The sequence below is a fragment of the Citrus sinensis genome, chromosome 5 (genome assembly GCF_022201045.2).
Source record: "Citrus sinensis cultivar Valencia sweet orange chromosome 5, DVS_A1.0, whole genome shotgun sequence".
Classification (NCBI taxonomy): Eukaryota; Viridiplantae; Streptophyta; class Magnoliopsida; order Sapindales; family Rutaceae; genus Citrus; species Citrus sinensis.
Window position 1 is genome coordinate 15,318,181 of NC_068560.1, and position 72,089 is coordinate 15,390,269.

At 31.8% G+C, this 72,089-nt stretch overlaps 3 protein-coding genes and 1 long non-coding RNA gene across 19 annotated transcripts in view; 3 read left to right on the plus strand and 1 right to left on the minus strand.

The window, feature by feature from the left end:
* The window catches only part of LOC102619179 (uncharacterized), a 3,687-nt gene extending 3,021 nt beyond the window's left edge, over nt 1–666 (plus strand). For all 6 annotated transcript variants that reach the window (XR_008055395.1, XR_008055394.1, XR_008055393.1 and 3 more), the window contains one exon: nt 1–666. This exon is cut by the window's left edge and continues 32 nt beyond it. Coding sequence is in view for 1 of the 6 variants with exons in the window: in XM_052442842.1 (XP_052298802.1) it covers nt 1–241 (241 nt within the window). In the remaining 5 variants the exon portion in view is untranslated.
* Nucleotides 667–1,733: 1,067 nt separating this feature from the next.
* LOC102618591 (cysteine proteinase inhibitor 12) lies at nt 1,734–4,203 on the plus strand. The gene is made up of 4 exons (XM_006471260.4): nt 1,734–2,099; nt 2,180–2,402; nt 3,182–3,327; nt 3,849–4,203. The coding sequence occupies exons 1-4, from the start codon at nt 1,896–1,898 to the stop codon at nt 3,981–3,983; spliced, it is 708 nt and encodes a 235-aa protein (XP_006471323.2). The 5' UTR covers nt 1,734–1,895; the 3' UTR covers nt 3,984–4,203.
* A 640-nt stretch (nt 4,204–4,843) lies between these two features.
* Nucleotides 4,844–39,860, minus strand: LOC102618305 (uncharacterized). Of its 8 annotated transcripts, none has more exons than XM_052441912.1 (7): nt 39,675–39,859; nt 11,224–11,294; nt 8,631–8,722; nt 8,452–8,545; nt 6,259–6,381; nt 6,126–6,183; nt 4,844–5,660 (listed from the first exon to the last, which is right to left on the minus strand). In XM_052441912.1, exons 3-7 carry the CDS (start codon nt 8,683–8,685, stop codon nt 5,181–5,183), a joined length of 810 nt encoding a protein of 269 aa, XP_052297872.1. In that variant the 5' UTR covers nt 8,686–8,722; nt 11,224–11,294; nt 39,675–39,859; the 3' UTR covers nt 4,844–5,180. The 8 variants fall into 8 exon arrangements, with proteins under 8 accessions (XP_052297872.1, XP_052297870.1, XP_052297871.1 ...); XM_052441910.1 differs by having other exon boundaries at nt 8,631–8,703; nt 39,675–39,858; XM_052441911.1 differs by lacking the exons at nt 8,452–8,545; nt 8,631–8,722; nt 11,224–11,294 and adding exons at nt 36,837–36,930; nt 37,016–37,088 and having other exon boundaries at nt 39,600–39,860.
* A 20,945-nt stretch (nt 39,861–60,805) lies between these two features.
* On the plus strand, nt 60,806–63,980 carry LOC112497703 (uncharacterized). 4 transcript variants are annotated; one of them, XR_003064614.2, is made up of 4 exons: nt 60,808–61,495; nt 61,669–61,747; nt 61,835–62,866; nt 63,340–63,980. It is a non-coding gene; the product is annotated as an uncharacterized LOC112497703 (long non-coding RNA). The 4 variants fall into 4 exon arrangements; XR_008054610.1 differs by having other exon boundaries at nt 60,810–61,495; nt 62,262–62,866; XR_008054611.1 differs by having other exon boundaries at nt 60,806–61,562; nt 61,669–62,866.
* The last annotated feature ends 8,109 nt before the right edge of the window (nt 63,981–72,089 follow it).

Here is a 72,089-nt window from a genome sequence, read left to right on the forward strand (position 1 = left end):
ACCATTTCCACATTATTACACTTTGGGTGAGATTTATGGTCGTGATCGTGCTACAAGAGCGAATGCAGGGAATGCCGATGATAATGAAGAGGAGGTACGTCAAGAGGACAATTTGAATGTGAATTTGGGAAATGACTCAACTAATAAGGTTTCAGCAAACAAGAGTGCACCCTCTCAAGCTGAAAATGCTCATAGTAGTTCAACAAATAAGTCCAAGAAAAGAAAAAAAAAACAAAGATAGAGATACTGGTGGTATGAACTCAAGTGTTAAGGTAATAGCTGAGTCACTGGCTGGGATGATACCCAAATTAGATGGTTTGATTAATGTTCTTTCTACACAAGATAAGGAGGTAGCAGATTTACTAGCTAAGGTGTTTGATGAGATGCTGAAAATTGATGGCTTGGATGAATGCAGAAAATGAAAGCTACTAACATGTTGGCAACAAAGCCTGAACTGCTGCGTGTGTTTTTTAATATGCCTAGTTCGATGAAGAAAGGATATGTGCTTCTATTGCTAAGTGGTGATATGTAGTTTCATGTGATAAAATCTGTTTCAACGTTTAACATGATAATATTTTGAAGAGATATCTTGTTTTGGATGATGGAATATATGTGTTTGGCTGTTTCAAAAATAATAGTTATTAATTATTTTTGTTAGTTATCAAACATGTTGATCCAAATGACTCTTTTATATCTTTTTCTTCTTATTCATCTTTTATTATTATTATTATTATTATTATTATTATTTAAACTAGATCTAATTAGGTTCATCGGTGAAATCTGCCTCATATATGTTGTTTCATTACAATCTGCCTGAAATCAGATTGAGATGTCGAATTCTAAAATTGCAAAGTTCCAAAATTTTACATGTCATAAATTTTTGAAGAAATGGAATATATGTGTTATTTTAAAATTGTTTTCCTTGATAATAACTGTTAATAATTCCATTATTACACAACAACTATTGCTACAACTTAACACAATTAAGCTTCGTTCTTGAACAAGTCCATGGCACGGCATCATTAATTTTTCAAAGGAAACTGACAGACATGCTTATGGGAGTTTAAAAAATAGCTGGGGCTTTGTTTGTTTATAATTTGTATTAGGATGTTGTTATTTTGAAGAATATTATCGATTTTTTGTTTCAATTTTGATTCTCTTCAATTGTAATCTTCAAAATTTATTAATTTTATTATTTTAAATATCATTATTATTATTAAATTTTATTAACTTTAATATTTAGTTATTATTATTATTATTATCATCAAAATTTATTAATTTTATTTTTTAAATGTCATTATTATTATTATTATTAAATTTTATTTATTTTATTATTTTAGTTATTATTAATTATTGTTATTATTATTTTTATTATTATTATCATTATTCACATATATTATTATTAATTTTATTTTTTAATTAATATCATTTTTATAATAATATTGATACATGTATGTAGTTAATAAAAATTACATTATTTAATACTATGACCATTTTAAAAAAATTAATTTTTATTCTCATTCTTCATTTCTATTTATTTTTAACAAATAAATATTAAAATTTTATTCACATTCTTCATTCACATTCTTCATTCACATTTCAAACTATTTATATTTCTAACTCATTCTCATTCCACCCAACTCTCATTCTATACCAGCACCCCGGTCCAGTCCCACGCATCTTTTCCTTTTTTATTCTAACCTAGTGAAGCAATTGAATGCCCACTTTGCTTACTCATTAAGCAAAGCATAAAATTGAGAAACACAACCGAAGGCCGTTGATCGACAGGTGCAGTCCACGTGTCTGAATCAGGAGACCTCTTCGCTGCATGCAAAAGAATTGAAAAGAAACGGGGACAGGAAACGCCATAAGTACAGCAAATCTATTTAAGCACCATGGCCAAATTCACCAATCCCTTGATTTCATTAAATACTCTCTCTCTGCTTCTGTTTCTGATCATATCTGCGACGGCAAATTCTGAATTTTGCGACGATAAAATGGCCTTGCTTGGCGGAGTACAGGAATCCCGAGGTGCCGAAAACAGCAATGAAATTGAAAGCCTCGCTCGATTCGCCATCGAAGAACACAACAAAAAAGAGGTGTTGTTTTTTAAAAATTGGGTTTCATTTGCTTCTTCATAATAATAATAATTTGTTGAATTTTTTGTGGGTTTTTTTAGAATGCTTTGCTGGAGTTTGTGAAAGTGGTGAAGGCGCAAGAGCAGGTGGTTGCTGGTACCATGCATCATCTAACAGTGGAGGCTATTGATGCTGGTACGAAGAAGCTATATGAAGCGAAAGTGTGGGTCAAGCCATGGTTGAATTTTAAGGATTTGCAGGAATTTAAGCACGTTGGTGATTCCCCGGCCTCTTTCACCTCTTCAGATCTTGGTGTTAAGAAAGGTGATTTCTATCTTTTTTTCAAATAAATAATTATGTTATTTGTTTGTGCATTTATTAATTTTATTTATGTATAGCATGACCGGGAGTGGTTTTCGTATCCCAGAAGATTTTTCCAACTGAACAAGCTAGTACCCACGAAGTCATATGTTATGTTTATATAGAATGTGGCATTTTGTTTTACTAATGAGAGCTTTAGCCTTAGGAAGCAATATACTCAGTACAGGAACATTTTTTTATTTTATCTCAATTTTCTAGATTAGTAGGTGATGATATTACTAGAAATTGAGTTATGATTGCCTGGATAGGGTTTGGTTCATTGTTCTCTCTCTCTTTCTTTTTTTTTTCTTTTTTTTTTTTCCTGCTGTTTCTTGTTTGTGATGCAACTTCTTTTATTTTGGCCACACTGGAGAATGAGTAGGATGGTTCAGTACTAAGAACACTCTGAGGATCATTGTTGTTATTTCCATCGGTTCAATGTAATTTCTTGGGTTAACAATCCTTGGGGAATGTTTGCAGGCATGGTAATGGTGTATCAGATGTGCTCTGTGATAGTGTTTTAATATTTTTTAAATGTAGGATATAATCATTTTATGAAGATATGCGATTTAGAAAATTTTTTATTACTGGGTCCAAGCCACGGTTAAGAAGCAAGTCATGTGGCTGATTATATAATCTGTACTTCCTAATTGGTGCCAATTGTGTATGTTATCTAATTAATTGCTAATGAATGTTATCTAGCAAGTGTGTATATTTCTCTTGTTGACCTGGGTTTGTATCAGATGGTCATTGCCCTGGATGGCAGGCAGTTCCCGTACATGATCCTCAAGTCCAGGATGCAGCCAATCATGCTATCCAAACCATTCAGCAAAGGTCCAACTCCCTCTTCCCTTATGTACTTCAGGAGATTGTTCATGCAAAAGCTGAGGTCAGTTCTTCCTACTTGATATTTTTATTTCTCCATGTTCTTCTCCATTTTCATTTGGCTGATTGTTGCATGATATATATGGTAATTGGAACGGCTCTGTTTTATTTGAGTGATATGTTGTTTGGTATCACTTGCATATTTATCATCAGAAAACTATTTTATACCACCCATGAAAAAATGTAGGTCATTAGCCAGGTTTTCAATTTGGTGTCTAGTTCTCAACTTCTCTTGAAACAAATTCATTTCATACTTGAGAATGAAGAATCTAGTTTTGTTTGTATAAATATGCTGCATTTGAGACAAAACTATCTTCTCTTTTTCCTTCTTTTCTTACTGTATTTTGCTCCTTGATTTAGTTCCTTCCCTAGGTGAACAACCGGGAGAGTTTTGTTCTACTGGCCTCTTATAGTATTTGCATTCTGGAGAACTCGAATTAAAGTGATAAGATCTCATTAAGTGTGGTCTTCAAATATGACATAAGTTGCGGTTGCATTTACTAATGGTGTTTCGGTGGCATGCAGGTGATTGAGGATTTTGCGAAATTTGCCATGCTTCTGAAAGTGAAGAGGGGAGAAAAAGAGGAGAAGCTCAATGTTGAAGTACACAAGAAGGAGGGCACATTCCATCTCAATCAAATGCAACAAGATCAAGAGTGATTTTGGAGATCATTGCTTGTGTTTTGTAGGGAAATTTATGCTTATATCTTGTTCATGTTGGTAGTATTTCTGTTTATACATATCGGTAGCTGTATTTCTCTATCGCTACTGTTGTTCCATGTATCAGTTTCCCTAAGCTAGACCGTTGCTGTGGTAAAAGATCTTTGATCTTCTATTTAAAATATTTCAATAATCGGAATCTACTATTGGAAACTTCAAATAGTATCTTGATGCTGTATTTTTTGGTCCTAAAATAGTGTTTCTGAAAGATTTTATCAATTCTGTACAACAAAATCATACATTATCAATTTTCTGTACAAAATCGTACACTAGTCCTTCCGCCTTCGGCACCGAAAGTTGATTTAAATCTTAAATTCAAAGGAAAATTGGATTTGTTCGGATTTGTTCGCTGGATCTGTTAAAGTAAGCCTCACTTAAGAAAGGAAAAAGGGAAAGCTAAGTTCGAGACAAATATGGTTTTTAGGTCCGATTTTGAAGATATGAAGAATGTAAGTGCAGCTCGTCGAGTACATAGCAAAAATTTGTGCACAATTGGAGAAATAAAACACTCATTTGGTACACACAGTCAAAAGCCCAACACCATGCTGGTAACTTGAGAAAATCAAAAATTTTATCCAGTAATGGTGCTTAAAGTGGTGTTTCTTTTAATCGACTGCTGTCAAATACTCTAATTTTAAAAATTCTGGGAAAACAAATGCGACAAAAATAGTGTAAATGATAAGGGAAGTGCATAAGAAATCTCATGGCATTCGCACATTCTGCATTCCGCAATACAAGTAAAATGCAAGAACAGGAACACAACTCCATCTTTCAACGGCTGAGTAAAAGACTAATAGACAAATCAGAACAAGTAAAAGATTTACTACTAGCAAGGCTGCCAATTTCCTGCTACATTACATAGTTGAAGTGCATAAATCTAGTGCAAGTCTAGTTATGGAAAAGGTAGTTAGAAAATGGTATCAAATAAAATTCGCAAGGTGGCAAAGAACCAGAAGGAAAAGAGAGAGATAAAACATAGCAGCCATTTCTAAGGAGAACTACGGAGAGCGTATATTCATTCTGTGTCTTGTAGGCCATCGCTATGCTTGCAACTACGTTGTGTCTTTCTCTTGTCTGTCTACTACACATTAATCTGATCTGAATGACTAACCTTCTTGCGAAGCTTTGACTTCATAATTACCCTTCTTCATCGTAATCTTCCTCTTCCTCATCTATCCTTCTGCTGAGGTTTGCAATCTGAAGAGGGTCGATGGCCATCCTATCCATTTCCGAAAGAGACCAACCTGGATATTCTTCATGTTTGGTCTCCTCAGAAGGCCCTGCTGATGAGGGTTGGGTTGGTGCTGCAGGAGCTGCAGTCTTTGTGTCCACATTCTCATCTAAATCAGCATTCAGATCAAAATTTCTAGTAGCAGGATTAACACCATCACTGGCTATGACATTTTCCTTTGGCTGTTCCTTTGACTCAGAGGCATTATCCACCAACATTGTGGAGTTTGAATTATCACTAGCGCCATGCTGTGGAGCTGTACGGGGTTCAGGCTCGACCTCACGATGAGAAGACTCTCTTTCTAAATGTCGAGCACCTCGTCCACGGCCTCTTCCTCGACCCCGGCCCCTCCCTCTGCCACTGCCAGTAACATGGCCCATCTCATGCTGTGAGGAATAAAGGAAAAAAATAGCTTAAACCCATTTTCCAGCCACTTGAGAAACTAAAAGCCTACTTTTAATGTCCATCTTTATGTGGAAATAAGATATCTTAAGTAAACCTTAAAAGTTCATCCTGGAAATTAAATAGATTGACGATAGAAAACATGATATCATCTAAACTTGAGTTTCCTCTTTGTTTGACAACGCTTCCTGGCTTCCTGCGTTGTAAACTTTGGAAAAAATTACAAAGAGGAAATAATGACCAAAAGGAACCTAGAGATAGATGTGAGTTACTATCAGGAAATCTTCTCTCTCTCACTCTTTTATGTGAAAAAAAAAAATTATGATAATCATTCATAAATTAAGTTGGTCTCAAAGATAAACAAGCACAGATAAACATGTGATTGAAAAAAGGAATGGCAAAAGATATTCCGCTTTATATATATACATATATATAAAGGACTATCTCACCATCCTGCTCCTCTTTGACTCTTCATCACTGTCATTGCATTCATCACCAGCAGCTTTCCTGGAGGAATAAATGCCGATAAGTAAATATAGAAACATGAACAGGGGAAAGCAAAAAGAACCACGTCATCCTAACCTTCTCTTAGAAATGGATCGATCCTCAGAAGTAGCATCAGAATGACCATGACTATAGTCTGGAACTCGGCTGACAATATCCCTCAGAAAATCAAACACATTATAGCTCTGAACACAATGTTTTCTGCAGTGTAGCAGGATAGTTAAGTTGGATCAAAATGTAGAGATCATTACCATTAAGTGTATGACAAATGCACTTGTCCAAGAACAGCTTAAATGGGGAAAAATACTTTTTGCTAAGCTCTAGAAAAGAAAAAGTAAATGTAGTAAAAGAATAAAGGTTTGATCACAGTAAAGAGAGTTGCAAAAACCATTTATCAGCTGTACATATATATGGTCTTTTTGGTATTGAGGTTGGGCAACTGTAACTTAAAAGTTATAGAACTTAATTGTTTGGTAAACAGTGGCTGCTATGACTTGGAAGCTATGTTGATTTGATCCTACAGTCATATGATGAAAAATCTACAATATATTTGCTACTTTTGTAAAAATTAGTATTTAAAAGCAGCATTTTTTCTACAGCACCGTAGTAGCAAGCGGGGCCATAATAATGTTGCCTCAACACACATCCTCTATTTGTAAACTGCTTTCCACTAATAAGAGGTTTTTTCTTCATATATATAGCCCCCAAATACTCCTGAATTCTTACAGCTTTGAGGCTGCCAGTCTTACACAATTTCTCCATCACTTTCTTTTAAGTGGCTGGCACAATTTTACCATTCCCCAATTTCATAAATTAATTAATTCAACAAGGAGACTGAACACAAGATTAAGTCAATTTAGCTCTGACACCATGTTAAGTTGCCCTAGCAAGGATAAAGCATGCTAAGAAAAGTTGACTACTGCCCGCCATTTAATATTAGACAGATTCTTCATACGGTATAACTATGAAGAACTATGCCTAGTTTAATTGAATCTCATTATACAGGCTTCGATCATACTCTGAAACATTGAAGCAAAATGAAGAATTGTTGATCACAAGCAGACATAAACCAGAGACAAATGACTCAAATCAGATAAAAGAGTCTTGGAAGATAACTTTAAAAAAAAAAACATTAATTAATTCATTATCCAAGGCATCTGACTTCAAGCTTTTTGCATTGCACAGATTAACTTCATGAATATTATTGATTCCATCAAACAACATTAACATGTTGCGCTATCAATCTCAAATATATTACCAGCTCGATATGCACATTTCTCAAATAAAGAACCGCTTCCTGTGGTTAATTATCAAATTGACTCAGTTATCTTATCATACTTTTGGCTGGTAGGTGCTATTATCAAACATATTGATAATTCTTATGAAGGAAAAACTCATAAATGTTTGTCAGAGAAAGCTAAGATCAAATCTAGTCTCTTCTTTTCTACTTTACCAATTTTCTAATTCTGGGTAAGTTACATTGCATGACACAATAAGAAGTCATTTATATGTGTAAAAAAGACCTCAAACAATTCATGATTCACGACATAACATCCCGTGAAACAAAAAACACCAACTATAGTTACCTCCTCAGTCAAACATATGCAAGAATCAGAATACTTCTCATGCACTCAGCTGTGATACAAGTGACCAAGACATCAAGGCATAGTGGAACCATACACACCAGAAACTGACCTTTAATGATAATTTAGTTCTGAGAAACAATCACAGTTAGTAGGCCATTTTTTTTAACCATTTTTTCACAAATTTCAATGGCCTAGCAGGTAAGTAATTCTTCAGGAATTTAAAAGTAGAAGCAAAAAGGATAAACGAGTACTTTTAAATGCAATTTATCTACAGAAGATTCTTTGCCATGTGGACAATTGTATAAACATTTCCTTTTACCTGAAACTCAAGAATTAAACAAAAGTATTAATCTGCAATTTGCCTTACACAACTTATTATTCTGCTACATCTGACATTAAGGCAAAAGCTTTAGATCATATACCTCGATCGATGATTTATTCAGCAACTACATTTTTTTTTTCCCCGGCAACTACATAACAATTGAAGTCTATATTTAATTAGTCCCTCTATTAATCTAAAGTTTCTCGTACAAAACAAAGGGGAATGTAACAATCCCCAAGAACCTAACAATTGATACTGACGAGAACATCTTGAAATACAGAGTCCAACTTCAAGTTCACATATTAATCACATTTACAGCTAAAGAAGAAAAGAATTGAGCAAAGGAAGGTTATTGACACTTACAAATGCAAGGAACTCATTGTCTTTGCTCCTCTCTGAAGGGTTATCTCATATGTACGATCACAGAGGTCTTGCAAAAATAATTCCAAAGCTTTTGCTACAAGAATACCCAAAAAGAGAATAAATAACACAAAAGCATTGATGTTGCAAGAAAATAAGGCCAAGCAGCCACGGCTACTTACAAACTAGAACAGGGACAGCCAATGCTATCTTCCCAACATCCTCATCAGCTTGCATTATCTTTTTAATTCGAGCCTGCACATTTTTTTTAATCCTATTTGTCAGATTACAAGACTAAGTCACATAATGAAAGTAACAGCAGATAAAAAATAACAGGGACAGGTAAAGATAATTTTCAATTTCAGTGCCCTCTAAAAATCGTGAGTGCGGAGCGACAAGGAAAGGAAAACTTAAGGAAGGAGAAATTCTAAGAAAATCAACAATATAAGTGGCCAAAGGAAAGGGGACGCTGCCAAAGAACCAAATAGTGAAGCCTTCCAAAGAGCCAAATAAACTTCTAATAAGTCAGATTCAAGTCATGACAACGATTGAAGATACTCTCAAAGGTCAGCCACTCCTTTCATTCCAAAGCACTAACTCAATCAAATAGGAGCAGTCTTCCAAGCTACATTTCTGTGTTATCACCACAGATAACAGTGCCAACAACCTCCACAACACAAAAACTCCATCCCAGGCCAAACAAAGAAAAGATTGCGTCCAAATCTTTCAAACAATCTCACAATGAAAACAACAATTGAATAACAAACTTCCACTATTTCACTAAAACATATAGCAGTAGTTCTCAACAATCCTCCCTCCTCTTGGTTAGGTTCTCAGCAGTAAAGATATTTTAGAGAGTAGCAGGGCAAACAAAAAGGCTGCCTATTCTGCAGACAAGATTGTCATCCCTCCATCTAAGCAAACAAAAACCTAGAAACTCGAGCCTCTACATGTATTCCAGAAAGCCTACTAGCAAAAAATTGTTTTCAATTAAAATTATCTCCAGCTCAACATCTAATTGACATGAACTAATTTGGTAACTGAAGCCTCCAAGCACAACACTGGAGACTGAGTTCAAAACTTGCTACATACTGACCAATGCCATCTAGTCAATACCATATGCTTTGCAAATATTCTCAAGATGACTATGTTATCACCGACCGTTATCAGATATTTAACTCTTCAGTAGAGACCTGATTCGATCATTTCTTGATAAGTCTCAGATTTGATATAAAGTCAGTGCTAACTCAATCTCAAAAGCCTCAATAACTTAATGAGGCTAGATGAAATGAAAGAAATAAATATGATCCCTTACAACAAAAGCCCTGAAATAGAATAGGATAAAGTATGTTTACAAAATATTGACACAAGACCCAGGCGCCATGTCTATGTCTAACACAAATGCATAGACTCCCACAATGATTTCTATTACAAAGCAACATCCCAACTCAGCCAACAAGGCTAGAGTCATATGACAAGAAACTTCCAACCCACTTCAAACCTCGTAAAATGATCAACCTATTCCAAGCATAAAACAGAGATTAAAAGCAGCAATAAAGTTTCAATATTTCTGCTACACAAAATTTTTCAATTTAATCAAGCTACAGGCTACTCAAGCAGGTGGAAAGTTTGACGTAAACGTTGACCTATTTATAGAAAGATAAGGCAAAAGGTTTGATGAAAACATTGACCTATCTATAGAAAATTAAGGCACGATGCACCATGCAAAATATAACGTAGAAAGGAGGGGAACCATACATGCATAACAGGCTAAAGTCCTCAGATCAAATGTTACCAAATGCGTGAAACCCAAACTTAATTTGAGTAATTTGGCGGATGGAAAATTGATCTATTCTATGTCCAAAAAAGCCAAGTCAAGGTAACATAAAATGGAACTCTAATAACGTAATTCTGTCATTCTATCCTTAAACAAGAGAGTGGCAACAGAGATGCACTAACGGAGAAATACAGATATTCTCATCTCCAAAAACAAGTATGCAAAAAGGCTCTAACAACAAGGAAATCATAAGTCCAATATAATTTACATGTTAATCATAGTTATGGGATAAAACCGATATCTTCCACGAAACAAAAGCAAATTAAAAACCCCATGACATCCCTAAGAATGTGACACCTACCGGCTTCAGAACTAAACCACTAAATAGACCCCCAAACACACAAGCAACATAAAAATTCCCCACACAACTCCCACAAAACTATGTAACACTCAATTGACTTTTAACCTACACAATCATGAACAGGCGAAGTGCAAATGTAACCAAAGATCCCCATTAATACCCTAGACATAAAATAAAAAGCAACTTTATTTCATTAGAAGCCACAATCCTACGATGCAAGTATCTAAAACAAAATACAAGATAAAACCCAGGTCATTTTGTAACATAAGTCACCCGAAACTGAGCCTCCCATAAAAAAATTTTTACAACACACCACCATCATAATCAATCAGTAGAATCCAAAATTAGGTCAAACCATCACCCAGATCACCCATGCCCCGTAAATCCCTAAAACTGAGAACCCACAACTAAGTTTTAGTAAATATCGATTCAAGCAAAGAAACCAATTTCAAATTACGAGGAAAAGCCGACCCAGATCAAATATTCCCACAAATATCAAAAAATAAAATTAAAAATATATATAAACTAACTTTTAGGGCAAAAAAAACAAGAAATCCTAATTATCAACCAATCAATCAGTAAATTAAGCTACTAAGCTAGAATAATTAAATAAAAGAGAGAGAAAGAGAAGACTTACAGCTGGAAAACGTGTATCGAGCTTCTTCCTCATAGTGTAAAAATTTGGAGCATTAAAGTTAAAAAAAAAAACTATATTCTTAGTCGATTAAATTTATTTTTGTCCAAAGAATATTGGTAACATGCAAAAATGATCACATAAAATCTAGTAAACAAAACCCATCTCAGATCCGATAGTATTTTCTTTTTTGTTGCCCAGAAAAAATACAGAGTCTCGTTACAACGGAATATCCGTCCGTACAACTTTGACGAACTAATAGAAGGAAAAAATTAAGAAATAAAATAAAATTATAATGGGAAGATAAAGTCACTGAACAGTGACTAAAAGTTTACAACTGCCTATTCAAGAAAAGTACACGTGCGTAAGTGGATTGTGACCTTTATTATTATTATTATTTTTCCTCTACTTTAAGTTTTCGGCAGGAAAAAATTCTTTTATCCCTCATCCGTCCATTTCATCTTTATTATTTAAATAATAACTGATTTTATCTTATTTTTCAAACAATAACTTAAAACACCGTTAAATTAATTTATCATCAATTTATTACATAATTCATTGAGAAAAAATAAATTTTTTAGTTAAGGAGATACAAACTATTTTAAAATAAGATTATCAAATATAATTAAATAACATGTGACTTTCTATATAAATTTAAAGTTTTAGGATAATTAATAAATTAACAATAATAATACTAAATACTATGTAGATATATATTTAGGACAAAATAAAAAATATAAATTTTATGGGCACTAGAGTGAGTTTTTCTTTTTCTTTTTATCTTTTTGCTTGTCTTTAATTTTAATATGGTTAAAAATAAATAAATAGTACTGTTATTTTATTAAAAATAAATACAGACTCTTATACTTACTTAAAAAAACACACGATAAGGCATAAAAATACAAATTTAATATACTACTGCAGAATAAAATACTCTGCATTAGAGTGTATTTTTTTATCTTTTAATTTATTCTTGACTTTAATATGGTCATTAACCCTTAATTGGAAAAAAAATTATTATTGTTGTTGTTGTTATTACATATACATATCTATTAAAAAAATTTAGTAGACTTCATTACAAAATTTAATGAAAACACAGACAAACATATTTACATATATAGAGCATATTCTTTAGTGTTATCTTTACTTCATTAAATTATTCTTAAATTTTAAATTTATACAAATAGTTAAATGTTATTTTATTATTTTTTAAATTTTTATTTTAAAATGATTTGCATCTATTTAATTGAAAATCTTATTTTTTCATTAACAAATTATATAATAAACTAATTGTAAGTTCGCAGGAAAGTGTTTTAGACTATTGTGGTAGGATTGAAATGAATTATTTTTTAAAAAATAAGGATGAAATAAGTATTTGCATCAAAACTGTAAGGGTAAAAAGTCTTTTTTCCTTTTAGTTGCCAAATGGTGATATTTGATATTTTCCCCAAGTTTTATTTAGAGTTACAGTTTTATCCTTAAATTAATGACTGAATAACCATAAATTACACAAGTTTATATAATTCTTAATACATAAAGCATTACTTCTATCATTATCATACAAAAAACTAAGACATTTGTATAATGTTTAAAATATTACCTGCCTGATCATTATTACGAATAAGATAATAATGAGTTATTTTTAAGGCAATTTATAATAATAACAGTCAAATATAATATCTAATACGATACTATAATGGATAAATAATCAAAATTGAAAGAGAATTTTTTTTTTAATCTAAAGAGATAGGTACTAATAAAAGAATATTAGAAATAATATGTGTGTGTGTGTGTGTGCACGGCTACAAAGATAGGGAAATGTTTGGTATTACATAAGGTTCATTTATCAAATAACTATGGGTAAATATCTATCGACCATCTAATGTTTCACATTTTATAAAAAAATTACTAAATATTTTTTTGTTCTGCAGCTATCTACTTAAAGTTTACAATACACTTTTCTACTTTTTCATTAACACTGTTAGAGGATTTAACAAAATATTGATAAAATAACTATTTTACTTCTAAATGTAAAAAAGTATTTAATTCTTGCTAAATGACAAAAAAAAACAAATTTCATTTTGTAGCTATTGACTCATCAAACCTACTAATTTATACCTCACTTACAACATAAATCAAGAATCCATGTTCATATAATTTATCCTATATAACATATTTTTTACAACAATAACAAATCTTCAACAACAATAAATCACCAATAAATACAATCATAATTATTCAAAAATTAATCAAAATAACTATAAAACCAGTTACAGGAAACTTCAAATATTATAGTGTGTTCCTACCAATAAAAAAATAACGACATAAAACTAGTTATAAGGAACTTAAAGTTTACAATTTATTCCTACCAATTCAAAATAACAACACATTCCAAAATTATCCAAAATAACAACCAATAGGTTTTTTTTTTTTTTACATTCAGGACAAAATAATTATTTATCAATATTCTATTAAATCCTCTAACAATTCTAATAGCAAAGTATAAAAGTGATGCATTTTGTAGACTTTAGATAAAAAACTGCAAAAGAAAAAAGTTTTGGTGTATTTTTGAAAAATACGAAGTGTTAGGTAGTCGTTGGATATTTGGACAATAACTATTGTTAAAGGAATTATTAATTTTGTCGCTCATATTTAATGAAAGTTTGAGAATATACAAATATTTTTTAAATTATCAACAATCCACCCAAAGTTTGTAGAATGCATAAAATTTTCATTATGTCATTTGCTACCTTTAAATTTTATTATGTAATAAGGATAATTTAGTCATTTAATATGATGTTGTTTCACACATGTGCACGCACACACACGCACACACATAAAATGGCAATATTAAAAATTGATATATAATGCAAATTTTTGGGTGGATGGTTGATAAATTTAAAAGGTTTTGAATACTTCGGAACTTGCCTTAATCATCGGCGTAGTTTCCCTATAAACAAATTTAAAATTTAACATGCAAGCTAGAATGATATATATTAGTAGAATCTCTATAAATTAATAGGACTAAGACCATTTAAAATCTATTAATTAAAAGAGAAATTAAATAATCAATGAATTAATAATTTATCAATTAATAGATAAATTAATAATTTATTAATTTACAGAGTTATTTACCATTCAATAAACATACATCAATAACACTTCATTTCTTATTATAAATTTACAATTCGAGATGTCAATCTTAGAACTTCTAGATACAATAAGAAAAATAAGAGATGAGATCTAACTAAATTTAAATTTTAGGAAAAAAAACAAGTAACAATAAAGTCATATTTTATATAAGCAAGTAACAATAGAGTCATATTTTATTAATTAATATATTATAGTCAACTACATTTGTAATTTTAGCAAATTATTAATTTATTATTTAAACAAGACCACAAAGTTTTATAAGATTTTTTTAAGAAAAATATTATGTTATTAATTTAGTCCATTGGCCCAAGACAAGACGGTAATAACTTATTATATAATAGAGATTATTAATTTATCGAATATTAATTTATAGAGGTTCTAATAAAACATAAGAAAATAATTTTAAAATTACTCTATTGAAATAATTTTAGAATTTGATGTATCATGTATTATAAGGTATTTTAGGAACACGAAAAAACGCCCCTATGCATATATTTATACATCAATTCATAAAATCAACACCACCTGGGTGGAGACAAAGTGGTGAAGTGATTCCAAAATGAACATGGTGGTAAACAGGTAATGAAGGCAGTACTAAGAAGGCAATTTAATTGTGGCGATTAGGTGGCCTCGAAAAGACATCACCTCGTTTTTTAACTTTAAATATTTGGGATGATAAATTGCGACGGGGAGGGGAGGGGAGGGAAGGGGACCAATCTCCCCGCACCTATCCCCGATATTTTGCGTATGTCCCCGTCCCCTCCTCATCCCGTCAAAATTATTTAAGAGAATCTCCATCCCCTCCCCGAATAATAATAGGGAATCCCCGAGGGTCCCTGATCCCTGAATAACTAATACATTTTTTTTGTTTCCTATTTTGAGTTAATCATATTAAAATAAAAAATTCAAATAAAAGTAAAGTTCGAAATATATCTTATATTAATATCCATTACAAAAGTCACATACATTAAATTAGTAAGTAATGCAGCATGCAAGTGATACAAACTATCATGAATAAATTAATAGCATAATACAAAATTGTTAGAAATAAAATCAAATTTAGATTCAAAATTAATTTTTCAATAGTGGCGTGGACACTTTATAAATGTGGACTATTCCCTTTACAACACAATAGTTAAGTCGAAGCAAATCAAGTGCAAATATTAGATTAGATTAGATATTAAAATTGTGATTTGCTGTGGGCAATTATAACATCTAAAAATAAATAAAAAATAGATTTAAGATAAATAAAAAATAGATTGAAGTTTAAAATATTTAATGAATATTAAAATTAAAACAAAAGTTTTGGGCTAATAGAATCTGTCCGGTCTTTTTAATGTCCTAAATAAAAATTTAGAACTTTAATTAGTTAATTAGGCCTAAAAGTTTAATAATATAAATATTTTGACATTTTTATTTTTACCAATACTTATAATTTTATAATTCAAATTTTATTATTTATTTACTAGTAATTTTAAAAATTAAAAATTAAATTAAAAATTAAAATGGGGAAATGGATAGGGGATGAGGATTCCACCTCATCCCCGTCCCCTCCCCGAATAAGAAATTGGGTAAAAAAATTTCCCTATCCCTTCCCTGAATAAGAAATTGGGTATGAAATTATCCCCATACCCTCCCCGAATGGGAAAAATCTCCGAGGGTACCCGTCCTCGTGGGAATTTTTACCATCCCTAGGTGAAAGGTACTCTTTTTTCTTTTTGTTTCTATCTTTTTAAAAAATTATATTGTTTGCTCTTTTCTTAAGTTCCAATCTTCTCTGTTAAAGCTTGGTAGAATTTTTAATTATACTTTTATAAATGAATTCATATTCAATTTGATTAGTAATGAATTCATTATAGAATGAACAAATAGTAAGCGAATGTAGATTCATTTCAATTCATTTATTAATTCTACTAAACTAATGAAACGAACCAAACCAAAAATATTCATTTAATTAATGAATCAAATTCAAATTAGAAGAGTTTGGACCTAATTCATTTACTATTCAATTCAAATATGATTTGTTTAATCATTTTGCCACCTCACTTACGGAAGGAAAGGAAGAAAGAAAAAGAAAGAAACTACTAATTGTCTATCCATATACGGTGATTCTCTAAAAATAAAAGCTACCATTTTAAAAGCACCTGCTGTTGAGGGTTAAATATTGCTAGAAATAAGGATCCTTGGCACCCAAACGTGTACATGACATTTAAATTAGAAGCCAAAATACCCTACAACATATAGATCACATTACTGTTAAATTTTTTTTTATTAATTGTATATGTGATCACATTACCGTTTAATTATGAAGGATGGATGCGAATTAAGAAGATCTGCAATTTTAAACTCCAAATACTACAATTGAACAATATGGTTGTTCTTTGATATGCGGTTGATTGCTTTTAATTATAATTAAATTGGTACGTGGCTTGTTAACCATAAGTGTGGACCAGACTAGTGCCCATTCGGGTTCACCTCTAGAACGTACGTCGATGGATTCCCGCCGATATACCCTTTTAATTAATGCTTTACAAAATATGGATTAGATATTTAAACAAGCCTAGCAATAGATCTAAAGGCTCATATATAGTACTAGATCTGGTTCCCAGAAATAGCACTCTGATTGGATGGAAGGAGAAGAGAAGATACAACTGAGGATTGAAATCTGGTCTCGTTGCCTCAGAGGAATGTAACAATTTATATGGCAGATCTGATACAGATCAGTCTGCAAAGCATGCATAAAATTTAAATGCTTTAAAATAAATTGCGGAAATTAAAATGCTTTAAATTAAATTGCAGAAATTTAAACATACAGAACTTTAAACTTATTATAAACTTTAAAAGGAACTACAAATCTTACATTTGATTTTGCTTTATTTTGTTCTTCTTTAAGAAAAGTATAGAAGAAATTGGAAATTAATCCGAATACAGGAAAAATTCTTTGTTGTCTTCCGATTCCTGATTCCCAGGGAGAGAGAGAAAGAGAAAAGAAGAGAAGGAGAGGAAAAAGAGAGAGAAGAATTGGAAAATTCTGAGGAATCTAAGTCTTCCTCCAGAATTATATACAAAATTTTTAATCTTTAACTGTAGCGAGTCTGTAGCTTCTCAACTGTAACTAAACTATAGCTTCTCAACTGTAGCGAAATTGTAGCTTGGAACAGTAGTCTTTGTTACGAAAATGAACATTCTTTTAAAAATACAAGTATAACTCGGGTGAAGAGACATGTGCGCTCTCACTTGTGTCCAGGGGACCACCCGAAGGTACAAACATACATATATATAAGAAAGGAAAATACCTAAAATACAAATGGAAAAATAATTACAATCGGAGTGCGGAAAAATGAAAATTTACTCTTTTTTTTTCAAATGATAATTATTTACAATGCTTTATCGGAGAGAAAATTCCAAAACAGTCGTCTTCATTTTCATCTCCAAGAGAAATAAATGGCTCTTCATTGCCTTCATCATCATCAGAGGAATCGGCAACTGAAGATTTGGATCTTGATGTGAGGAGCTGCTCCATAACTTTAAAATATTCTTCTTCAGTTTTGGCGCTGGCTAAAAGAGATTGGGCTTTGGATTTTTGGGTAAGAAATGTTTCTTGGGCTTTGACATCTTTGATGGTGGGGGGTAAGAAGCCTTTAGAACAGAGCCAATTTTGGATCAGAGTGTCAGTTAATTTGGTCTGTTCGTCAAACTTTGACTACCATTTTACTTTAAAGGTTCTTTGTAAAATGAGTTGGGCTTCTTGAGTATGATATCTGAAATTCCACATCCATACCCATGGGAGGAAGAAATTTGTACAGAAACAGAGAAATGGAGGAAACCTTTTCTCGGATTCAGAAGGGATATAATGGATTTTAAAGAGGTTTAAACAATGGGTGGCATTTGGAGTTAAAATCTGAGGAATTGGGCCAAAAGAGTTCCACCATTGTTGAAACCAATTAGGGAGGCTTTGAACGGTTATTTTTGAATTGAAGAAAAATAACCATGAATGAGATTTCTTTGGGTTTTGTATGAAAAATGTGTTAAACCATGCTTGTTTGTAATCCCAATAGGAATAAGACAAACAATGTGGTAAACGCATTTGAAAATTTGGAGGGAAACTTTTTTGTTTGTGGAGTTGGTCTCCCTACTGGTTTGGGCTCAAGACTTTCAGCATAGTAGCCGTGGAGTAGGCTGGATCTGAATGGGTTTCACTGAGAAATGGTTTGGGCTCAAGACTTTCAGAATAGTAGCCGTGGAGTAGGCTGGATCGGAATGGGTTTCACTGAGAAAGAAATGCTTGAATTTTACAGACTCAGTGGGTTCTAAAATGCTTTGATAATAAGACTGGGGTTTCGTCAAATCCCAGTGTTTGAAAAATCAGCCTTTAGGGAAAAACTTTGAAATAACTTGAAAAGGATAGGTATGGTAAAAACCATCCTCCATAGATAAAATATTTTGGAAATGAGTTTTATCAAACCAATCAGAAGTTTTCTTTGAAAGTTTTGGCTGGGAAAGAACAATTTGAGAAGATGAACTTTCACCAGAAACAACCACATTTTGAGAAGAGGGTTTTGAAATCTCTTTAGGAATATTTTATTGAGGAGAAATTTGGCTTTGAGAAAAACTTTGTAGAGCGAGCATAAGCTCAGGGGATTTAGAAATGGATTTCATCTATTCATTTACCTGCTCATGAGAGGCAAGCGCTTTAGACTGGGCTTCTTGATCCTCTATCATGTCGATCCAAGACTTGATTGGCATGGCAGAAGAAAGCAATTTTTCTTTAGGTGGAGAGGTTTGAGAAGCTTTAGAAGGTGTTTGGGACACAAGGTCTTTAAGAATCCCTTTCCCCTTGTCTTTATTTTTGGGCGGCATTTATCTATTTTGGAGAAATTCCCTAGTTAGAAAATCAAGGATAGAATTTGTATCTCCTTTAATAAATTCAATATCAAAATAAAAAGCACTTAAAATAGCTTGCCATCGTGCAAAAATTTGTTTTGATGGAATGTTTTGAACATTTTTTTCTAAAACATGTTTTGCAGCTTTGCAATCAATTCTAAGTAAAAATTTTTGATTTAGTAAATCACTTTGGAATTTGGAAATGCACAAAACAATAGAAAGAATTTCTTTTTTGATAGTAGAATAATTTTTCTGGCATTCATTCCAGTGGGCAGAAACGCATTGTACTATTTGTTCTTTATCATCTTCCTTTTGTTTTAATATGCCTCCATAACCTAAATTTGATGCATCGATTTCAACAATTTTAGGTAATGCAGGATTTGCAAGAAATAAACATGGAATGTTTTTAACAGAATTGTTTATTAGTCTAACAGCTTTAGTATGTTCATCTGTCCAAGCAACGGAATTCTTTCTTAGCCTATCATGCAGTGGTTTAGACATCCTATTGATGTTGGGATAGAAATCAAGAACATAATTTAAACTACCTAGAAACCTTTGTAGTTGTGTTTTATCAAGAATTTTATCAGGAAATTTATCAACAAATAAAAGCGATCGCTCAATAGGCGTAATAGTTCCTTTAGAAATATAGTGACCAAGGAATCTAACTTTTGTTTGAAACAATGAGACTTTAGAACTAGAAATGGCTAGGCCAGCCTTTCTAGTGCCAAGGTAAAAGGTTTTTAAATGTTTGAAATGTTGATCAATTGTTTGAGAAAAAATCAACACATCGTCTATATAAACTATGCAAAACTCAGAAAAAGGATTATAAATATCATTCATGATTCTTTGAAATTCTAAGGGTGCATTTTTTAGTCCAAATGGCATTACAGTCCATTCATACTGTCCAAAAGGAACAGTAAATGCGGTTTTATAACGGTCTTTAGGGTGAATTTGAATTTGCCAAAAATCAGATTTCATGTCAAATTTTGAAAAAATAAAAGCAGAACACAATTTCTGGAGCAAATCTTTTTTATTAGGTATAGGATACCTAATCCATTTTAATGATTATTTAAAGGTTTGTAATTTATTACAAGTCTTGGTGTTCCTCTTTCTATTTCTGAGTTTTTATTTACATAGAAGGCGGCACAAGACCAGGGAGATCTAGATTTTATAATGAGTCTTTTACTCTCTAAGTCTTTTATCTCATTTTTACAGTGTTGTTCCAATTCCATGTTCATTTAGATTGGATGAGCTTTAGTGGGAATTTATTTTTCATCAAAAGAATTTTCATAGGGCAAATCTACCAAATGTTGTTTTCTGTTCTAAAAAGCAGATGGTAAATCAGCACATATTTCTTTTTCAATGAGATCTTTAAAATCAGAGATTTTTCTTTGTATGAAGTCATTTTGTAATTGACTTTCAATTCTTTGTAAATTTAAATCCTTTTTTAAACAAAACAAGTTATTTTGTTTAGATTTAAGTATGGCATTGATTTGGTTCTGGTAAACAGAACAAGCTTTAACAATATTTAAGTTTCTCGTTTTTGGTTTCTCAATAAAAGGGAAAGCAAGTTTTTGATTTTTTGCTTTAAATGATATACTATCATAATTGACAGTATACGGGGTAATGAGGTTTATAAAAGGGATTTCTAAAATGAAAGTATGGTGTATGTCATTTGTAAGAAGAAAAAAAGATGTCATAAATTCAAAACCATTGTTATGAATAGAGGCGTCAACTTTAGATTTGATTTTTAGCTTTGAATTATTGGCGGCTGACAATCTTTCTTTTGTTTTTTCATGGAATTTTATAGGGACAATATCTTCTTTGATGCAATTTAAATCGGCACCAGTGTCAAAGAGGGTGATGGTGTCAATTTTAAAATCTTTAGAAAAAATTAAAGTGATTTTGATCAAATATTTTCTGGTGGTGATTTGTTTTAAAATAAACAGAAAATCATTGGGTACAGATTCAATGTTTTCAAGGTTTTGTTCATTGTCACCATCGAATTCAACTTATTTATCAGAATTATCTTCTAATTGAACTAGTTGTTTTTGTAAGAGAAGTTGAATAGTTTCAGAATCATTCTTTGGTTTTTCTTTTAATTCTTTAATCTCAAGTTTAATATCTTTGATTTCTTTCTGAAGATCTTGGATATTAGGGGTTGTTTTCTTTGTTTTCTTTGTACCCAAAATTTCAGTGAGATCATAAGAATTCTTCTTGACAATTGGAACTTTAGAAGTTTCTGTTTGAACTTTAGAATCCAGGGTTTTTAAAAGTTTATCAAGGTATTCTTTTTGAAGATTCGAATCAGAGATATGTTTAACAAGCTCAAGAAAGATTTCTTGGTCTTTGGTCAAAACATTGATTTTCTTTAAATAAGAATCTAAATCACTGGTGTCGGAATCACTAGAAGAAACACATTCAGAATCATTTAACTCATCAACCTGTAAAGGTACACTATCTCCCGTCATGAAAGACTCAGAGTCAGAAGACTCTACAAGTAAATTGGCAACTTTAGAAAGAATTTCTTCATCAAGGCCAAGCTCATGGAGCTTTCTGTTCATTCTGCAAAACTTTGCAGTGTGGCCTCTCTTTCCACATTTATAACATGTGGCTTCTTTGTAGTTAAAAGGGGTTTTTAGCTTGGCTTTAAACTCTTTCTTTTTAGAGAAGTTGGGCTTCTTATAAGGCCTCGAAGGTTTCTTATAAGAGAGTCCTCTAAATCTTGAAAGGGTTTCCTATGGCTTTTGGATTTGTAATGTTTTTTGTAAGGTTTTGAAGAACACTTACCATTACAATCTTTAGAAGTGGAAGTTTTAAAGGGGTCATAGTTGAATTGTTTACAGAAACTGCCTAATTCTTGCTTAGATTTCCTAAGCTCCCATTTAAGTCGTTTCTGTAATTTCAAATTTTGACAAATCTTTAAACCTTCTTTATTAACAAAACTAACAAGTTCACCATAGGTAAGCTCGTCATAAGGAATACGGTTGTCATACAGGGCTTTAATGGAATTCCTAACTTTCTCTCCTAAAAGGGTAGTTAAACCTGCAAGGAATTTCTCTTTCCAGGTTATGTGATTTGCATCATCCCTAAGGAAGAGTCTGGTAAAGAAAGTGGTTTTATAGTTTTGGAATTCACTAAGTTTCCTACACCTCAGATTGTGTAGTAACTTGGCATTTTTATCTCTAAGGTGCGAAGGGTCACCTATGAAATGAAGGGATATAGTCAAAATCAGGGTAGCAACAGCAACCTGAATTGGACTATTGAACTCATCAAGAATGGGGGCTCCATTCTCATCGACTTGAATAGAATTTAGGATATCTAATTGTTGCTGTTTAGTGAGAAGATGATCCCACTATCCTTTAAGTTGACCAGTAAAACCAGCAACGAGAATTTCTGTTATAGCTCTATCAGAAGCTCCCGCCTGTGTTTTATAGGCATTAGCTGCCATGGTCATCTGTTGCAACAATCCTAAGATGTTGTATTCAGACATGCCATCAATATTCCACTCATAGACAGAAGATGCATTAAATCGCGATTGATTTAAAGTACTCGGTCTATTATCTATAGCTAGATCTGGTGGAGTCTTGACAGTAGGTAAGGCTAATTCCCAATGAATTTTGTTGACATTAGGAGCAGATGGTTCTTCTTTAAATGCTTCTATATCTGAAGAGGCTATAGAAACATTGTCATGTTCTAGTACACCAATCTTGCTAGATTGGGCACTATCAGGGGCTATTTGGACCTTAGAAGAAGAAGAAGAAGCTTCTATTCTATCTAATTGGTCTCTAATGGCTTTAGCAAAATCTGATTTTGACTCTTGAACAAGCTTTTGGCTAGTTTTTGAAACCTGAAAAGGTTTGAAAATAGGTTCCTTAAGCTTTTTGTCAGAATCTGATTTTGTGCTAATAGGAGAAACAGCTATGGTTGACCTTCGGAATTGGCTTTCTATCCTAGTCAACTGTTTTCCTATTGTATTTAAGTTAATATTACAGAAATTATTCTGTTGAATAATACCACTTAAATTTGCATCAGAATCATTTAGTTTAGGGATTTTGTAAGGTGAGGCTCTAATTTGAACAGGAGGTTCACCGTGATCAATAGTTAAACTCCTAAGAGGTGGATGTTCAGATTCTATGGTTTTCTTACTATCAGAAAGTTTCCACTCAGGAATTTTCTTCCTAACAGTAATAAGGTTCGACTCTTTAAAATGATAAGAAATGTTGTTATTTGAAGAATATATCTTAAACCAGTAAAAAAATAATATATGAATTTTATGTGAATTTATAAATTCATAATGTCTCTTGGATTTCTTTTCTTTGATTTAGAAAATGTCTAAAAAATCAAAGTCTTTTCTCTTTATTATTATCTGAATAAAAATCATTATGGAGAAAAATTTTATTCAATTTAAAGTCTTTTTCGATGACATTAATTACATTTTCTGTAACAGCAGAAAACGTAGGAGATGTTGGAGGAGAATGTTCATTCTCTTCCTGTCTTTGTTCATGTTGAAAAAACAAAAGAAAGATTGTCAGCCGCCAATAATTCAAAGTTAAAAATCAAATCTAAAGTTGACGCCTCTATTCATAACAACGGTTTTGAATTTAGGACATCTTTTCTTCTCACAAATGACATACACCATACTGTCATTTTAGGAACCCCTTTTATAAACCTCATTACCTCGTATACTGTTAATTATGATAGTATATCTTTTAAAGCAAAAAATCAAAAACTTGTTTTCCCTTTTATTGAGAAACCAAAAACGAGAAACTTAAATATTGTTAAAGCTTGTTTTGTTTAAAAAATGATTTAAATTTACAAAGAATTGAAAGTCAATTACAAAATGACATCATACAAAGAAAAATCTCTAATTTTAAAGATCTCATTGAAAAAGAAATATGTGCTGATTTACCATCTGCTTTTTGAAACAGAAAACAACATTTGGTAGATTTGCCCTATGAAAATTCTTTTGATGAAAAACAAATTCCCACTAAAGCTCGTCCAATCCAAATGAACATGGAATTGGAACAACACTGTACAAATGAGATAAAAGACTTAGAGAGTAAATGACTCATTATAAAATCTAGATCTCCTTGGTCTTGTGCCGCCTTCTATGTAAATAAAAACTCAGAAATAGAAATAGGAACACCAAGACTTGTAATAAATTACAAACCTTTAAATAAAGCATTAAAATGGATTAGGTATCCTATACCTAATAAAAAAGATTTGCTCCAGAAATTGTGTTCTACTTTTATTTTTTCAAAATTTGACATGAAATCTGATTTTTGGCAAATTCAAATTCACCCTAAAGACCGTTATAAAACCGCCTTTACTGTTCCTTTTGAACAGTATGAATGGACTGTAATGCTATTTAGACTAAAGAATGCACCCTCAGAATTTCAAAGAATCATGAATGATATTTATAATCCTTTTTCTGAGTTTTGCATAGTTTATATAGACGATGTGTTGATTTTTTCTCAAACAATTGATCAACATTTCAAACATTTAAAAACCTTTTACCTTGCCACTAGAAAGGCTGGCTTAGCCATTTCTAGTTCTAAAGTCTCATTGTTTCAAACAAAAATCAGATTCCTTGGTCACTATATTTCTAAAGGAACTATTACGCCTATTGAGCGATCGCTTTTATTTGCTGATAAATTTCCTGATAAAATTCTTGATAAAACACAACTACAAAGGTTTCTAGGTAGTTTAAATTATGTTCTTGATTTTTGTCCCAACATCAATAGGATGTCTAAACCACTACATGATAGGCTAAGAAAGAATCTCGTTGCTTGGACAGATGAACATACTAAAGCTGTTAGACTAATAAAAAATTCTGTTAAAAACATTCCATGTTTATTTCTTGCAAATCCTGCATTACCTAAAATTATTGAAACAGATGCATCAGATTTAGGTTATGGAGGCATATTAAAACAGATGTATTAGACGATGTGTTGATTTTTTCTCAAACAATTGATCAACATTCCAAACATTTAAAAACCTTTTACCTTGCCACTAGAAATGCTAGCTTAGCCATTTCTAGTTCTAAAGTCTCATTGTTTCAAACAAAAGTCAGATTCCTTGATCACTATATTTCTAAAGGAATTATTACGCCTATTGAGCGATCCCTTTTATTTACTGATAAATTTCCTGATAAAATTCTTGATAAAACACAACTACAAAGGTTTCTAGGTAGTTTAAATTATGTTCTTGATTTCTGTCCCAACATCAATAGGATGTCTAAACCACTGCATGATAGGCTAAGAAAGAATCCCGTTGCTTGGACAGATGAACATACTAAAGCTGTTAGACTAATAAAAAATTATGTTAAAAACATTCCATGTTTATTTCTTGCAAATCCTACATTACCTAAAATTGTTGAAACATATGCATCAGATTTAGGTTATGGAGGCATATTAAAACAAAAGGAAGATGAAATAGAACAAATAGTACAATGCATTTCTGCCCACTGGAATGAATGCCAGAAAAATTATTCTACTATCAAAAAGGAAATTCTTTCTATTGTTTTGCTCATTTCCAAATTCCAAAGTGATTTACTAAATCAAAAATTTTTACTTAGAATTGATTGCAAAGCTGCAAAACATGTTTTAGAAAAAGATGTTCAAAATATTGCATCAAAATAAATTTTTGCACGATGGCAAGCTATTTTAAGTGTTTTTGATTTTGATATTGAATTTATTAAAGGAGATACAAATTCTATCCCTGATTTTCTAACTAGAGAATTTCTCCAAAACAGATAAATGCCGCCCAAAAAGAAAGACAATGGGAAAGGGATTCTTAAAGACCATGTGTCCCAAACACCTTCTAAAGCTTCCCAAACCTCTCCACCTAAAGAAAAATTACATTCTTCTGCCATGCCAATCAAGTCTTGGATCTACATAATAGAAGATCAAGAAGCCCAGTCTAAAGCACTTGCCTCTCACGAGCAGGTAAATGAATGGAGGAAATCCATTTCTAAATCCCCTGAGCTTATGCTCGCTCTACAAAGTTTTTCTCAAAGCTAAATTTCTCCTCAAGAAAATATTCCTAAAGAGATTTCAAAACCCTCTTCTCAAAATGTGGTTGTTTCTGGTGAAAGTTCATCTTCTCAAATTGTTCTTTCCCAGCCAAAACTTTCAAAGAAAACTTCTGATTGGTTTGATAAAACTCATTTCCAAAATATTTTATCTATGTAGGATGGTTTTTACTATACTAGTCCTTTTCAAGCTATTTCAAAGTTTTTCCCTAAAGGCTGATTTTTCAAATTTTGGGATTTGACAAAACCTCAGTCTTATTATCAAAGCATTTTAGAAGCTACTGAGTTTGTAAAATTCAAGCATTTCTTTCTCAGTGAAACCCATTCAGATCCAGCCTACTTCACGGCTACTATTCTGAAAGTCTTGAGCCCAAACCAGTGGGGAGACTAACTCCACAAACAAAAAAGCTTCCCTCCAAATTTTCAAATGCGTTTACCACATTGTTTGTCTTATTCCTATTGGAATTACCAACAAACATGATTTAACACATTTTTCATACAAAACCCAAAGAAATCTCATTCCTGGTTATTTTTCTTCAATTCAAAAATAACCGTTCAAAGCCTCCCTAATTGGTTTCAACAATGGTGGAACTCTTTTGGCCCAATTCCTCAGATTTTAACTCCAAATGCCACCCATTGTTTAAACCTCTTTAAAACCCATTATATCCCTTCTGAATCCGAGAAAAAGTTTCCCCCATTTCTCTGTTTCTGTACAAATTTATTCCTCCCATGGGTATGGATGTGGAATTTCAGATATCATACCCAAGAAGCCCAACTCATTTTACAAAGAGCCTTTAAAGTAAAATGGTGGTCAAAGTTTGACGAACAGACCAAATTAACTAACACTCTAATCCAAAATTGGCTCTGTTCTAAAGGCTTCTTACCCCCCACCATCAAAGATGTTAAAGCCCAAGAAACATTTCTTACCCAAAAATCCAAAACCCAATCTCTTTTGCCCAGTGCCAAAACTGAAGAAGAATATTTTAAAGTTATGGAGCAGCTCCTCACATCAAGATTCAAATATTCAGTTGCCGACTCCTCTGATGATGATGAAGGCAATGAAGAGCCATTTATTTTTCTTGGACATGAAAATGAAGACGACTGTTTTGAAATTTTCTCTCCGATAAAGCATTGTAAATAATTATCGTTTGAAAAAAAAAAGAGTAAATTTTCATTTTTCCGCACTCCCATTGTAATTATTTTTACATTTGTATTTTAGGTATTTTCCTTTCTTATATATATGTATGTTTGTACATTCGGGTGGTCCCTTGGACACAAGTGAGAGCGCACATGTCTCTTCACCCGAGTTATACTTGTATTTTTTAAAAGAATGTTCATTTTCGTAACAAAGACTACTGTTCCAAGCTACAGTTTCGCTACAGTGGAGAAGGTACAGACTCGTTACAGTTAAAGATTAAAAATTTTGTATATAATTCTGGAGGAAAACTTAGACTCCTCAGAATTTTCCAATTCCTCTCTCTCTTTCCTCTCCTTCTCTTCTTTTCTCTTTCTCTCTCTCTCTGGGAATCAGGAATCGGAAGACAACAAGGAATTTTTCCTGTCTTCAGATTAATTTCCTATTTCTTCTATACTGTTCTTTAAAGAAGAACAAAATAAAGCAAAATCAAATGTAAGATTTGTAGTTCCTTTTAAAGTTTATAATAAGTTTAAAGTTCTGTATGTTTAAATTTCTGCAATTTATTTTAAAGCATTTAACTTTCAGTAATTTAAATTTTATGCATGCTTTGTAGACTGATCTGTATCAGATCTGCCATATAAATTGTTACATTCCTCTGAGGCAACTAGACCAGATCTCAATCCTCAGTTGTATCTTTTTTTCTCCCTCCATCCAATCAGAGTGCTATTTCTGGGAACCAGATCTAGTACTATATATGAGCCTTTAGATCTGTTGTTAGGCTTGTTTGAATATCTAATCCATATTTGGTAAAGCATTAATTAAAAGAGTATATCGGCGGGAATCCATCGACGTAAGTTCCAGAGGTGAACCCGAATGGGCACTAGTCTGGTCCGCACTGATGGTTAACAAGCCACGTACCAATTTAATTATAATAAAAAGCAATCAACCGCGTATCAAAGAACAACCATATTGTTCAATTGTATTATTTAGAGTTTAAAATTGCAGATCTTCGTAATTCGCATCCATCCTTCGATCCTATATATATATATATATAATATTGAAGCCCAATATCCAGTTGTTCCAATCTTTTTGTTCATAGATTACAAACAGCTAAATTCTAAAGACAACTTATAAAGTTGCAGTAGACCCAAGCGATGTCCTTATTGTCTCATCATAGCCACAATTAACTCTCATATATTTACTAGAGCAAACATTTAAAAAAAAAAACAATTATCACGCACAGTCAAGCTCAGATTACACCGGAAAGTAACACAATTTTCAAACACAAGGCTCAATGGAAGAAATGATGATATTTTATACAACTTTAACCTCATGTCATACAAAACTGTAAGTGTAAATTTTTTTAGTTTTCCAATTGTTCCTTGCTTAGTAAGTTAATATTTATAAGAGTGATGATATATCCATAAATTCTTGTACAAATTTATTTTGTATAAATTTATCTTGTACAAACTAACGTGTTATTAATTCATTAGTTGAATGAAAATATAAAATAATATAAATAAATCATGAAATAATATAAATAAATCATGTGAGCCAAAAAATATTTAATTCAACCAATTTTATCATGCTACATCAGTTTGTACAAAATAAGTTTGTACAAGAATTTGTGGCTATATCATTACTCTATTTATAAACAACTTTCACCATATCAAACAAACTGAAAATAGAAAAATAAAAAGTGAACTAAGTTGACGGCGTCTGTAAGTCTCTGGTAGTAATAATTTAGACGGAAAAATTATTTTGGTTACTAATTACAGTACATAGAAATTAGATAACCCTATAGTTTACATGCAATCATTTTCTTGTGATATTGTTTAGCAATAACAAGCTACTAAGGACACTTAAAAACTTATTCAAATTAAATCAGCAATCTTATAGCTATAAGATTTGATTTTCCCCTTGTTAGTTTTGTTGTCGGTTACTGGAGAAGCTGTGATGAATTAGCATAAACAAGCCTTCTTCTCAAATTGGCCCAAACTTTTAAGTTTCTAATTCGAGTAGATATAAAAAAATCACATTACACACCAATTTTCATCTTCCAACTCAAGTCTCTCAATACTCAAATGCAATTTCAAGGATACTAAAGCTGCAAATGTCAAATAAATCAATTAAACTATATCAATTAGAATAGAAAAGTTTATAATATATAACAACAATAAATATATTGAATTTTTTGAATACTAAGAATCAAAGATAAAGTATCCTCATAGCAAATTCCAATACGATTAAAATAAAATAAGAAAATTATAATATCTCTGTCATCTCTCCAATAGCTTCTCTTGCTGGTTCAATTTTATCTCTAGCTAGCTCTATATATTCAACTACTTGTTCTTGTCTTTTTTTTTTTTTTTGGTTCCCTTTTCATCTGCCCATAGAAAGACAAACATCACGCCAAAAATTACCAATCCAACTACTAGGCTGAAACTCAAAATTTCTAGCCATGAAAAATGAAGATAAATTCAAATATTAGATGTTCCTTGCAGAAGGAAAAGGAAAAAAAAAAGAAAAAAGAAATTGTTACCTATTTAGATACGAAATAAATAGCTACGACAATTTAAAAAACTTGCTGAAGAGGCTAAATATTGCTACAAAATAAGAGTTCTCGTCACCAACATGCATACACAGTGTTCAAACTAGAAGCCAAAATACCTAGGTATATATATATATATATAATATCTCACATTACGATAAATTTTTTTTTTTATATTAGCTGAGTATATGATTATAAAAGACTTACCGACATGATAACTGCTAACAATCTAATGTTGAAGCTCAATATCCAGTTGCCCAAATCTTTTTGCTCATAAATTGCAAACAAACACGAATTGCTGCAAAGAAACCGATAATAGTTGTATTAGTCAACAGAAGTGGAAATTGGTGATTTAAATGAGTCTGCCAACATAATAACAAAATAAGTCCCGTTACTTACAAGAAATTACAAATACATTGCATAACAATAAAATGTTATGCATAATTATATTTATCTAAATGACAAATGAAACTAAATATAATAGATAAGAACTCTTGGCCAACAACGAACCAAGGATATATTTTTGATGTTTCATATACTAGTAGTCTCTCATGCTTCTTATATGTATAATATTCAATTATGTTGATATTATCATAGCTCATTTGAGGAGAGAAGTGATATAGATACACTATTAATGTAGGAATCCATTATAGTAAAAATATTATAATCTAATTAAATTCTTTGTGTAATTTAATCTAGCAATATAACCATGACTACAAAAAGCAAAAGCTTTATAAACGTTTTAAATGGTGTTAAAAACATTATGCTTGAAACACCAAATAGTCTATAATATTACCTCTTGGAATGCCATGCAAAAGTACTAATAACATCGGTGGCGATTGTGAAAGGGTGAGCCATCGGTATGGCTAAATGCATCCTGCTGTTGCCCATCAGCTGCTCAAGTATGTCCGTGCCAATCGCAAAAAGTATACTATCATTATGACAAAAAGATTTTGGATAGATAAAAAGTCTACTTTCTGCAATTAGTGCAGACATACTTAAGTAGCTGGGGCAGCAACAGGATGCATTTGGCCATACCTGTGGCTCACTCATTCATGTTTACCACTATTGTTACTGGTACTCTTGCATGGTATTTTGAGAGGTACTATTATAAATATTTGATTTTTCAAGCATATTATTTAAAATGTTTATGAACTTTTTGCTTTCTATAGTCATAGTTATATTGCTAGATAAAATTACATAAAAAGTTTAATTAAACTACAATATTTTTACTATAATAGTTTCCTACATTAATAGTGCATCTATATCACTTCTCTCCCCAAAAGAGCTGAATGTTATACATACAAGAAGCATGAGAGACTAATGACATAAAACATAAAAAATATAACCTTGGTTCATTATTGGCCAGGGGATCTTACCTATCATATTCAGTTTCACTTGTCATTTAGATAAATATGATTATGCATAACATTTTATTATTATTACTCTGCCATTATCATTATCTTTATTACTCTCACATCCTTTTTTCTGATAAGAAATGTGCCAATCAGATAAGTATGAACTTGACCCCAAAAATTCTAGAATCTAGTTCTGATGATGACTAGCTCTTTTGACTCAAGGACCAAATAGCATCCTGATAAATTTTTACAAACCTCGTACTGATTAGAGACGGTTCATTATATATAAAACAGAACCTCATGACTGCATGGTGGGTGCCATTCTATGTTAAATTAAACAAATTGAATTGTTTATTTCTTACAAAATGTAGTGAACAAGAAAATGGTTAGTGGCCAATTGGTCTATTTTAATTAAGTGATTGATGGGTGAGTAATTTTGAATGAGCCCTTGTTTCCTGTTTCTTACCCAAGGTTGAAAAAGCAAAGACAACGATGCTTTTACTTATCTTTTACTTTTAAGTAGAAGTAAAAGCAAAAGCTAACCCAAACAAGCCCTTAGACTTTAAAAACTAAAATAACTAGCTTATAAAAATTGCACCATTTCAATTCATGATAGATATCTACCATGCTCATCAAACGACGATATCTATCATGAATTTAAATGTGTCGTTTTAATTTGTTAATAATAGCAAATTCAAGCATGACTCTTATCTATCATCGACTTATGTCATTAAGCTATAAGTCACAAATATGTCATAAATTCTTGATATATATTTTATATGTCACAAAAATGTTATGCTTCTACGATGGATTCGTGACACAACGATATCCATCATAAAAAATCTGTCATAAATCAATGCTTTTTAGTAGTGAATGGGAACAATATAGGAATTTGAAAGAGTGTGTTAAGTGAAAACTTATATTTTTATATTATCAATTGAGCGTGCAAAGCAAATAAGTGTTTAAAGTAGATTTTTAGAGTACAAATAATCCACCCATAAAAATATCATGCACCACAAGATGAGTGGCATTGCTCACTACAAATTAAAAAAAAGTAAATCATATGCTCATAAGAAATATTAATATAGGCATACCAAATAGTCTCTCGAAACTACTATAAGATTTTCTTAGTTCATTCGAATTCTTTCTTAATCATTTGGAGAAATAGGAGAGGCTTTTATTTATTTGATTTAATTAATTATTTTGATAGAAATTATATTAAATTATATAGAGACAGTAATGGGTTTTCCTTGCTTGTAATGGTTGACAGGCTAACAACAAGAAAAGCTTACACAATTAAATCGCAAAATAAGTGCGCTTCTATAATTTGTTTACTATTTTATGAACAAAAAGGAAAAATTCCAAAGTTAAAATCTTCTATGCCCTAGAGGAAAGAGAAATGACAAATTGTACGAACTACAGAGCTTTTGAAGTGGAGTCTACCTACTATGTGACCCAAAGAGCCGTATCTGGATTTCATAAACAAAATCGCTTTTAAAGTTACAAATTACTAACGAGAATGGGACCCTAAAACTGAGAACATAGAAGAGAGTACTTTCAAGTCTCAATTAAAATGTAGAGAAAAAGAAAAAGAAAAAATTGTGCTTGTAATAGAGCTCATCTCTCAAGCCAACATTTCTAGCTAGCAAAGGATGGAAGGAAGGATTTTAGATAATATATTTCCAACAAATGAAAACTTTTTTTTTTCCAGTTTGATGATTGTATATAACATTCTTTATTTCCACTCTTTATTATTATTATTATTTTTTAAAAAAATTAACTCATTGTGTTTAGTCAATTACGTGATCATCTCGTCAAAATCCCTAACGTTAACATAACCATGATCTATTAATGAAATTTATTTATTTTCTATAATAATAATCAAAATGAATATTTGTTCATGTAATTTTATGACGATAAGTTATCATTTTTTCTGTTATACATAAAAACAATTTGTAAATAATGGCCACGTGGAACTAATAACACAACAACGCTTGTGGGAACAAATTGAATAACAAAAAATTTAAAGCAACGATTTGGCAATACAAAATCGAAGAACAGAAAAATTAAAAATGAAAAGGTAAGTAACCCTAAACTGTCTGTAGTGGCCCACCAACAAAGCTCTAAAGAGCTATCACTTTATCTTGACTTATTAATTATTTACTAATGGGTTCATTTTTGTTGCACGCCCTCTTGATGGAGTCAAAATTTTACCTCGTCATGCTCTCAAGTCTTTGAGATTTTACCATATGTGCAGGGAAGTACTTTGAGATTTTCCCCTCCTGATAATCTCACACGGTAAAATCTCAAAGACTTGAGAGCATGACGAGGTAAAATTTTGACTCCATCAAGAGGGCGTGCAACAAAAATGAACCCATTAGTAAATAATTAATAAGTCAAGATAAAGTGATAGCTCTTTAGAGCTTTGTTGGTGGGCCACCACAGACAGTTTAGGGTTACTTACCTTTTCATTTTTAATTTTTCTGTTCTTCAATTTTGTATTGCCAAATCGCTGCTTTAAATTTTTTATTATTTAATTTGTTCCCACAAGCGTTGTTGCGTTATTAGTTCAACGTGACCATTATTTACAAATTGTTTTTATGTATAACAGAAAAAATGATAACTCATCGTCATAAAATTACATGAACAAATATTCATTTTGATTATTATTATAGAAAATAAATAAATTTCATTAATAGATTATGATTATGTTAACGTTAGGGATTTGATGAGATGATCACGAAATTGACTAAACACATTCGCGAGAACAAGAACATGAATTAAAGAGTTAAAATTTTAAAAAAATAATAATAATAATAAAGAGTGGAAGTAAAGAATGTTATTTGCAATCATCAAACTGGAAAATTTTTTTTCATTTATTGAAAATATATTATCTAAAATCATTCCTTCCATCCTTTGCTAGCTAGAAATGTTGGCTTGAGAGACGAGCTCTATTACAAGCACAATTTTTTTTTCTTTTTCTCTACATTTTAATTGAGACTTGAAAGTACTCTCTCTTCTATGTTCTCAGTTTTAGGGTCTCATTCTCGTCAGTAATTTGTAACTTTAAAAGTACTTTTGTTTATGAAATCCAGATACGGCTCTTTTGGGTCACACAGTAGGCGGACTCCACTTCAAAAGCTCTGTAATTCGTACAATTTGTCATTTCTCTTTCCTTCGGCGTATAGAAGATTTTAACTTTGGAATTTTTTCTTTTTCTTCTTTTGTTCATAAAATAGTAAACAAATTATAGAAGCGCACTTATTTTGCAATTTAATTGTGTAAGCTTTTCTTGCTGTTAGCCTATCAACCATTACAAGCAAGGAAAACCCATTACTGTCTCTATATAATTTAATATAATTTCTATCAAAATAATTAATTAAATCAAATCAAATAAATAAACAGCCTCTCCTATTTCTCCAAATGATTAAGAAAGAATTCGAACGAACTAAGAAAATCTTATAGTAGTTTCGAGAGACTATTTGGTATGCCTATATTAATATTTCTCATGAATATATGATTTTTTTTTTAATTTGTAGTGAGCAATGTCACTCATCTTGTGGCGCATGATATTTTTATGGGTGGATTATTTGTACTCAAAATCTACTTTGAACACTTATTTGCTTTGCACGCTCAATTGATAATATAAAAATATAAGTTTTCACTTAAAACACTCTTTTAAAATCTTAATTGTTTGGTAAACAGTGGCTGCTATGACTTGGAAGCTATGTTGATTTGATCCTACAGTCATATGATGAAAAATCTACAATATATTTGCTACTTTTGTAAAAATTAGTATTTAAAAGCAGCATTTTTTCTACAGCACCGTAGTAGCAAGCGGGGCCATAATAATGTTGCCTCAACACACATCCTCTATTTGTAAACTGCTTTCCACTAATAAGAGGTTTTCTCTTCATATATATAGCCCCCAAATACTCCTGAATTCTTACAGCTTTGAGGCTGCCAGTCTTACACAATTTCTCCATCACTTTCTTTTAAGTGGCTGGCACAATTTTACCATTCCCCAATTTCATAAATTAATTAATTCAACAAGGAGACTGAACACAAGATTAAGTCAATTTAGCTTTGATACCATGTTAAGTTGCCCTAGCAAGGATAAAGCATGCTAAGAAAAGTTGACTACTGCCCGCCATTTAATATTAGACAGATTCTTCATACGGTATAACTATGAAGAACTATGCCTAGTTTAATTGAATCTCATTATACAGGCTTCGATCATACTCTGAAACATTGAAGCAAAATGAAGAATTGTTGATCACAAGCAGACATAAACCAGAGACAAATAACTCAAATCAGATAAAAGAGTCTTGGAAGATAACTTAAAAAAAAAAAACATTAATTAATTCATTATCCAAGGCATCTGACTTCAAGCTTTTTGCATTGCACAGATTAACTTCATGAATATTATTGATTCCATCAAACAACATTAACATGCTGCGCTATCAATCTCAAATATATTACCAGCTCGATATGCACATTTCTCAAATAAAGAACCACTTCCTGTGGTTAATTATCAAATTGACTCAGTTATCTTATCATACTTTTGGCTGGTAGGTACTATTATCAAACATATTGATAATTCTTATGAAGGAAAAACTCATAAATGTTTGTCAGAGAAAGCTAAGATCAAATCTAGTCTCTTCTTTTCTACTTTACCAATTTTCTAATTCTGGGTAAGTTACATTGCACGACACAATAAGAAGTCATTTATATGTGTAAAAAAGACCTCAAACAATTCATGATTCACGACATAACATCCAGTGAAACAAAAAACACCAACTACAGTTACCTCCTCAGTCAAACATATGCAAGAATCAGAATACTTCTCATGCACTCAGCTTTGATACAAGTGACCAAGACATCAAGGCATAGTGGAACCATACACACCAGAAACTGACCTTTAATGATAATTTAGTTCTGAGAAACAATCACAGTTAGTAGGCCATTTTTTTTAACCATATTTTCACAAATTTCAATGGTCTAGCAGGTAAGTAATTCTTCAGGAATTTAAAAGTAGAAGCAAAAAGGATAAACAAGTACTTTTAAATGTAATTTATCTACAGAAGATTCTTTGCCATGTGGACAATTGTATAAACATTTCCTTTTACCTGAAACTCAAGAATTAAACAAAAGTATTAATCTGTAATTTGCCTTACACAACTTATTATTCTGCTACACCTAACATTAAGGCAAAAGCTTTAGATCACATACCTCGATCAATGATTTATTCAGCAACTACATTTTTTTTTTTCCCCGGCAACTACATAACAATTGAAGTCTATATTTAATTAGTCCCTCTATTAATCTAAAGTTGCTCGTAAAAAACAAAGGGGAATGTAACAATCCCCAAGAACCTAACAATTGATACTGGCGAGAACATCTTGAAATACAGAGTCCAACTTCAAGTTCACATATTAATCACATTTACAGCTAAAGAAGAAAAGAATTGAGCAAAGGAAGGTTATTGACACTTACAAATGCAAGGAACTCATTGTCTTTGCTCCTCTCTGAAGGGTTATCTCATATGTACGATCACAAAGGTCTTGGAAAAATAATTCCAAAGCTTTTGCTACAAGAATACCCAAAAAGAGAATAAATAACACAAAAGCATTGATGTTGCAAGAAAATAAGGCCAAGCAGCCACGGCTACTTACAAACTAGAACAGGGACAGCCAATGCTATCTTCCCAACATCCTCATCAGCTTGCATTATCTTTTTAATTCGAGCCTGCACATTTTTTTTAATCCTATTTGTCAGATTACAAGACTAAGTCACATAATGAAAGTAACAGCAGATAAAAAATAACATGGACAGGTAAAGATAATTTTCAATTTCAGTGCCCTCTAAAAATCGTGAGTGCAGAGCGACAAGGAAAGGAAAACTTAAGGAAAGAGAAATTCTAAGAAAATCAACAATACAAGTGGCCAAAGGAAAGGGGACGCTGCCAAAGAACCAAATAGTGAAGCCTTCCAAAGAGCCAAATAATAAGTCAGATTCAAGTCATGATAACGATTGAAGATACTCTCAAAGGTCAGCCACTCCTTTCATTCCAAAGCACTAACTCAATCAAATAGGAGCAGTCTTCCAAGCTACGTTTCTGTGTTATCACCACAGATAACAGTGCCAACAACCTCCACAACACAAAAACTCCATCCCAGGCCAAACAAAGAAAAGATTGCGTCCAAATCTTTCAAACAATCTCACAATGAAAACAACAATTGATCAACAAACTTCCACTATTTCACTAAAACATATAGCAGTAGTTCTCAACACTCCTCCCTCCTCTTGGTTAGGTTCTCAGCAGTAAAGATATTTTAGAGAGCAGCAGGGCAAACAAAAAGGCTGCCTATTCTGCAGACAAGATTGTCATCCCTCCCTCTAAGCAAACAAAACCTAGAAACTCGAGCCTCTACATGTATTCCAGAAAGCCTACAAGCAAAAAGTTGTTTTCAATTAAAATTATCTCCAGCTCAACATCTAATTGACATGAACTAATTTGGTAACTGAAGCCTCCAAGCACAACACTGGAGACTGAGTTCAAAACTTGCTACATACTGACCAATGCCATCTAGTCAATACCATATGCTTTGCAAATATTCTCAAGATGACTATGTTATCACCGACCGTTATCAGATATTTAACTCTTCAGTAGAGACCTGATTCGATCATTTCTTGATAAGTCTCAGATTTGATATAAAGTCAGTGCTAACTCAATCTCAAAAGCCTCAATAACTTAATGAGGCTAGATGAAATGAAAGAAATAAATATGATCCCTTACAACAAAAGCCCTGAAATAGAATAGGATAAAGTATGTTAACAAAATATTGACACAAGACCCAGGCGCCATGTCTATGTCTAACACAAATGCATAGACTCCCACAATGATTTCTATTACAAAGCAACATCCCAACTCAGCCAACAAGGCTAGAGTCATATGACAAGAAACTTCCAACCCACTTCAAACCTCGTAAAATGATCAACCTATTCCAAGCATAAAACAGAGATTAAAAGCAGCAATAAAGTTTCAATATTTCTGCTACACAAAATTTTTCAATTTAATCAAGCTACAGGCTACTCGAGCAGGTGGAAAGTTTGACGTAAACGTTGACCTATTTATAGAAAGATAAGGCAAAAGGTTTGATGAAAACATTGACCTATCTATAGAAAATTAAGGCACCATGCACCATGCAAAATATAAAGTAGAAAGGAGGGGAACCATACATGCATAACAGGCTAAAGTCCTCAGATCAAATGTTACCAAATGCGTGAAACCCAAACTTAATTTGAGTAATTTGGCGGATGGAAAATTGATCTATTCTATGTCCAAAAAAGCCAAGTCAAGGTAACATAAAATAGAACTCTAATAACATAATTCTGTCATTCTATCCTTAAACAAGAGAGTGGCAACAGAGATGCACTAATGGAGAAAAACAGATATTCTCATCTCCAAAAACAAGTATGCAAAAAGGCTCTAACAACAAGGAAACCATACGTCCAATATAATTTACATGTTAATCATAGTTATGGGATAAAACCGATATCTTCCACGAAACAAAAGCAAATTAAAAACCCCATGACATCCCTAAGAATGTGACACCTACTGGCTTCAGAACTAAACCACTAAATAGACCCCCAAACACACAAGCAACATAAAAATTCCCCACACAACTCCCACAAAACTATGTAACACTCAATTGACTTTTAACCTACACAATCATGAACAGGCGAAGTACAAATGTAACCAAAGATCCCCATTAATACCCTAGACATAAAATAAAAAGCAACTTTATTTCATTAGAAGCCACAATCCTACTATGCAAGTATCTAAAACAAAAAACAAGATAAAACCCAGGTCATTTTGTAACATAAGTCACCCGAAACTGAGCCTCCCATAAAAATTTTTTTACAACACACCACCATCATAATCAATCAGTAGAATCCAAAATTAGATCAAAACATCACCCAGATCACCCATGCCCCGTAAATCCCTAAAACTGAGAACCCACAACTAAGTTCTAGTAAATATCGATTCAAGCAAAGAAACCAATTTCAAATTACGAGGAAAAGCCGACCCAGATCAAATATTCCCACAAATATCAAAAAATGAAATTAAAAATATATACAAACTAACTTTTAGGGCAAAAAAAACAAGAAATCCTAATTATCAACCAATCAATCAGTAAATTAAGCTACTAAGCTAGAATAATTAAATAAAAGAGAGAGAAATAGAAGACTTACAGCTGGAAAACGTGTATCGAGCTTCTTCCTCATAGTGTAAAAATTTGGAGCATTAAAGTGAAAAAAAAAAAAAACTATATTCTTAGTCGATTAAATTTATTTTTGTCCAAAGAATATTGGTAACATGCAAAAAATGATCACATAAAATCTAGTAAAAAAAAACCATCTCAGATCCGATAGTATTTTCTTTTTTGTTGCCCAGAAAAAATACAGAGCCTCGTTACACCGGAATATCCGTCCGTACAACTTTGACGAACTAATAGAAGGACAAAATTAGGGAAATTTACAGTAATAACCAAAAAATTTTTGCTTTTTTTCATCTTAACCCTCCAAAAATATTTCTATCAACATTAACCATAAAACAACATTTGAGACCAAAATACCCCTCCCTCATCTCTCCCCCAACACTCCCTTTCACTCATCTCTCCCAAACCGATCCAACTCCCATCATCGGCGGCGACATCAACCCTCGTCGGCGGCGGCTCCATCTCTCACCGGCATCCGATCTACGATCTACAACCTTCAACAAAACCTAGGTTAGTTATTTTTCTTATTTTCATTAATTTAAAATGATTTTAGAATAATAATAGTTATAGCTTGAGAATAATAGTGGTGGTGATGATGTTTGTGGTGGTTGGTGGTGTTTGGGAGTATTGTTTTCGATTTTGGAGTGATTGCGCTTAATTTTAGGGGTGGGGAGGGAGGGGGGCAGGGCGCGCGCGCGCCCATCGCTGGGCAGCAGCGCGCGCCCATGCGCGGCTTGCTGTCGCACCAAAGCTGGTGCGACAGGCGCGCTTGTCGCACCAGTTTTGGTGCGACAGGCTTGGCTATCGCACCAATTTTTTGGATCGACAGGCTTGGCTGTCGCACCAATTTTTTGGTGCGACAAACGCCTGTCGCACAAAAAATTATAGTTTTTTTTTAACGAGTCAATTTTTTTTTCTCTAATGTAATAATTTTATAAATATTACAGATACATAGCGAAATCAGAATCACCTGATATTGAAGTAGGCAAAATGTATTTTCGTTATGCTGATCACTTTCCTAGTCGAATTTCGAGCATGTGTATGTTATCTTCGGTCGTAAAAGCCATCGAGGAAAAATTAACAAAGCGGCAGTTGAGTATGTTCAAAAAGGATATATTTGGGCATTTCTTGGAGTGTCGAAGTTTTCTATTTAGTGGGGTAATTTTGTACAATCTTTTACTGCGGCAAGTGGCCCATGAAGAAGATAGTCGTGAGGATCAGTTATGGTTTCAAATTAGTAAGCATTTGATTCGCTTGTCAATTGTCGAATGGTGCTTGGTTACTGGACTTTCATTTGGTGTTGATACCAATCAAGAAAATGATGAAATGAAGCAAAGGCTACGGAATACGTATTTTGGTGGGGTGCATCGTAAGATTAATGTGAAGCAATTCGATGCAGTATTTAAGGAGTTGAAATTCGAGGAAATGGACGATATGGACGCATTAAAGATTGAGCTGTTTTATTTTGCGGACAGAGTACTAAATGCAAGAAAAAATCACTGTCAAATTAATTTCGATTGGCTTGACCAAGTTGATGATATCTAGTACTTCCGAAAGCGCCCATGGGGTCTATTGTCGTGGGAAATGATTTACGAGAGTCTTGACAATGCACTGTTCGAGAAAGACGAGAAATTTAAGAAGACTCTGTTGAAAAATCCAGATCATAATATTGAAAAATACAATCTTTACGGCTTTACGTCTGGGGTTCAGGTGCTTTTTTTTTGTTTATTAATAAGTTTTATAGTATTAAATATTTGATAGTTGTTTTGTTTGATTTTTCACTTTGGTTGTTGTAGGCTTGGATTTACGAATCAATCGGAGGGTTGCCATCAACATGGGTCGTCAAAACGAAGAATAAGATTCCCCGCATTCTGCAATGGAAGCCCATGGTGTCTTTGAGAATCAACTTTGCTGAGGTTTATTCGTTCTTCAACGACGAATCTCGTCTTGTAAGTAATATGTATTACTTATTTTTTTAACTTTACTAAATTTAAGAAATGTATACTTACTTAAAATTTTCAATTGAATTTATGGCAGGGGGACGTTTTACAAACTTTTGAGCCAAATTCAAAGGAGAGTAGCAGAAAATATTGGCTCTCTGTGAAGGATTACTTGCCAAGCATTCCAAACTGGGTTCATAAGGCCGGTATACTCTAAGTACTAAAAATTTGTTAATCGAAATTTTTGACTTTTCATTTACTAATTTTAAATGATACTTTATACAGCACCAACCCTCAATCAACGCGATGCCGTCGGTTACAAGGCAATCAGACGAGCATGACGATCATGACGACATACCAAACCCAATACCAGAGCAGCGTCAGATGCCATATGCAACACAACCCTCCCCATTTCATCGTCACATATATCCATGGGCATTGCACATATACGATATAATGTGTTACTAGACCTCAAAGTTGTCTTCATTGTGATACTATAGTCATTAGGGTTTATTTGTAACACCTCGTATACTCTTGCCAATAATTGATCAAACAGATAATTTTTTCCAACAAAAAAAGCTCAATTTTTACCATTCACGTACTCCATACGGCCATTCTCTAATGTCTCCCACCAACCATCGTAACACAATTCAAGTACAACTGAATCCATTAAGCCTGAAATTATAAAAAAAAATTATTTGAGTCCTATTAAAATAATACAGTTTTAATGAATCTCCAAGTGGGTGCGACAGGCAATCCGTCGCCCGAAGATAAAGTCACTGAACAGTGACTAAAAGTTTACAACTGCCTATTCAAGAAAAGTACACGTGCGTAAGTGGATTGTGACCTTTATTATTATTATTATTATTTTTCCTCTGCTTTAAGTTTTCGGCAGGAAAAAATTCTTTTATCCCTCATCCGTCCATTTCATCTTTATTATTTAAATAATAACTGATTTTATCTTATTTTTCAAACAATAACTTAAAACACCGTTAAATTAATTTATCATCAATTTATTACATAATTCATTGAGAAAAAATAGAATTTTTAGTTAAGGAGATACAAACTATTTTAAAGTAAGATTATCAAATATAATTAAATAACATGTGACTTTCTATATAAATTTAAAGTTTAAGGATAATTAATAAATTAACAATAATAATACTAAATACTATGTACTTATATATTTAGGACAAAATAAAAAATATAAATTTTATGGGCACTAGAGTGAGTTTTTCTTTTTCTTTTTATCTTTTTGCTTGTCTTTAATTTTAATATGCTTAAAAATAAATAAATAAATAGTACTGTTATTTTATTAAAAATAAATACAGACTCTTATACTTACTTAAAAAAGCACACGATAAGGCAAAAAAATACAAATTTAATATACTACTGCAGAATAAAATACTCTGCAGTAGAGTGTATTTTTTTATCTTTTAATTTATTCTTGACTTTAATATGGTCATTAACCCTTAATTGGAAAAAAAAATTATTATTGTTGTTGTTGTTATTACATATACATATCTATTAAAAAAATTTAGTAGACTTCATTACAAAATTTAATGAAAACGCAGACAAACATATTTACATATATAGAGCATATTCTTTAGTGCTATCTTTATTTCATTAAATTATTCTTAAATTTTAAATTTATACAAATAGTTAAATGTTATTTTTTTGTTTTTAAAATTTTTATTTTAAAATGATTTGCATCTATTTAATTGAAAATCTTATTTTGTCATTAACAAATTATATAATAAACTAATTGTAAGTTCGCAGGAAAGTGTTTTAGACTATTGTGGTAGGATTGAAATGAATTATTTTTTAAAAAATAAGGATGAAATAAGTATTTGCATCAAAACCGTAAGGGTAAAAAGTCTTTTTTCCTTTTAGTTGCCAAATCCTGATATTTGATATTTTCCCCAAGTTTTTGTTTAGAGTTACAGTTTATCCTTAAATTAATGACTGAATAACCATAAATTACACAAGTTTATATAATTCTTAATACATAAAGCATTACTTCTATCATTATCATACAAAAAACTAAGACATTTGTATAATGTTTAAAATATTACCTGCATGATCATTATTACGAATAAGATAATAATGAATTGTTTTTAAGGCAATTTATAATAATAACAGTCAAATATAATATCTAATACGATACTATAATGGATAAATAATCAAAATTGAAAGAGAATTTTTTTTTTTAATCTAAAGAGATAGGTACTAATAAAAGAATATTAGAAATAATATATGTGTGTGTGTGTGCACGGCTACAAAGATAGCGAAATGTTTGGTATTACATAAGGTTCATTTATCAAATAACTATGGGTAAATATCTATCGACCATCTAATGTTTCACATTTTATAAAAAAATTACTAAATATTTTTTGTTCTGCAGCTATCTACTTAAAGTTTACAATACACTTTTCTACTTTTTCATTAACACTGTTAGAGGATTTAACAAAATATTGATAAAATAACTATTTTACTTCTAAATGTAAAAACATATTTAATTCTTGCTAAATGACTAAAAAACAAATTTCATTTTGTAGCTATTGACTCATCAAACCAACTAATTTATACCTGACTTACAACATAAATCAAGAATCCATGTTCATATAATTTATCCTATATAACATATTTTTTACAACAATGACAAATCTTCAACAACAATAAATCACCAATAAATACAATCATAATTATTCAAAATATAATCAAAATAACTATAAAACCAGTTACAGGAAACTTCAAATATTATAGTGTGTTCCTACCAATAAAAAAATAACGACATAAAACTAGTTATAGGGAACTTAAAGTTTACAATTTATTCCTACCAATTCAAAATAACAACACATTCCAAAATTATCCAAAATAACAACCAATAGGTTTTTTTTTTTTTTTTTTTACATTCAGGACAAAATAATTATTTATCAATATTCTATTAAATCCTCTAACAATACTAATAGCAAAGTATAAAAGTGATACATTTTATAGACTTTAGATAAAAAACTGCAAAAGAAAAAAGTTTTGGTGTATTTTTGAAAAATACGAAGTGTTAGGTAGTCGGTGGATATTTGGACAATAACTATTGTTAAAGGAATTATTAATTTTCTCACTAATATTTAATGAAAGTTTGAAAATATACAAAGATTTTTTAAATTATCAACAATCCACCCAAAGTTTGTAGAATGTATAAAATTTTCATTATGTCATTAGCTACCTTTAAATTTTATTATGTAATAAGGATAATTTAGTCATTTAATATGATGTTGTTTCACACATGTGCACGCACACACACGCACACACATAAAATGGCAATATTAAATATATATATATAATGCAAATTTTTGGGTGGATAGTTGATAAATTTAAAAGGTTTTGAATACTTCGGAACTTGCCTTAATCATCGGCGTAGTTTCCCTATAAACAAATTTAAAATTTAACATGCAAGCTAGAATGATATATATTAGTAGAATCTCTATAAATTAATAGGACTAAGACCATTTAAAATCTATTAATTAAAAGAGAAATTAAATAATCAATGAATTAATAATTTATCAATTAATCGATAAATTAATAATTTATTAATTTACAGAGTTATTTACCATTCAATAAACATACATCGATAACACTTCATTTCTTATTATAAATTTACAATTCGAGATGTCAATCTTAGAACTTCTAGATACAATAAGAAAAATAAGAGATGAGATCTAACTAAATTTAAATTTTAGGAAAAAAAACAAGTAACAATAAAGTCATATTTTATATAAGCAAGTAACAATAGAGTCATATTTTATTAATTAATATATTATAGTCAACTACATTTGTAATTTTAGCAAATTATTAATTTATGATTTAAACAAGACCACAAAGTTTTATAAGATTTTTTTAAGAAAAATATTATGTTATTAATTTATCGTAATTATTGATTTAGTCCATTGGCCCAAGACAAGATGGTAATAACTTATTATATAATAGAGATTATTAATTTATCGAATATTAATTTATAGAGGTTCTAACAAAACATAAGAAAATAATTTTAAAATTACTCTATTGAAATAATTTTAGAATTTGATGTATCATGTATTATAAGGTATTTTAGGAACACGAAAAAACGCCCTATGCATATATTTATATATCAATTCATAAAATCAACACCACCTGGGTGGAGACAAAGTGGTGAAGTGATTCCAAAACGAACATGGTGGTAAACAGGTAATGAAGGCAGTACTAAGAAGGCAATTTAATTGTGGCGATTAGGTGGCCTCGGAAAGACATCACCTCGTTTTTTAACTTTAAATATTTGGGATGATAAATTGCGACCTTGAGCTGCATTTTCTTAAGTTCAAACTCAAGCAAATGTTATTGATAACAGGTTTAGACCATCTAAAAGCCCTCCAAACTTGGACGGACTGACCCAAATTTTCATTAATTTTTTAAACGAATATTTAATAAAGTTAAAAGTAAAAAAAAAACTTAAATTAAAAATGATTATCTAATCCTAAAAAAGTAATAGTACAGTACACAAAGTACTAGCAATATAATATAATCAATCTTAAATAATGGTAATAAACTATATAAATTATAAATTAATTTTTTTATTTATAAATCATAAAGTCTGGGCCAAATTCAGAATTTTTCTACGAACCCTTAATTAAGCTTATTTACAGCCGATTTTAAAATTGAGTGGGACTAGTAGCACCCTGTAACTTTCTTTTCAAACCCCTTTTTATACCAAAACCTACTTTAATTCCCAAAATATCATTTTCTATTTTTTTTAATTTTTTTATTTAAAAAGAAAAACAATTCAGTTTTTTTCCAAATAACTTTAATTACATATATTGTTTTTATAAATTTTTGAATTATTAAATCATACATATTTTACTCAAAAAAAAATCAAATACATGTACGAATTAAGTAGAATTAAAGTGGACTCAAATAACCATTATTTATTTTTTAAAATTAAAAATAAGTTTAGAAAGTTTTGTAAATTAAAGTGGACTCAAATAACTATTATTTATTTTTCTAAATTAAAAATAAATTTTGTAAATTTCTCAAGAAAAAGTTGTTTGTGAGGAAATAAAAATTGTAAAAGACTTTGATGTAATTGTATGGTGTAAAGAGTTGAAAAGAGAAATATAATGGTATAACTAGATTTATTTTGTCGTTTAACATAATTGCAATAGGAGAAGAGTTTTATAAAGATTAGAGAGGGGTGCCAATAGTTCTAAGTTATAACTCTTTAAAATTTTTTACCAATGTCTGTATCTTTATGATGCAAGCCGAGCCCCAGTCCACACTTTTTTATCAATCCCATTATATATTATCAATCAATTACTAGTACTTGCTTATCACCAAAAAAAAATGTATTAGTACTTGAATTTGTTCTTTGGCATGTAATAAGTAAATTATTGTGAAATCACACTTATTTGATGACCCTGACATTCTCTCCAGAAAAAGAAAAAGAAAAAGAAAAAAGGTCTCGGACGTGATCACATACCTTGCTAAGTGCCGACATGGCATGTGTATGCGTGGTAATGATAATGTTTAAATACTTTAATTTACTCTATTAACAAATTTAAATATCAATTTTTAATCCTTGCTATTGGTATTGGTCAAGGTCTTGTAAGAAAAAAAATTTTCACAAAATTTAATTTGTTTTCCTTTGAATTGTATCCTATAATAATAAGAATCTCCTTTATTAAAAAAAATAATCTATCTTTTAACTGCAAATTTACTATAGCAGCAAAGAGTGTACAACAATCAACATTTTAATGGGTACCCACTATAGAGTTATAAAAAAAAAATCATGGCTACTTAGTATCTAAGACATTGTTATATATTATCAACTTATTATCGTTTTATTTGTGTATAAAAAACAACTAAATAGGACCAATGTAGTATATCTTAGAACTAAAATTAAAAAATAATTTATGCTTGATACGAAATATCTAAGTCTTGATTGATACATCTTCTTCGCTGAAAAGAATAATCATGACTTGATTAATTTACCTAAGCTAAGTATGCAGTTGAGTTTGAAGTTTGAGTATTGTTTCTTTGTTTAGGTAAACAAACATAATAGAGCAATAACAAGCACACAGATATCCCTCCTTGCACTATGCTGTAATAAGTAACTTGGCGGTTGTAAAAAATTATAGAAATTATAATATCAAATGTTATTAGAAAACAAAAAAAAAAAAGATTTTGAGGATTGCTACCACTGCACCTTTTAATGGGCAAAATAGTGCTACAAATATAACTCCTTCCTTTTGTACACAGAATCCACCATATTACTATAAGTGAGAACTTTTCAAGAGCAATATATATTTCATTCTTGTTAATTCATGAGCACAAAAACTCAATTTATACAAGTATTTGAAATGTGAAAAGGAAAATAATATAATTAATATAATTTGAGAATAATGATAGATTTACCAAGATTGACTCAGTCAATTTTTATGTTGATTAACAATCAATTTTTCTTAATCACTAACTAAGATAGAGACAATCAAACCGATTGTTTTGAATATTTTATCAATATTACTTCATTCTTATTAATAGGGAATAAGGTGTTAGAAAAACAAAATAGTGAGATAACAAATTAAACAGTAGCTAACCAACGGAAACTAGCTACTGGAAATTTCAAATGAAATAACAGAAAGCAAAACTAGAAGAGAGATGAAACTGAAACGAAAAAAATAAAATGGAACCCGAGGCCTGCACAAGACAGTCTCCTTAAAACAGATTTACCACCTCTTCGGAGTGCTTAAGGTCTGCTGGTATCTGTTTCCCAGGATGCAACGGGTATGATTTTCCAGTCAAGCACAGGCTGGAAATTCCGGCGAACCACAACAGTGAACTCGATCAGAGAAAGACGAAGAAGGATGAAGGAAAAACAGCAAGTGTTCTGTGCTAGTTTTTTCGAGTGTCAAAAACAGAAGTGAAGGTGCCTTTTTATACTCAAGGGAGGATGTAACATCTGCTTTTGTATTGAATTTCCGAATTCAATATGTTTTAATTAATTGTTATAACAGCCAAATCAATTTAATGAATTGATTTCAAAATTGAATTAAAAAAAACGTGAATAACAGATAAAAATAATTGTAAAAGCTGTTACCAATTCTTTGAATTCACATGAACTGTTACAATAAAAAAAATTAAAAACGTGCCTAGCTTGCATGGATGATTTTGGACTGACATTCGTGTACGCAAGACGCGCGGGCGCACACGAGTTCAACCAAATCGGTCTTGGATTCGCACCCCTCCTGCGCACGCGCGTGTGGAGAGAGCCTCTATCCTTATAATTCTTACTCATACATGGTTAAGTGTTTATATTTAAATACTAATTCTTAGGCTTCTTTTTCTCATGTGGGATAAGCTTCATTTCCTTTCAAATTTCCAACTTCAATGGTGAACTTTGAGAGACAATTTCTCATTCACCCAAGCACCATTTTGAGAAAATAAGATTATACTTTTGAAGTATGAACGGAGTAGAATCCGAATCTCACAATATTTTCCACTTTCGTTATGTGGGACCCACTCAAAATGTGCCCTCAAAATAGCATGTTATGCTATTTTTTCAACAATCCCCCACATGAATGAAAATTGGCAGTAAAAACAGGAAAACCGCTAAATTTTGACATCAAAACTATTTTTGACTTTTAATGATCGAGTTTATTGGATTGATACCTAGCACAGGATAGGTAGGTGTTATCCTTTGAACTTTCCCTTGTAATAGTATAATTACTTTACTAGCTGATCAGTAGACGCGATGTCTTTGAACTGTTCTGCCATTAGTGTAAACGATCATATACTACACATAGATATTTCTCCTAACACTGTTGAGTTCTCATGATTATGTTCGTTTTGGCCTTGAACATCTGCCTGGTTCTGCAAGAGTTTCTAAGAGCTTAACCCTTTATAGCTCCCTTTGAAGCGGCCCCACTTCTCTCTCACATAAGTGATATCTTAATTAAGAGTAACCCGCATTACTCCGCTCGAATTTTCGACGCATAAGAATCATTAAGAGCCTAGCTCAACCTTATTCCCTACGGGCATCACTGTTTCATCATAGGAATGGTCAATGAGGTAATCCTCTCAAGAGAATGACCCCCACAGTGATCCATCTTTAGTCTTTAACAAACAGGTTGTCCAATTGAACCTAGATCTTGGGATCCCCAATCTACTAGGTTAGGTTTTCCTTCGTTATTGACTAATCAATCTATGGGTTTTAATCCCATCCCCCTCGATGATTTTTCTACTAGCTCTCTATTTAACCCTTTGGTTAGCGGATCCGCTATGTTATCCTTTGACCTTACATAGTCAATAGAAATAACTCTAGTAGAAATAAGTTGTCTAATAGTATTATGTCTACGACGTATGTGTCTAGACTTACCATTATACATATTGCTTTTTGCCCTACCGATAGCTGATTGACTATCACAATGTATACAAATTGTAGGCACAGGCTTTGGCCACTTTGGAATACCTTCTAAAAAATTGCGTAGCCATTCTGCTTCTTCACCATATTTATCTAATGCAATGAATTTAGATTCCATTGTAGATTTGACAATTACTGTTTGTTTAGAAGATCTCCATGATACAGCTGCACCTACTAGTGTAAACACATAGCCACTAGTAGATTTTAAATCTTTTACATCAGATATCCAGTTAGCATCACTAAATTCTTCTAATACTTCTGGATACCTAGTATAGTGCAGTCCATAATTACGAGTGTATCGAAGATACCTAAGTACTCTTACGATAGCTTTCCAGTGATCAGTTTCTGGATTACTCGTATATCTACTAAGTTTACTTACCGTATAGGCTAGATCTGGTCTGGTACAACTTGTTAAGTACATCAGACTGCCTATTATTCTAGCATATTCTACTTGAGAAATATCCTCTCCTCTGTTTTTCGATAGATGGATACTAGTATCTAATGGAGTTTTAGACATAGTATTATCATCTTTATTAATTTTTTCAAGAATTTTATCTACATAATGAGTTTGACTTAGAATAAGTCCATTAGAAGTCCTTGAGATTTTAATTCCCAAAATGACATCTGCAAGACCCATGTCTTTCATGTCAAACTTAGACTTCAATATATTCTTGGTAGATTTAATCATGTCATCATCACTCCCAACAATGAGCATGTCATCAACATATAAACATAAAATGAAATAGCCATTTTCTATTTCTTTGACATAAACACATTTGTCACACTCGTTGATCTTAAAACCACTTGTGATCATCATATGATCAAATTTCTCATGCCACTGTTTCGGTGCTTGTTTCAAGCCATATAATGACTTTACCAATTTACAAACTTTCTTTTCTTGTCCTGGAGCTATAAAACCTTCAGGTTGCTCCATGTAGATTTCTTCATCTAAATCTCCATTTAGAAAAGCCGTCTTTACATCCATTTGATGTATCTCAAGATTGCGCAAAGCTGCAACTGCTATTATCATCCGAATGGAATTTATTCTTGTAACAGGAGAATAAGTATCAAAATAATCAAGGCATTCTCGTTGCCTATAACCTTTAATTACAAGCCTAGCCTTGTACTTATCGATTGATCTATCGGCTTTCATTTTCCTTTTGAAAATCCACTTATACCCCAAAGGTTTACATCCTGGAGGAAGATCTACTAGCTCCCAAGTATGATTTTGTAAAATGGATTCAACTTCACTGTTAATGGCTTCTTTCCATAAAGTGTCTTCAGCTGAAGTTACAGCCTCTTTGAAGCTTTGAGGTTTACTTTCTAGCAAATACGTCAGAAAGTCTGGACCAAAAGACTTTTCTATTCTAGCTCTTTTGCTACGTCTGACCTCAATTTCTTGTTCTTCTTCTTCTAATGCTTCATCATTTTCTTCATTTTCAATTGTTGTTTCATGATATTGTCGCAATTCTCTCGATTCCACTCTAGAATTGCAAGGAAACACATGTTCGAAAAATGATGCATTTCTTGATTCTATTATCTTATTTTTGTGGACATCTGGAACTTTAGACTCATGCACCAGAAATCGATAAGCACTACTGTTTTGTGCATAACCAATGAAAATGTAGTCAACAGTTTTTGGTCCTATTTTAACTTTTTTATTTAAAGGATCCACTGCTTTAGCAAGACACCCCCACACTCATAAGAATTTATATGAAGGTGCTCTACCTTTCCATAGCTCATACGGGGTTTTATCTTCTTGCTTTCGGGGTATCTTATTTAATAAATAATTAGTTGATAAAACAGCTTCTCCCCACATATTCTGGGGTAACCCAGAACTTATCAACATTGCATTAATCATTTCCTTTAAAGTTCGATTCTTTCGTTCTGCAATCCCATTAGTTTGAGGTGAGTATGGAGCCGTGACTTGATGTATGATTCCACTTTATTCATATAGTGACATAAACGGAACAACATACTCACCACCACGGTCACTCCTTAATTCTTTGATTTTTCTATTAAGTTGATTCTCAACTTCATTTTTGTAGAGAATAAACTTTTCCAAAGCTTCATCTTTACTTTTCAATAAATATACATAACAATATTTTGTACAATCATCTATAAAGGTAATAAAATATTTATTACCGCCTCTTGTTTGAATGGATTTAAAATCACAAATATCACTATGTATTAAATCAAGTGGTTCGGTGTTTCTTTTAATTATTTGGAAAGATGACCTTGTTAGTTTTGCCTCAACACAAGTTTCACACTTATGTTTCAAATTAATTTGGAAATTGGGAATATGCTTCATGTTAATTAATTTACGCAAAGAATTAAAATTAACATGTCCTAATCTACCATGCCAAAGATTAGAAGACTCAAGCAAATAAGCAGAAGAACTAGCTTTATTATTAATTGTTGGTTTAAGAGTCATTACATTGAGCTTAAATAGCCCATCATTAACATAACCCTTTCCCACATACATCCCATTTTTTGACAAAACTACCATATCTGACTAAAACACCATTTGGAAACCATGTTTGTTCAGTAGCGATCCAGATACCAAGTTCTTCTGAATTTCTAGCACATAAAGCACATTGTTTGGAGTCAGTTCTTTCCCAGAAGTCATCTTCAAAATTACCTTCCCTTGACCCTCAATCTCAGACGTAGCACAATTCCCCATGAATAGCTTCTCTCCATTGCTAACTGCTTCAAATGAATTGAACAACCCTTTGTCCGAGCAAACATGTCTGGTTGCTCCTGTATCTATCCACCATTCTCTTGGATTAGAGCCAACCAGATTCACTTTTGAAACCACTGCAGAAAGGTTTATGTCTGAAACATGTTGAGTGATGTTTTCTACCACATTCGCCTCTCGCTTCTTTTTAGGCAACCTGCATTCCGAAGCCTTGTGACCCATCTTATCACAATTATAACATTTTCCTTGAAACTTTGTTTGCTTCTTGGAAATTCCTCCTTTCGAACGCAATTTTTTATTTTTATTTTTAGGTCCATGTTCAACAAAATTTGCCTTAGCCACAGAAATAGCTCCTTTTTTTCTGCATTTCTGTTATCTTCCTCAATTCTGAGCTTAACAACCAGCCCTTCAATATTCATCTCCTTGCGTTTATGCTTCAAATAGCTCTTGAAATCTTTCCAAGCAGAAGGCAATTTTTCAATAATTGCGGCCACTTGAAAAGTTTCACTTAAATGCATCCCTTCTGCAAGGATATCAGATAATATAATTTGAAGCTCTTGTACTTGACTTATTACAGTTTTAGAATCCACCATTTTATAATCTAGGAAGCGACCAACAACAAACTTTTTGGTACCCGCATCCTCAGTTTTATATTTCCAGTCTAAGGATTCCCATAGCTCCTTGGCGGTTTTCTTTCCTATGTATACGTTATACAAGGAATCACTAAGGCCATTCATTACATAATTTTTACATAAAAAATCAGAATGGTTCCATGCATAAATTGCACTTGCAACTTGAAAATCTGTTTCACCCTCTTTGGGTTTAGGAGCATCCTCCGTCAAGAACCTCGCAAGGTTCAACGTGGTCAGGTAAAAGAACATCTTTTGCTGCCAATGTTTGAAATTCTGGCCATTGAATTTTTCAGGCCTTTCCGCATGATTGACAGGAATTGCCACAGAGACGGGTTCCTTCACAACAAATGGTGCAGCAACAGGGACATATGGAACATCATCAACGGTTTCAGTTGCCATCTCAATGATAGTATGGTAAAGTCTGTTTTAAGATTGTTAGAAAAACAAAACAGTAAGATAACAAATTAAACAGTAACTAACCAACAGAAACCAGCTACTGGAAATTTCAAATGAAATAACAGAAAGCAAAACTAGAAGAGAGATGAAACTGAAACGAAAAAAATAAAATGGAACCCGAGGCCTGCACAAGACAGTCTCCTTAAAACAGATTTACCACCTCTTCGGAGTGCTTAAGGTCTGCTGGTATTTGTTTCCCAGGATGCAACGGGTACGATTTTCTAGTCAAGCACAGGCTGGAAATTCCGGCGAACCACAACAGTGAACTCGATCAGAGAAAGACAAAGAAGGATGAAGAAAAAACAGCAAGTGTTCTGTGCTAGTTTTTTCGAGTGTCAAAAACAGAAGTGAAGGTGCCTTTTTATACTCAAGGGAGGATGTAACATCTACTTTTGTATTGAATTTCTGAATTCAATATGTTTTAATTAATTGTTATAACAGCCAAATCAATTCAATGAATTGATTTCAAAATTGAATTAAAAAAAAACGTGAATAACAGCTAAAAATAATTATAAAAGCTGTTATCAATTCTTTGAATTCACATGAACTGTTACAATAAAAAAAATTAAAAATGTGCCTAGCTTGCATGGATGATTTTGGGCTGACATTCGTGTACGCAGGACGCGCGGGCGCACACGAGTTCAACCAAATTGGTCTTGGATTCGCACCCCTCCTACGCACACGCGTGTGGAGAGAGCCTCTATCCTTATAATTCTTACTCATACATGGTTAAGTGTTTATATTTAAATACTAATTCTTAGGCTTCTTTTTCCCATGTGGGATAAGCTTCATTTCCTTTCAAATTTCCAACTTCAAGGGTGAACTTTGAGAGACAATTTCTCATTCACCCAAGCACCATTTTGAGAAAATAAGATTTTCTTTTTGAAGTATGAACGGAGTAGAATCCGAATCTCACAATATTTTTCACTTTCGTTAAGTGGGACCCACTCAAAATGTGCCCTCAAAATAGCATGTTATGCTATTTTTTCAACATAAGGTTACCATGCAATATGTATTTTTATTATTGACAAGTTAGGGTTCATTCATCCTATCACTTACTCTCTTTTTGAGTTCATTGGAGGATAAGAATAAAGGATTCAATTGAATTACTTTAGCTTATTGTGATTTTGTTTACTCAGTAGCCTAGCTAAAAATCAGTTGACGTAAATGGTTTACAAACTTTAACCAGAACATCTAAATCATATTCTTATCACCATGACACCGGACACAATAGATGAGAAAGCACAACGTCGCACACTCAAGAAATCACAAGCTCACCACCACAACAAACAACAAAAGGATACAGAAAAATATTCACCACCTAAAGTTGTTAAGCTACGGATACAGAGCTTAAAACACTCACCACTCAATGGAATCCACCAAAGAGATACAGAGTTTGATAATAGCTCAAAGTTCATTCAATTTCCAAAATTAATCTCTCCCCTTTTGTTACAAATACATAAGCTTAAATAACTTTCTTGGAACAATCCTCCAAGCATAGATTTACTACAAAGAAACCCTTCAAATAACTTGACTTTAAAGACCAACATTAAAGCTAGACATTAATAAAACATTAGTATGCTTAAAACACAACAAAGAACATTAAAAAAATCTAAGTCCCGAAATATTCTTCTTGACTCAAAACTGAACAGTCTGCACTTAACTGATCATAAATTACTGTAGAAAACTCCAAATTTAGATTAGTAGATTTCATTGGAAAGCTAACAGAAATATCTTTCCAATGATGTATGGCTCGAAAATTAATTCGATCTCATGCAGTACAGTTTAATTCCCAAAGATGCCCCTTCTGCACAGAAATTCTGCTCACTTGATTAATGTAAGAACTTGAGCTGCACTTGGTATAACTTGATTACCAAATATTTCAAACACTCCTGTGTTACACCACCTGAAACCTAGCTAGCTAGCTGATCTTGTGATTTACTTACAAATAGATAGAATATTCAAGTCTGTTGCATACAAGTTAAATAATTGCCAGCTCAATATTTTGTCTATGAGGTAATCTTCTAATTTCATGCCGGCAAAGAAGGCAGACAATCCCCTATTATTATAGGTAATTGAATTTACCAGAATGAACAGCCATATTGACATTATCCCAATTAGTAACAACATGCAAATTTACCCACACCAGGTGCTAATTCGTTTGATTATTCATATATGTAGGAAACGTTATTACAATATTTCAAAATATATAAACAATCGTAAAAATTTAAAATAAAAATTTCAAAGATAAACAAAAATAATACCACATTTTTTAATTCATTTTTTACTCTCAAATGTTCAGTATTCATTCATTGATTGCTAGTTTCACTAACTTTATTTCTCATTACATTACAAACCAGTACTCACTAACTTTAGTAGAAGGATGATTCAAATATCCATTTTAGTTTGATTTGTATACTATTATTTTCCTTGTAGCTTCTCCGGAAAAACTAAAAGAAATAAAAAAAAAAAACAAATAAATAAGAGTCAGTGAACAGTTTCAGTAATTAGGTCCCTTAATTTTGAGCATTTATAAGTAGGATTCAAGGTCGAAAAAGATTGAGAAATTGAATCACCTGATTTTACTCGCTCTCAATAGCCATGAGAGGATCATCTTAGGATTATCTTTTTGTTTACTAATGTACTAGTAAATATTTCATATATACAGAGTCAACAATAACCATAAACCAAGAATTACACATAATTTGCTACATTTAATTTATACCTATCTTCGTCTTCATCTACAATGTTGTGTGAGTTTTGCTCCTTCATTTTCAAGAATGTGAGATTTAGGGGAAAAAAAAATGAAAACAACAATTGATGAAAAATCTGCGCTGCAAATTAAGGTGCATAAATGCTGGGCCATTATTATTATTATTATTATTATTATTGTTTTGAATGTGTCCCAAACAACCCCTTTTGAAAACATTAAATAAAAAAATTTGTGCACATTTTTTTATGTAATAAAATGTTTGTAATTTAATGGTAAGAATGCTCTTTACCAATTTTGAAGACTTGGTTCAAATCCTCGTAGCCATATAATTTTGTTTCTTTAGATATTTTGTGGAGATTAATTAGAAAAAGTATACTTTCACAAATGTGACTACAATGAGCTCTAGAATTTAAAACAAATAATATAAAAGGTAAGAAAAGAATTTGAGTATTTAAAACATTAAATGTGATGGAATAAACAGTAAATTTTTAATAAGCCCTCCAATTTAAGAGAGACACACACACACACAAACAGAGGAGGAATGAACCCTTATCCAACCCTTGTGCGTGTGTGTGTGTGTATAACAACATCAACAATAATAATAATAATAATTTTTCAATCAGGATCCTTTAGCATGGTGAAATTAAAGACAAGTTAAAATATAAAAAATACATACTCTAATTCATTGAAATCTATATTTTTAATCTTTTAGTTCATCTCTAACTTTAATATGGTTAGAGATCCCTATTGAAAACTTACTATATATAAACAAACAAAATCTTTCCTAAGATAAAAAAATCTTCAAAGAACATTGATCTCTCACGAATATTTTAAGTGTTTTATTAAAATTGAGTTTATGTTACAAGTTCACATTATATTATGATAAACTATCTTGTTACATGATGATGAGGGTAATGTGCCAGACTACCAGATAACTATTTTAAACACATTATGCAAGGTGAACAGAGAAGAGAAGAGTTTTGCCTTTATTTTGCATGTGCAGTCACGTAAAAGTTCAATAGATGGACAAAACAGGAAGGGTCTCAAAGCTCTACCATTAACAAGCAAGGCACTTTGATGTAATGGCCTAATGGTACCTTGCTGTCTCTCTTCTGTAGGGAAACTGTTTGAAGATTCTTCAGCTTTTGATACTAATCGGCGGGGGCGGAGCTCAGTGGAAAATTCAAGGGGACCAAAATCTAAACTTCCAATTTTTAAGTTCTTAGAGATAATAAATTACCAAACCAAATCATCAAAAAAAAAAAAAAAGATACTATATGAAAAAAAAAATTGGTATTGATTTCTGAATTCTCAGTATTTTTTTGAAATATTGATTAATTTTTAAAGATTTTCTCATTTTCGTTGCATTGAGATTGTCGGAATTTGGGGATTTCGGCTGCGTCACTTGTAATTTATGGGAATATGTTATTTACGTTCTTCCCTTGGCTGATGTTCCTGGCTTGGCTGATTTTTTTTTATAATTATTTTGATGCTATCCTTAGTGACTTGGTGGCCTTTAGTGGGCTTGGTTAATTTGTTTTTATTATTTTGATGCGATCATTAGTGGGCTTAACAGTAAAATTATTTTATTATATAATATATAAATTTTACACATTAATTGTACAGGAACCAGTTTGGATATTTTATACTAATTGTTTATATTTTATTTAAAAACCTCAAATTTTTTTAAAATTCTGCAGGGGCATGGCGCCCCTAGTCTTACGTAGCCTCCGGCCCCGGAATCAAGAGAGCCAATGGCTACGAGCATAGCCTTGAGCAATTATTATCCTACACCAACCTTTGTAATTATTGAAATACCCATAATGCTTGAAAGCCAAATACCACGCTCTTAAAGTGGTCAGTATTGTTTTTGCCTGCCTGATGATAAACCAAATGATAGTGAATTTTCCTCAATTTAACATAACACAATTTCAAAGCATCTGATGCTCTTGCTAAATTGTATAGCTTATTATGTTATGAAAGAATCTTTCCATATCTTTTGGGATTGTCATGGTGGTTTGAACTTTGAAGAGGATTATTTCATGAGAAATTAATAGGTTAAAGGGAAAAGTGAAAACTCTTGGGCATGGGACAAGTTAATTAATTTGATGGGTCGCTGAATGAAGGAAATTAAAATTTTTGGTTCAGTGGATATGTTTATCCAAAAGAAGAAAACCTACGCAATCATAAGTCATTGCTAAACATCACAAAATAAAGAGAATTCTCAACTAAAAAGAGTAAATGGTTTGCCACATTATTGAGGGCATCAAGAGAAACCTGCAAGCAGCATCACAGATGCCCATGTGATCACTGCTCTTTATCATGCCATTCGAATTTCATCTTAGAAATAACGAGACCAACGATTAAGTTGTGACCAGATCAACTTAAGGCTGCGATTGGTGGTACACTTTGGTATAACTATTATCGACCCCTGACTTTTGATGCGGATAGAGACAGAAGGGATTAAATTGATTGAAACCTGGGGCGTGGGTCCTTCTCCTTCACGCCCACGAAGTTTCCTGAAAGTTGAGAGAAAATTTTATACGAAAATGAGCAAACATACCTTTTTTTTTCTTGAGAGAAAATGATCAAACATACGTTGGGAAATTGCCAGCCCACGGCTCAAATTTAATCTATCAGTAATTGATGATGCGAAAGAGTAGGGGTTTCAACTTTCAAGCCCATTGACTGTTTGTTGGTGGTAGCTAGCTTGCAAAAAGGCAATTTAATTAATTTGCTCCATTTTTTAGTTTTCAAATAACAACTAATTACTGCCCAAGGATCCAACAGAGTAGTCTTGAAGCGGTTTTGTTTAATTGGCTAATCGGACTCATCTTTTGCTCAAATGTGATTCAGTGCTGCAGATGTTCAACAACAGATCTTATTGTTGAATTATTGTTATGGCTTTGCCTGGAGTAGAGAGTTTAAAGGTCAATTCATATACTTGAATTAAACAAATATCAAAATTATCACTTTTTTTTACTTTGGGATATTGCCAGAACGTATCACATGCATTGGCAGGAGGACAAGAATTTTTAATTTTCTATTATGATTTTTATGCTTTTTCTTTTGGCTTATTGGTTATTCCTTTGCTTTATTCTACATTTGTGTGGTAATTAATATTTCGCATCATGCTGTGATAAAAAAAATTTGTCATCTTTTATTATGAATGTAGTGGGCTGAATGTTTAGAAAATACTTTTATTTACCAATTTACTCTTTTTTTTAGTAATCATGGCTAACTATTAACTATTACTCTAAGGATTGTTAGTATTTACTAGCAAAAGAGGCTTATTTGATTGCCTTAAGTAGTGTAATTATTTAGTTTTTAGACTCAAAATTTGGTACTTAATACTCATTTTATTAATTGTGGCTGATTTACATTAAATCTAATTCTTTATATCTCATTATTTAAACTTTTTTTTTCTTTTGTTTAATTTCAAAATGTCAAAAGACATTCTCTTTTGTTTCTCTCTCTCAAGGCGATTCTTCTTGTATAATAATAAAACGTGGTCCCCTTATTTTCCTTAGATTGCAAAGTTCAAAAAAGTGAAGAAAACAATGCTCCAATATTTTTGGAAACGGCCGTAATACGGTAATAGCGTGCCTCTCCAATAATTACATAAAATTAATAGATTTTCCCAAGCAATAATAAATTAAAGCAGGACCACGGAATCTCTCAGTTAATTATGGGACTAATTAAAAAAAAAAAACTCTAATGAAAGTCACATGCATGTTGCGCTCTACATTTGGCTAATTGATAATATATCATGACGATAATTTTAGAGAGTTATTGACCTCGCATTATTATAGCCCCATTTTTTGAACCTCATTTTCATGCCTTTCCCTACATGATAATTGGGTTATTACATTTATTTGAATTTATTTTGAAAAAGAATTATTACTAAATCCCAAACCAAGCCCACTTCTTGTTGCTAATTATTCTTTATTGGCTTCAATTACTGATCACAGATTATCACTCCATTTAAATTTTAACCACAAATTTTAGTTTTTTTCTACCCCTTTAAAAATAAAATAAAAAAAATAAAAAAACACTAACTTTCGTGTTTGTACAAAATTCTTTTTCCCAAAATAGAAAATATGCTTTCCTTTTTCCTCCTTTTTGTCTTTTTCATGGGAGCAAATCTCTTCTAAGCATAGTTTAATAATAATGGTAAAATTATTGCCCTTCGGTCGTTGTCTTCTCTTTGCAGTAATAACTATAAAATTATTACAAAAGTAAAGAAAACTGCATATAAAATTTTTTTCTCTATCTCTCTCTCTCTTGAGAGCTGCTGGTTGTCTAGAACACTGAGAGAAAAGTAGGAGAAACGACAGCTTGTATTGCCGTTTCACCTCTCTCCTCTCAGTGCTCTAATCATTTAGTATTATTAAAAATTAAAAAAAAGCATTTAAATGACAAAAAAAGTAGAGCAGTTCATAGGCATCACTCTCTGTGTATGCATTTCTTCTAAAATTTTTTAATTATTAAAAAGATTAAAAAAAACGCATAACTCTAAACAGCAGAACAGACAACTAGAAATCCATCGCTCTCTCTCTCAACTTCCCTTAGTCTCTCCTCCGGCTACCACTCATCCTCAAACTCAATCCACATCAAAGTAATCCAAATCGAAGTCGAAGTCCAAGCCAAACCAACTTCTGAGGTTGTTGAGTCAGCTGCAAAGGAAGAGCCCAACCTTCGCCTGTTACTTTAATTAACTACTTGCATTCAACCTGATCAAGAGCTAATGAGTTGGAACACTCACATGAAAATTACAGTCAGTGCTGCTTGGGGCCTTGAGTATTTACATTGCAAGGCCAATCCTTTTGTCATTTACGGGATTTGAAGTCTGCAAATATTTTTCTGGATAATGACTTCAATCCAAAATTCTCTGATTTTGGGCTTGCCAAACTCGGACCTGTCGGTGATAATACACATGTTTCAGCTAGAGTAATCGGAACATATGGTTACTGTGTCCCAGAGTAAGTTTAGCATTCATGGCTTGTTACCTTGGCACAGAGAGAGAGAGAAGTATGCACGTGAACTGCTGTACTTTTGTCCCCATCACGCTTTTTTTTTAATATTATTATTTTTATTTTTATTAATTCTCCGTAATTGGTTTTCATTTTTTTTTAATTTTTTGTTAATTTTTCAGATCCTCAGCTTTGCCTTTGCAAACCTTCAGATCCAATCAACGGAAGCCTTCTTCTTCTTCTTCTTCTTTCAATTCTCTGGTAAAACGCAATATCCTTTGTCGTTTTTTTTTTTTTTTGGTTAACATGTAATGAAAATGAAGTCTCGCGTCTGATTTACGACCGCAGGGATCTATGAATTATGCTGATCTGAATCGACGTATAACCGTTAAGTTAACTATATAATATTTTAATCTCAAATTCATTTCTTTTTTTTTTGTTTTCTAAGAGAGTAATATTAGCTTCAACTGTGATGCTGTTCAGTAGGAGTGCTGATATTTTTATTCACAAATATCTTCAGATATTTTATGATATGAAATATTCTTGCTTATTCTCTTCTATTTATTTACTGACTTTAATGCGCGTATTGTCGAGGAGCTAAATATGCAAGTATATATAAAAATTAAGTTCAACTGATAATGGCAGTCTTATTATGCCATTAATTTTTGCCAATTACATGTCGATTCAGTTTGTTGTTTGATTTTTATGTGGATCTGTTACTTGATTATACATGAACATTCACTTGTGGAAATGTGGTGATGAAATTTATTTTCAGGCAATTACTGGTTCCACATTTAGTAAGGAGACATCTAATAACTCTTAAGTTAAGAAGGAAAACTCCGAGATCTATAGTACTAATATGACAGAGGCTATGGGTGCTGGTAATTTAACTCGCACTATGCTCTAATTTTGACATCAACGAAGCTGTGGAATCCCTTAAGTGAGAAGGGACACGTTCCATGTTGAAGGCATGTGTATTATTGTGGATTTGCAAAATTTATCTGTAACATGATTAAATGATGTTTGTATATTGTATTATATGATTAAAGCATGAATTAAATGATTTAATGCTCCATTACAATGGACATGTTCCTCTAAAAGCTTCATCTTTATCTTAGTTATCTTTCCTTTTCTTGACTACCTGCGACTGCTGCTAATCACTTGCTTTATGTTCTCATGCGGTTTTATAACTTTATCTCCATCTTTATCAGAGGGATGAACTATAACTTCAATTGTCTTGACTCGATTGTGGGGTCATACCTACAGGCGATCCTCATTTCTGAAAGGGAGCTTTATCCTCACAAAATTCATAGAACATTTCGAGATATACAAAATTCATAGAACAGTTCTCTTGGAGATGCATAGTGCCATATTCTGAGGGTAATTACATTTGTTAATTACATGTGCCGGAATATTGATATTAATTTCTTCTCCTTTACTTTCTTTATGCTTCATTTGGTTTTTATTTGTGCTCTTTTATTTTTAGGTAATGATGAATTTGGATCTTGTAGCTGAATGAATGTTTTACCAATGGAATATTAATACTATTTAAAGTGTTATGCAACGTCGAGTTCATGTGATACAAAATTATAATGCTTAACCTATATAGACATGGTAATTCTCAAAAGAGTGGAGCTATGTCTTATCAAACCCCATAGTTCTTTGAGTTATTTGTTGAAATGCTTGAACTAGTTTATTAGTCAAATATGAGGTATGAAAATGAATACAATCCAAACGCTATCTTGCGTTGCAATCTCTGTTGGAGTTCTGTTTCAATGAAGCCTTGTTGCTGCTCCTGTGGATATAATCTTATGAATTATTTTATGACCTGATATTTCCATAATTCCGTGTAGGTTTGTATTTAAGTAGGCTGAGCAGAAATAGAATTTTGTGGGTGGGGGCTGCCTATCTGCAAGAACTGGAGGATCAAGTAAGAAGAATTGGAGTTAGTTTTCCTGTCTTTTCCTAATCGTAATTTTGGCATGAATATTTTTGCTGCATTCTTTTAGTTTTTTAATTGAAGTTTATTTGATTTTCATGCTATGTGGTCTGACTTTTGTTGTCTCTTCATCAAGTCCTATGAATTCAGAACCTTATACAATGAAACAAGTGATTATGCATGCCGTTCAGGAAAAGGGGCCGAATAGACTAAATGCTTTTATACAAGATTTGATTTCTTAGGCTGAACTAGTATTCTGTACTATTGAGTTTTTCATGCCCCCATATTCTGAAGATTGAAAATTTATACAGTTAATTTCTAAATTAAGTATGTTAGTTTCCAAATTGACATTATTAGAAAAATAGTCTTTACTGACTTTAGAATAGTGTCAGAAATTACTTTCACTGACACTTGTTAATTGTGTCAGTAATCTGGGAGTCAGAAAAATAGTGAGTAAGTGGTGTCAGTGATTATTATTACTACAGTATCATCGATATTATGACACCATAGTGTTAGTAGTTATTGATATTTTATTAGTGTCTATGATTACTATTACCATGGTATCACTAGTTAATTTATTTTAAAAAAATAAAAAATTGAATTGGATCATTGCCTATTGATTTATTGATAAAATTAAAAGGCACCACAAAATAACAAAAAGAAATTGATTTATATCACAAAATCTTTCATTTCACATTTAAATATTATTAGTATATATTACAAATTCTAAAACTTCAATAACCAAAATATGAGATATCCTACTCTCATAACTAAATAATCCAAATTCAATAAATAAAAATTTCTACCATCCAATCAAATGCCTACTACTTGTGGCTAAATTTAATAAATCTAGAAGCTAAATTGAGAAGGATGATTGTCTTTCACTCTTTGAATATGAGTAGTATAATTGCGTTATCACACCAGCAGCTTCTCCATTCAATAGATTGTATGGGTTAGGATACAAGTGAAGTTGAGGAATAAACACTTCAAACATATTGATCAAATCTGCATATGAATACATGGAAAAGAAAAGAAAAATTAGCTGCCAATATTAAGCCATTAGAGAAACAACAATTAACAGAAATAAAATTATTTTGTTCGAAAGAAAATATACTCATAAGCTATTTATAAATAAACTCAATTATTCTCTTTTGGTAAAGGTTATATATATAGCAAACTATAGCAGACAAGAAGTTTTCAATGTAATATCTACTTTCAGCACAAGCATGTTACTCTATCTACATATACCAAATGATTTTTGTGCATAGTTAAAAGCTATCACAAATGTTCTATTATAAATAAATCACCACTCATTTCCTCAATTTATTCATTCTAAAAGCTTATTTAACAAGGCAAAAAATAAGTCCTCAAACTGCAGTTTCCTTAAACTGGGCATAAAATAACTATGAATCTCCATATTTATATTAGGCATAATAAAGTTTGGACATAAAATATTTCAATAATTTGATAGTTCGATCCAAAATTATTACTACTAAAAAAATAATATTTGCAAACTTAGTTAAGCCTTTATAAAGTGAGTATGAATTTGTTGTACTACCTAAATCTATTCATGTGAACTATTTAAAGAATATCACCCTAAATTGTAATGAAGTATTCATTAATTTTGCCTAATTATAAAACTTTAAAAAGATAAAAAAAAGTAGAATAAAAATATAATCATTATATATTTCCACTCACAAGTAATGTTGCTTTAACTTGATTGACATCATAACCCAAAATCACTTTAAACATTTTTCCTAAACCTAGAAAGGAAAAAAAACTTTAAAATATAATTATTATATATTAAGACATGCATATATAACATAACCTTTTACTAGAATATTCATGGAATAATCCATAGTTCTTAAAATTAATATACTACACTAAGTATATATTTGATACAGTAAATTAATTTTCAAACTATTACTCATATGCTCATCATCTAAAATCACTTCTTGGAAGCCTTCAAAGTCTTAAACTAGGATGTCAAACTCAAACCAACGCAAAACAAGAATGTCAAACTCAAATCAATCGCAAACCATAGAAATCAATAATCGGGCTAATATTTAAGTTAAATTAGTTTAATTAAAAAGAATAGCTAACAAGCTCCTAGCTTTCTGGAACCATCCGGCTAGTCCTAAAACCATTCATTTTTGGGCCCCAACATTCAAATGGGGCATCAGCATAGCAAACATTGCAGACTTTTCAAACTACAGTATGAAAAACTGGAACCTTTTTATTGTCAATTTTGCAATGGCTAGGACGGGCTTGTATCAACTATCTCGCAAAATCAAGCAAGATTACTTCTCCGAGAGCACTGAGATAGAGGCAGCTGCAGTGCAAGAATGATGATGCAAATTTCTTAAAGCCTAAACTAGTATTATTTTTCCTTTTTCTTTTTGCTATTGTCAAAAACTGAATGCATTTAAAAAATGTTATCTTCATTTGCTGTTGGATTGGTTGGTGCGAGTTGTCTAACAGCGCCAAATTGATTGTAATTAAAATTAAAATGAATATGATTACCTTAAATAAAAAAGAAAAAAAAAAGAAAAAAGGAAAATACTAACCTTTAAGAATAGTCCCAAATATAATGAAAAAAGATTTATGCCTTTGATACTTTCTTCTCCCATTGCAATTCACACTGTTGACACATTTTTTTTCCTGAAAAGTACTGCAAGTTAGTAGATTTATCACTAATAAGATTTAATAGGAAACATTGACAGCTTGAATTTAAGATTTTCTTTAATTCAATTTGGAATGCTATGAAACTTACAAAACATAATTAGACATGTCAATGCACCACAAATAAAATTTCCAAGTCATTCGGACAACTCTACATTTGCTTCTCACATAATAAAACTATATAAGTTAAAATTGCATATGAAATTGTAAAAGTAGCAACAGCTGTTTGAATTTTTATTAAATTTAAAATACTAAATATATCAGAATGATACTTTCCAGATTTTAAGTGGACATATAAGTCAACAACATATTAAAATTTGAGGCTATTCCGATATCATTAGGCTGGTGTTTGATAGGATCAAAAATTAATGAACAGTTCTGTCAAAAGAAGTTACTACAGAGGCAGCAGAGTTTGAAAAATCATTAAAAATAAATTACAAGTTCAATCAAAACAAAATTTTCCAGATTCGAAGTATGCAAATAGAAGTGTAGTTTATCGGAATTTCAGCTTATTCTAACTCTGTTAGACTATACGTTTGCAATATCAAACATGGTACATATGTAATTTCTAATAAAATTGGACAACAACCAACCATATTGAGAAATCCATTCAAAATCAAATATAAACCCAATTCATTCCAAAATTTCCAGAACTAAAATGTTCTCATTTAAACTTAGTTTAATCAAACTTTCAAATCAATTGAAAGTCATTTAGTCAAGTTCGGAAACAACCAAGTTCACAACAACAGTCTATCAATCCTCAAATTTTCAGCATAATTTCGTAAACTATTAATTAATCTTTCACCTCAAAATCAAGTGTCCAGCAACTCGAATATCATCAATCCCCATGTTTAAAGTAAAATTAGACATAAAAGCAAAAAATAACCTTACTTTTCACAATAACCAGCTAACTAATGAGCTTTGAAGGATTGATATGGCGGTTTCACAATAAGTTTTGGGTTGTTAGCTAGAAAGAGGGGAGAGAGAGAGAGAGAGAGTGATGGGCTTATAGGTCGTGAGGGAGAGCTGAGATTTTTACTTAAGAAAATTTTAGTTTTTGGGTTTTCATACACACCATTAAACGAAATATGTAATACATACTAAACCCATGATTGTCGATTGCCATTATTCTTTTAATTAACAAATTGCATTCAACCTAAATCCATAATCACCGATTGAAATCATTCTGTCACTTAATAAACTGAATTCCACCTATAATAAAGCTGTGTTTTATTTATTTTATTAAACAATAAATTAGATTATAAGCAACAAAAACCCTAGATGCCTAGATTTCCAAACAAGTGCAAGCTCTCATTTGCACTCAATAAACATCAATCAATTAACAAATAAATACTTAAACAATGAGAATAGAGAATGAGACAAAGAGTTACCACAACACTGATTCGGACTTTCAAACCTTAGCTTTGCCCAAATTCTTCACAGCACTTTCTGGGTTCTTTTCAGGGATATTTTAGCTTAAGGACGGCGGCTTTCAAGGTGTCGACGGAGGCGGCTTTCAAGGTAGATCATTGTTAGAGAGAGAAAGAGAGCGAGAGAGAGGGAAGGAGAGAGAAGGAAGAAAACTTTGGCGGCCGTGAGATAGATTTTTGACTTAACAAAAATTTTTAGGTTTTAGGTTTCACACAGACCATACATGAAAACTTTTTAGGTTTTAGGTTTTAAGTTTTAATATTTATTTATTTATTAATTTATAAGTTCAAAAATGCAATTTGTGGCTGAGTGGTATAGCGGTTAAAATCAAAAGGTTATGGCTTAAGGGTCTTCGGTTCGATTATTACTAGATACAAAATTAAAATTTTATTTTTTTAACTACTAATACTTTAGTGTCACAAATATGTGATATTTAATTTACTGACACCATAGTATTAACAAGTTTTGATACTTATCTGTTAAATACGGAAAATGTCCCAAATACATGTAATTAATGATACTTTATAATAAAGTATCACAAGACAAGTGTCACAGGACTGGGTGGATTGGTTTAGGGAATATGACCCTCTATACATACACAAATAGTAGATGATGCTCCCCACGCTAAATAGTGGTGGTGCTGCTACCTTTAGTGTGGGTAGCATCATTCACTATTTGTGCACATATGGAGGGTCATATTCCCTAAACCAATCCACCCAGTCTTGTGATGATGCAAGAGCAGAGTCAATAGCAACAAAGAAGAAGTCTAATGAACGCATTGCCCAGCTTTGTGTTTACTTCTGAAACTTCGAACCAATATATTGGAGACTCGATGTGTGCCATTTGCCTTGAAGATTATCAAGAGGGGGAAAATCTGATGCAATATAAAATATGAGGGTCCAAATAATGGAATAGAGTAGGTGTGTTTTGTTAGTGAATTGTAGTTAGTGTGTTTGTTAGTTGTGTATTTTACAGCCACTTGTTTCTAATTTGAGGAATATGTAACCCATAAAGAAATTGGACATTAATGCTTTTGATGTGCTCAATATTGATTGATTTTCTTTTTTCACGTTACAATATTCATCCATGCAATCCAAAAAACACAAGTACTAAACGATTCGGAGGATCCATGTGTGCAAAAAATGCAGCACATGAAGGCCCCATTATCTTTGAAAAAAATGACCACAAACAAAACTATGGTAACAAAGAATATATACCAACCCAATGTTTTCCCTATCACACCATCAAATACAGAAAAAAGGCAATTCAATAAACTTTTGTGAAGTCCAATGCACATAAAGGCAATCCAAAACTTTAATACATACAATTCATGTAAAATTAGAATCACACCTGCATTTACACACAATTCATGTGAAGTCAATATAATATTCATAATGATTACAAAATACGGTTTTACAAAGTTAAAATTAAGTAAACAACAATTAAATTAATTACTTAAATCATCTGAATTAGACATACAAATTATAAATAATTAGAACACAATCACAATTTCACATGCATCACTTAAAATTATTCAAATTTGAAATGTTGTATCGGATTTTCTAATCTTTCAATTCAATTTCCTCCTTTTTCTTTCTCTATTTTTAGCCTCCAATTTCCCCTATACAGTTTTCCACAAACGGAAAAATATTACCAGGTCTAATATCTTACACAAGAGTAGCTAGTATGGAATTTAATTTTAATTAAAGCAAGAAGAGATAAATAGAGAAAGGATTCATTGAAAGGAAAAGGAGAGAGTGAGACTAGATTAGAGAGGGTGATGTCAGGGAGTTGTAAGTAGAAAGAGAGAGAGTCTCCTTAATTCTTGTAAAGGACCCGACCGAGCTGGACCTAGAAGCAAAAGAGAAAGATAGGTGTTTTGGGAAACCGTGGATCTTGACCGTTGAATAAATCCGTACGGGTTCTCATTGACCGTCCATTTGTGACTGATCTGACAGCAAGCATGTGCCACCATACTTCAATTATATGGAGCATGTAATGGTGGCTAACAATAAGTTTTACGCAGGATTAAATCGCGGAATGAGCTTCTTTGCTTACTATTTTATGAACAAAAGCAAAAAAAGAAAAAATTTCAAGGCTAAAATCTTCTATGTGCTGAAGGAAAGAGAAATGACAAATTGTATGAACTACAGAGCTTTTGAAGTGAAGTCCACCTACAGTGTGACCCAAAAGAGCCGTATCTAGATTTCATAAACAAAAGCGCTTTTAAAGTTACAAATTACTGACGAAAATGAGACCCTAAAACTGAGAACATAGAAGAGAGCGAACTTTCAAGTCTCAATTAAAATGTAGAAAAAAAGAAAAAGAAAAAATTGTGCTTGTAATGAGAGCTTATCTCTCAAGCCAACAATTCTAGCCAACAAAGGATGAAAGGAAGGATTTTAGATAATATATTTCCAACAAATGAAAATAATTAGCTCTCATATTGACATATTCTATTACCATTTTCACTACTTAGAAAAGAGAGGATAAAAAAAACTTTTTTTTTTCCAGTTTGATGATTGCAAATAACATTCTTTACTTCCACTATTATTATTATTATTATTTTTAAAAATTTAACTCATTAATTCATGTTCTTGGTCTTGCGAATGTGTTTAGTCAATTACATGATCATCTCATCAAATCCCTAACGTTAACATAACCATAATCTATTAATGAAATTTATTTATTTTCTATAATAATAATCAAATTGAATATTTGTTCATGCACTTTTATGACGATGAGTCTTCATTTTTTTTGTTATACATAAAAAATTTGTAAATAATGGCCACGTGGAATGAATAACCCAACAACGCTTGTGGGAACAAATTGAATAACAAAAAATTTAAAGCAGTGAGTTGGCAATACAAAATTGAAGAACAAAAAAATTAAATATGAAAAGGTAAGTAATCCTAAACTGTCTGTGGTGGCCCACCAACAAAACTCTAATCAGGTATCAATTTATCTTAGCTTATCAATTATTTACTAATGGGTTCATTTTTGTTGCACGCTTTCTTGATGGAGTCAAAATTTGTTTAAGAGAAAATAGAAATATGGGCACACGACTGACCCAGTTAGCTAGCATATTAATCTTTATTACTACTCTGCCATTATCATCATCTTTATTACTCTTGCATTCTTCTTTCCGATAAGAAATGTGCCAATCAGATAAGTATGAACTTGACCCCAAAAATTCTAGGATCTAGTTTTGCTGATGACTAGCTCTTTTGACTCAAGGACCCGATAGAATGCTGATAAATTTTTACAAACCTCGTACTGATCAGAGACGGTTCATTATATATAAAACAGAACCTCATGACTGCATGGTGGATTTTTATGTTCAGCTAAACAAACTGAATTGTTTATTTCTTACAAAATGTAGTGAACAAGAAAATAGTTTTCATACCCAGTGGCCAATTGGTCTATTTTAATTAAGTGATTGATGGGTGAGTAATTTTGAATGAGCCCCTGTTTCCTGTTTCTTACCCAAGTTTGAAAAAGCAAAGACAATGATGCTCCAACGTATTAGGAATTGGATCAACGCGCTATGATCAAATCGAATATTCATACACCATGACCTTAATTGAGAAACAAAATATCACAACAATATAAAAGAATTGAATTAGACACAAAAAGGAGAAAAGGTTTTCAAAGAACACATGCTTAGTGCTCCCTTTTGAGTTACCCTTCGAAATCATTTTCTTACTTTTGTAACCTGAATGCCAAGTTTACTTCTGCTGCTTCTGCCTGTGGTACATCTCCATAAAAAACCGTTTTGTGAGTTGCTACAACTATCACGCTTCCACCTCCAGCTCTAATTACCACCCAGATCCTTGATATTTATTTATATACTGCTGCATCTACATTCACTTTGATTGATGTTTATCTATATACTGTTGCATCTACATTCACTTTGAAATATGCCTGACGAGGAGGAAACCTTACAAAAAAAAGTATTTACATAAAAAATTAATAATCTAAAATTTTTAAATAGTTTTAAAGGATTTTTTTTATTATATACGTGAATTCATTTGGCCATTTACTCCATCATTGTACACAATTGCAGTTTGATAACCTGCGGTTTGAGCATTCCGAATTTTAGTGTCATAATTACACACGCCACGAATTATTAAAATAAAGTCGGTTGTTCCATTAGAAGCAGCAACAAGGTTGCTCAATATGGAACAACTGTTTGGAAGATCCGCTACATGGAGAGCTCCACATATGCCCTCCTTATTAACGTCTAAAGGAAAAGAAAAGTAAAGAACAAAAAAATTATTCGACAATATATTACATTTTTCCAAAGAAACAAACAAATTATGGAGGAGGTAAAACTAAAATTTTACCGTAAGTGGCAGAAATGTCGGGAAAGTGCACAGATGAAGGCTTCTAAATAACAAATGCAGACATTAGTGAAAAAAAAAAGTAGAGGTAGATAATAAAGATAACAAAGTGACCCATCTTTCTCTCTTCGCTTATGTTGATTGACTGATTCAAAATTAAGTGGTAGTGTTAAAGATTTACGTGGATTAGTGGTTAGTGAGTTGTTTT

Bases quoted from the DNA above. Each gene is read 5' to 3' on its own strand.
- LOC102618305 (XM_052441911.1), bottom strand. From the start codon at position 39,632: ATGAGGAAGAAGCTCGATACACGTTTTCCAGCT. The intron at 37,089-39,599 runs GTAAGTCTTCTA...AAAAATGTGCAG, and splicing joins TCGATACACGTTTTCCAGCT to GCTCGAATTAAAAAGATAAT. The intron at 6,382-36,836 runs GTAAGTGTCAAT...GCTACACTGCAG, and splicing joins ACAATGAGTTCCTTGCATTT to AAAACATTGTGTTCAGAGCT.
- LOC102618591 (XM_006471260.4), top strand. From the start codon at position 1,896: ATGGCCAAATTCACCAATCCCTTGATTTCATTAAATACTCTCTCTCTG. The intron at 2,100-2,179 runs GTGTTGTTTTTT...GGGTTTTTTTAG, and splicing joins AAGAACACAACAAAAAAGAG to AATGCTTTGCTGGAGTTTGT. The intron at 3,328-3,848 runs GTCAGTTCTTCC...GGTGGCATGCAG, and splicing joins TTGTTCATGCAAAAGCTGAG to GTGATTGAGGATTTTGCGAA.